General features: G+C 36.5%; 5 protein-coding genes across 9 annotated transcripts; 2 read left to right on the top strand and 3 right to left on the bottom strand.

The window, feature by feature from the left end:
* Positions 1–2,011: 2,011 nt before the first annotated feature.
* Positions 2,012–2,749, bottom strand: LOC133876257 (uncharacterized). Its single transcript, XM_062314540.1, has one exon. The coding sequence runs from the start codon at positions 2,747–2,749 to the stop codon at positions 2,012–2,014; it is 738 nt and encodes a 245-aa protein (XP_062170524.1).
* A 5,090-nt stretch (positions 2,750–7,839) lies between these two features.
* On the bottom strand, positions 7,840–11,506 carry LOC133874607 (uncharacterized). Of its 3 annotated transcripts, XM_062312468.1 has the most exons (4): positions 11,312–11,505; positions 11,089–11,166; positions 8,616–8,697; positions 7,840–8,478 (listed from the first exon to the last, which is right to left on the bottom strand). In XM_062312468.1, exons 3-4 carry the CDS (start codon positions 8,689–8,691, stop codon positions 8,363–8,365), a joined length of 192 nt encoding a protein of 63 aa, XP_062168452.1. In that variant the 5' UTR covers positions 8,692–8,697; positions 11,089–11,166; positions 11,312–11,505; the 3' UTR covers positions 7,840–8,362. The 3 variants fall into 3 exon arrangements, with proteins under 3 accessions (XP_062168452.1, XP_062168454.1, XP_062168451.1); XM_062312470.1 differs by lacking the exon at positions 11,089–11,166 and having other exon boundaries at positions 8,616–8,715; positions 11,312–11,506; XM_062312467.1 differs by lacking the exon at positions 11,089–11,166 and having other exon boundaries at positions 11,312–11,499.
* Positions 11,507–13,937: 2,431 nt separating this feature from the next.
* Positions 13,938–32,137, top strand: LOC133875627 (putative nuclear RNA export factor SDE5). Of its 3 annotated transcripts, none has more exons than XM_062313824.1 (12): positions 13,938–14,106; positions 21,565–22,185; positions 22,526–22,551; positions 23,427–23,504; positions 24,232–24,269; positions 24,418–24,674; positions 26,819–26,898; positions 27,193–27,249; positions 29,602–29,669; positions 29,757–29,860; positions 30,011–30,081; positions 31,647–32,137. In XM_062313824.1, the coding sequence occupies exons 2-12, from the start codon at positions 21,567–21,569 to the stop codon at positions 31,758–31,760; spliced, it is 1,512 nt and encodes a 503-aa protein (XP_062169808.1). In that variant the 5' UTR covers positions 13,938–14,106; positions 21,565–21,566; the 3' UTR covers positions 31,761–32,137. The 3 variants fall into 3 exon arrangements, with proteins under 3 accessions (XP_062169808.1, XP_062169806.1, XP_062169807.1); XM_062313822.1 differs by having other exon boundaries at positions 26,816–26,898; XM_062313823.1 differs by having other exon boundaries at positions 13,993–14,106; positions 21,557–22,185; positions 26,816–26,898.
* A 2,997-nt stretch (positions 32,138–35,134) lies between these two features.
* LOC133875652 (choline transporter protein 1) lies at positions 35,135–44,457 on the bottom strand. The gene is made up of 10 exons (XM_062313850.1): positions 44,093–44,457; positions 41,759–42,117; positions 41,375–41,520; positions 40,543–40,726; positions 39,677–39,750; positions 39,477–39,590; positions 37,866–38,222; positions 37,055–37,315; positions 36,000–36,227; positions 35,135–35,546 (listed from the first exon to the last, which is right to left on the bottom strand). Exons 1-10 carry the CDS (start codon positions 44,275–44,277, stop codon positions 35,352–35,354), a joined length of 2,103 nt encoding a protein of 700 aa, XP_062169834.1. The 5' UTR covers positions 44,278–44,457; the 3' UTR covers positions 35,135–35,351.
* Positions 44,458–53,096: 8,639 nt separating this feature from the next.
* LOC133875227 (ethylene-responsive transcription factor 4) lies at positions 53,097–54,144 on the top strand. Its single transcript, XM_062313272.1, has one exon. The coding sequence runs from the start codon at positions 53,202–53,204 to the stop codon at positions 53,835–53,837; it is 636 nt and encodes a 211-aa protein (XP_062169256.1). The 5' UTR covers positions 53,097–53,201; the 3' UTR covers positions 53,838–54,144.
* Positions 54,145–56,975: the final 2,831 nt, after the last annotated feature.

Here is a 56,975-nt window from a genome sequence, read left to right as displayed (position 1 = left end):
TAAAACACTAAACCCGCAACCCGCCCCGCATGAATTTATCATATTAAGACCCTAACCCGCAAAAAAAAAACCAGAAAATCCAATCTTCTACGGGGCGGGGATTGTGAGTTTTGCACACCCCTACCAACTCCTATCGCCAGAGCAACAGAGCTGGTGTGACATTTTTCTATTTTGAGTTTTTTGTCACCTTGAGTGTCCAAGAGCTCATTGGCACTGCTGAAGCTTAAGCAAAGGGATACCAAGAAACTCACGAAAGCACATCTTAGTGGAGCCATCTTGATGAACTTTTTTAGTGCTTTGCATGGCTCTGAAAAATCAAGGTTATAGGTTACTTATATCGAGAGGTCTTCATGGTTTTTGTCGATATAGAGAACAATTTTTTTTTTTAGGGAAATTGCAATTCAAAGCACCAAAAGCCTCGCTGATTTTTGTTCTTGGAATTCGGAGTCATGTGCGTTGTGTGAGACCTCTATCTTGCTGAAGTTTTCTCTAGCTCTATCCACCTCCTTGGAGGTATTTTATCTGCTTTCTTTATCATCAACACAGCTCCCACCGGCCTTATTCCTCCTCCACTGTGTCTTTCGCAAGATTTGGCTAGGTTCTTGGGTCGATATTTTAGAAGCTAGATCTACGCTCCTTCGCCAGTTTTTGCACGACACACACTTCTCCAACGTGTCCGCCGTCGTCTTTTGCCTTTGCCAACATCAGCTGCAATTCGCCCGGACCACCCCTCAACGGAGCATGGCATGCACGCGCCAACGAGTGAATCTCACTCATCGGTGCGTGGTGGGCACACTCCTCCTTCTAGCCTTCCCTCGCCTCTGTTTTCGGTAGATCACAGCGTCCTCTACTGGAGAGAGGTTGTCTGAGGCTGGCGCGTGGTCTTCACGCACCGGCGCCGGCGACTCCCAACCGACCGGTGCTATTTTGTGTTGTTTGTTTGATCTATTTTGTATTTTTGGACATTTTGTTTTCTGTATCTTCTCCATGTTTTTCTTTATATTGGTGTTTGGGTCCTTTGAACTCTTTATACACCTTTAACCACCTTTACTGGTGGCCCGGATTCTTGGTATCCGTGTCAAGCATCAATAGGCTCGCATCTTAATTTGATGCATTGCCTCCACGTATTTTCATTCTTAGTTAATTTCTGTTGGGTTGCTCAGCCCTTGTTTATTGTAATCTTTTCTTTTAGACACAAGCTTAGCTTCGCTTTGATTTTAGTTTGTAGTTCTTTTCATGTAAAAAAAAAAAAAAAGCATATGGAGCACGTTTGGTACAAAAATTAAGCCCAAGGAAAGAAATAACTATTCCATAATTTGGTAAGTTTTATGTGATGGTTTTTTTTTTTTTAAAGGTATTTTAGTCATTTTGATTCAATTCCCTTAAGACTACCAAATTAAGGAATATGAATGATTATTTCATTTCTAATAATAGTTATTATTTTTCCTAATGGAATAGTCATTCCACGTATCAAATATGCCTTAACTTCTTAAGACCAGATTATTAATGGGTAGAATATGAAACATAAATATAGAACAGAGAAAAGTCATTTCATAGTCAAAATTTTAGTTTGTTGTATTTAATGGTACACATGATGCCACATAATTTAAAAATTTTAAATAGTGTGGCACTATGTATACAATTAAATGCAATAAAACAAAATTTTGATTACGAAATGACTCATATCCATTTCAAATCTCATTCCCCCTGGATGAGGACAAAAATCCTTTTTTTTTTTGAACTGAATATATTCTATTATTGCACCTTTGAAAAACAATACATCAATATTGATCCTAAACGAAAAGGATCTTAGGGACATGGTTGTTCCCTAAAAACAATATTACTAACACTCATAGGAGTGTTTTCCAGCCAACATAAATCTATAATATTACAAAAAGCCTCCTTAGCTAAAGTATGGACCGCCATATTGCATGCACGTGAGATAGCTTGGAAGCAAATTGAATGAAAACGTTGCATCTCGTGGTGAATACTCTCAAGGAAATGCCCCATTTTAGAAAAATAGGGTGGATTTGACACTTTCTTTGACCACTTGAGCTGCGTCTCCTTCAAAAACAACATCCCAAAAACCTGCTTCTTTGCTAAATTGCAAAGCCTCCAGTGCTGCCATTGTCTTCGCCATTTTTGGGTCCATCGTTGCCTGATGCGTTATACTTCGTGCTCCCATACATCTGTCTCGAGCTATAATTCCCAGACCTACCCAATTCTTGGCCACATTCAAAGAGGCATCCCAATTCACCTTGATCACTCCATCCGGAGGAGGAATCCAAATTGGTTGTTTACTGTTAAGCGCCTCATTCCTTCTTGCTGGTAACATTTTTTCCTGACCATGCACGTTACAGCTTTTAAATTCCCTCAATGACTTTGTAGCTTCGATGAAAACTGCATTGGGATGATCAAAACGCTGCTCAAACACCCAAGCATTTCTACGAAGCCAGATCCGTCTTGCAGTTACAGCCATTAACTCAAGTTCCTCCTTTGTACACCGCTCCATGCAATAGGAAAATAAGCCACGAAAGTTTGGACCTGTAAAGCTAAACTTTTGAAAACAAGATAATGAGCTCCCCCAAACATCTTTTGCTGCTGGGCACAACCATAGTGCATGAAGAGCATCCTCTTCTTCACCATCACAACAAGGGCACGTCTTCATCTCAATGACCTTCCTTCGAGTTAGATTCAATCGGGTGGGTAACAATTCGTTACAAGCCCTCCAAATAAAAAGCTTTGCCATGTTTGGAACTCCTAAAGCCTAAAGAACCTTCCAAAAATCTGACTCCCCTCCAGTATTGGAACATTGCCCCTCTTCCACCTCTTGCAGCTCCATTCCCAAATGGTAAGCACTCCTCACTGAAAATTCTCCAGTCACTGTGCCTCTCCATATCAATTTGTCCTTAGGCAATAGAGGGTTTAAAGGTATACTTGAAATGGTATGGGCTTCCTCCTCCATGAATTCAGTATGTAGAAGCTCCACAGTCCATCTCTTTGAATCTTTGTCTATTAACTCAGCTACCTTTGAATTCTCATCCAAACTCTTGGGAATAGACTGAACACAATAGGTTGAAGGGGTTGGCAACCATGTTTCCCCCCAAACTTTAATTGATCTTCCATCTCCCACCCTCCACACAAGCCCTTTACTCAAAAGCTCCCGAGCATTAAATATACTTCTCCAAGCAAAAGAAGGTTTAGATCCAAGTTGTGCCTCAAGGAAGGAAGAGTGAGGGAAATGCTTAGCTTTAAGAATTTTGGCTGCCACTAAATTTGGTTCCTGTAAGAGCCGCCATCCCTGTTTGGCTTGTAGAGCTTTATTAAACATGACTAGATCCCTAAAGCCAAGCCCCCACCCTTTGATTTGGATCGCCCCATTTTTTCCAACTCATCCAATGAATCTTTGACTTTTTTGACATGTGACTCCACCAAAATTGTTGCATCAATTGGTTCAGCTCCTTGCACAAGGTTATGGGCAATTGAAACACCCCCATGCTATACGTGGGGATGGCTTGCACCACCGCTTTCAATAACACCTCTTTTCCAGCCTGGGATAAAAAAGAAACCTTCCAATTGTCAAGCCTTTTTGTTACTTTGTCGATTATGTTCTTGAATGCCAATGTTCTGGATTTCCCTACAAAAGTGGGCAACCCCAAGTATGTATCAATTCGGGGGGCCTCTGATAAACCCGAAAGCTCCAAAATTTCTTGCCTTCTCCCTTGACTAGTATTCCTGCTGAAAAAAAAATAGAAGTCTTGGCCATATTTAGTTGCTACCCAAACCCTTTTTCATAAGTCCCCAAAATACGAAGGATTCTCCTCCACTCCACAACATTAGATTTGCAAAAAAGCATACTATTGTCAGCGAAAAAAAGGTGACTTAATCTAGGGCCCCGTAAGGAAGTAGGAACTCCGGTTATTGCACCATTTATCTCAGCCTTGAAAAGTAGAGCACTAAGAACTTCAGCACAGAGAAGGAAAAGGTAAGGGAAAATAGGATCACCCTGTCGAATCCCTCTTGAAGGCGTAATGTGTCCTACTAGACTTCCATTGACTATCACAGAGTAAGACACAGTACGAATACATGTCATCACCCAACCCACCCATTTTTCAGCAAACCCCATTTTAAGCATAGCTGCCTCCAAAAAAGTCCATTCCACCTGATCATAAGCCTTGCTCATGTCAAGCTTGAACCCCATATAGCCATCTTTACTCCACATCCTTGTCTGCATAGTATGCATAGTCTCGTAAGCAGGAAGGACATTATCCGTAATCAATCTTCCCAGAATAAAAGCGCTCTGATTCAGAGATATAATATCAGGAAGGATAGATTTCAGCCTATTAGACAAGACTTTAGAAAGCAATTTGTAAATGACATTGCATAGGCTAATTGGCCGGTACTCAGTGACAGTAGCAGGTTTTGAGACTTTAGGAATTAAGGCTATATGGGTAACATTAATCCTAGGCTCCAGCAAACCAGTGTTAAAAAAATGAATAATAGCTACACATACCTCCTTGTGTACCACTGTTCAGTTTTGTTGATAGAAGCAGACACTAAAGCCATCCGGTCCTGGAGCCTTAAGGGGAGACATTTGCTTTAGTGCCCTGGAAATCTCCTCCACAGTTACCTCAGTTAGAAGATTTTTGTTTATGGAATCTGTCACATTTTTGTCCAAAGCCTGAATACATTGTTCCACATCCAGTTGAGTCCCACCCGTGAAAAGCTCTTGAAAATGGGAGACAAAAGCGCCCTCTATATCTTCCTTAGAATTGCATGGCCGTCCTGATTTGTCTTTAATCGCCTGTATACTGCTTCGGCGCTTCTTTTGGGTGGCTACTGCATGGAAATACTTAAAGTTTATGTCCCCATGTTGAAGCCAGTTCACTTTTGCACGTTGTTGCCATTTGAGTTCTTCTTGTGCCAGTAAACCATTCAGATCCTCCATAATTTTCACCTCTTCACTTATGTGTGTCTCATTCTCCTGCAACTAAATATCTTTGAGCTCTTGTTCTTTCCTCTTAATTTGAACTTCCACCGGACACGAATTCTTCCGCATCCACTGCTTCAGAGATTGTTGACAACTCAACAAATTCCCATTTACAATTTTCCAAGGGTTATTTGTTGGTTGTTTGACCCTCCACACCTGCTTGATGATATGCTGAGTTTCCTTCTATTTAGCCCAGGACGCCTCGTATCTAAACATCCTACTTTTCCTCCACTGGACATCTCTCGCATTTGAAAAAGACACCAACAATGGATTATGGTCTGATATGTTACGAGGTAAGACATTAACTTCGACTACATCATAGAGATTAGACCAATCCCCATTTGCCACTGCGTGGTCCAACCTTTCTTGTGTAAAATCAGGACTTCCATATCTTCCATTACTCCAAGTAAACCTCGGTCCCAGGAAACCCAGGTCTATGAGATTACAGTCCTCTAGAGCTTTTTTGAACTCTTGCATTTGCCGTGACGATTTGTACGAGGAACTAGATTTCTCTGCAACCGAAGTAATCTCGTTGAAATCTCCGACACAGAGCCAAGGAGTTGGAGAAAACTTGGATAAATGCCGAAGGATGGCCCAAGATTCAAATCTTTTAGTAGGCTCCGGGTTTCCATAGAAACCTGTGAATTTCCATGCCTTACTAGTGTGAACATCATGGACCATAGCGTTTATGTGCCATCTGCTAAAATTGTGCACTTCAATATTAGCCTCCGAGTTCCACAATAATGCTAGGCCTCCACTCCTACCAATACAATCTACTACAAATAGTCATTCAAAACCCAATTTCACTCTCACAGACTCCAGTTTATTACGAACTTGTTTGGTTTCCATTAAGAAAACCAAACTAGGTTTCGTCGTCCGCACTAAACAACGGAGGGTTTGAACTGCTGGGGGGCTCCCAAGCCTCTGGCAATTCCAGCTCAATATTTTCATTGTGCTGGCCGGGGCTGTGCCACAGCCCCTGCCATATCTTCGAACTCTTGAATGAGCAATTTTGTATTTTTCCTACCTTTTTTCAGCATCGTGGTAGCTCGCTCCTTAGCCATCTTCCCTGCGTTCTACTTCCCATCCGGTACTCCCAACGTAGCAGACGTTTCAAAGGAAACCAACCCCTGTCTGGCTCGTTTCTTCCACGAAATGGCTGGGCCCTGGATTTTTCGCACATCACCTCCATGGAATTCTCCCGAAATAGCAACTTCTAATTCCATTCTTCTTTTCACACTTCCAGCTTTCCCGAGATTTGCAATCTCTTTGTCCGAGCTTATGTCTTCAACGTGTTGCTCTTGACTTCCACGTCTGCCACGTGTATTATAAGAAAGGTCAAAAGTGTCCTTCCCTAGCAGGATTTCACTAGAAGCTTCAGTAATCTGCTCGTACACCATCCGGCCCAATCCAGAGTCCCATTGTCCCAGATACTTGACGTTTGGCCCGTTAAATGTCCCAATCGCTGGCCCACCCGTATCAGACTTTAATTCCTTAATTGACTTTTCTCTTTCAAATTCATTGCCTTCTTTAGTAACCGTTACCTTCCTTAATTTCCCAATGTGCAAATCGGTAGAATCGCGCCCTTCATTCATGGGCAATTTCCCAGCATGGATTTCTGCCCGCAACGTATGGACAGTTTCTATATTAAGTTGTTCCTTCTGCAAACTAGGGTTTTGGACTTTCGAATTGTCGCCGCCGTCCGACTCTGTCTCCAGCTCCCTTGGGCTCCCTTATCGAGAGCTGTTGGATCGGGAATTATGTTCTTTCACCTTCCATCCTTGGTTCCCACCAAGTCGACGTCATCCATATCTCACTCCATCACCTTTATCCCTTCTAGGTGGAAAAGCCACCCGAAGCCATGACCCATATTGCTGTGCATCTTCATCAGCAATCTTCTATCCTGTTCCCTGCTCGCAACACCCATTCCTCCCATGGTTAATGATACCACAACTATAGCAAAACTTGGGAAGCTTCTCATATTTGAAAGCTACCCACGTTGAGCGTCCCTGAATATGTAATATTCTTCCCCTGGCCAGTGGTTTAGACAATTCGATCGAGACCTTCACTCGTAAATATTCTCCCCATCCAGCCGCATCTTCATGCACATCCACTACTTCCACCAATCCCTCGGATGATCCAATCTTTTCCCTAGTAGTTTTGCCCATACACGCCAAAGGAAGATTATACATCCTAATCCAGAATGGGGCACGATCAAAATTCAGCTATGCCGGCAGAGTTAGACCAAACTCAGCCAAAGAGATAAGGTATCCATAAAAAATCCACGGTCTTCCTTCCAAGATCCGGGTTTTATCCCCTTCATACTCGAATTCAGCAATGAATAAATTCTCGCCAATAACGTTGAAAATCACCACCCCCATCAGATGCCAAATCCGAGTTAATGGAGTCTTGTAGTACTCCTTCGGTATAATCCGATCTGCGACCAGCTTCCCCACAACACACATTCGCCCCCGAGTCACCAGAGAATCAATCTCAGGAACTTCCAGAGAGACCCCCACATTTTCTTCCTCCCTCAGTGAAAAATTTCCCCATGAAAGATAATTCCTCCATACTAATCTCACAAATATACTCCTGAACTCACCAGTACCCCACCCTCTCTAAAAACAACTCTGTGTCTTGTGACAAGAGATACTACAACTTCATCTCTTCGTTCCCGAGAGAAAACTTAGAGAGAAGCGCAAAGATACAATTAAGTTATTCAGCAATAATCCTTTATTTAGTTTTTTAATATTTTATTTTGTTACATCTAAAGATATACATTATGTCATGCCATTTAAATTTTTTAAATAACATTACAACATATCTACTACGTAACATCAATTATATCATTATATGCAACAAAATAAAATATTGACTATTAAATAATTCCCGAATATGGGTATTAGTGATTGTCATCAAAGCCTACAGTAGTCATGCATGATCGATACCCTTCTCACGAACAAATACTACAAACTGCATTGGAAATCGCATTTCCGGTGGACAGCCAATTTGTATGAAAGTCTAATGGCAATCGCTGCTGGCATGGGATGCAAGGAGTCAGGGAGATTAGGTATTTCCATTTTCCAAGAATATATCCTTCAAGCGCCATTCTCCAACACTTCTATAAGCGCAAGATCAAGTATTGGCATCAAATAAGGAGAAGGGCAACAAGTAAAAATGTATCAAGCCACCCAATTTCTGTGTCATTCTTTATTTTCGCCTGGTTAGAAGATGCATCTGACTTCTAAGATACTACCAACCCCCCTAAACTTGAAAATAAACAGCTTATTATCACAGAGACAAAAGCCTGTGACACCAATTTGAAAAAAAAAAAAGTTTTTATAAGCTCTTCATCATGTTATATGTCTGTATTTAAGCATGCTCATGCTCGCCACTGCCTTCGCCTTCGCCTTCCATAGCCTTCAAATTCTCAGCCAGCATGCGATTCCTGTTCTGTGTTTGTCTTTCTACGGCGACCATATACAGGCCTAAACAGGTAGTAATCACCACCAGCAGAGAAAATGGTAAGGCAATTATTCCAAATAAAATCAGAATATGTTGTTTTGGCAATCAAATAGGATAACTTGAATAAAACTTTGACAAAAAAGGGGTTAGGGATGCGTACCGACCGCACTTCCAATTGCACAGAGCCACAGAACCCTCATAGACCACTTATCCCCAATAACTCCCCTAGTTCCCATATGTTGCTGCCAAAGCCCATTAAACTGCTTTAATTATAGGAGCATTCTAAATACTAGACACCATTGTTGTTCTAACAGAGTACTAAAAGTTATCCAGATGCTTTAAGATCAAAAGAACCGTATGGGAATGGAATCTGAATGGTCAAATTCATCACTTGATAATTTGTTATCTAATCAAGAGAGTGGTTTCTTTTCTGGTATAACTGGCCTGAATTGTAATTGCAATTACCAAGAAGCAGTGTCACAAAGATAGGCATCATCGAAAACTAATGATGTGCTAATGAACTAGATAACCCTCAAAACGTTATAATATGAGCCTAGTTCAGAAGGGAGTGAGGACAGCGGCAGATGGTTTCATAATGCAAACCGTTAATTAAATTAAATAGAAGTTAGCTACTTGTAGCTATAACCATCCTGAACAGTGCTTCAACAGTTACACAGACTAAAAGAAGAAAAACAATTGTAATTTATCATGGGTAAGAATGGGGGCAAAAGTGATCTTTTTGATAAGTAGCACAAATCAGAAAAGAAAACTCTCTTTGGAGCATGCAAGACTGCCAAAGTAAATCAAATAATAATTCATGAAATATTTTTTCTTTTTATCACTAAAGTCATAATTCATGAACTCCTAAAAAAACAATTTTTGAACATTAAACACCAAAGTCAATTAAAACAAAGTTTCAGGACCAAAAAAGTTAAAAAAGGCTTAATTTGGATGCCAAACAATTGATGGATAAAAAGGAAATTTAAACATTCAGTTATTAATGAAAAAATTAGAAGCTCACTTCTGCTAGGCTAAGCAATAACCCATGTTAAATTTGAAACGAGGTTTCTGTTTTCTCATAGAAAAAAAAAAAAAAAAGTTTCACATTACACATTTTACTCTTTGTTTCCCCACTAAGATTTCTGCAAGCTCCAATCTTGTTAAATGTCAGCAAATCTATGCTTTCAGGTTAATGCTTATATATTAAATATAGATGGCCTACCAATAACTCATATTAATGTAGAAAGAAAATATATTAATTATTAATTATTAGGTGTCTATAAACGAACCTCACTTCGTGACTTAATAAAATGTATCTCATTTTTCTTCAATCTCGTAAAACATTTTTTCTTTACAAGCATGAACACTAATGACATTAAATACATATCTAACATTCAAAAAGGAAGAGTTATATCATACTGGACCCTATGAACTAGTACCAACTAAGTTCTTCCCATCAAAAAAGAAGAAGAAGAAGCAAACATAGCACCAATCTAAGTAATCCTATAGATGTTAGGTCAAGCAAAGAAAATATAATGCCCAAATTAATACTTTAAAAAAGTTCCTAATACCTTTTTAAATTGTTGAGCTTTTATTTTTGCACAGTCTCTTCTCCATTATTATAAAAGTCAAAACTTGTGGCTGGTGTTGATATCTATTGCAATATATATCATAATACACATATCATACTACAAGCCAAGTACGGGCAGCTAGAATTATATTCAATAATTTCTCGTCAATACAATATTAAGGAAATATATATATCATAAACCAAATTTACAATTACCAAAAATAATGTATCAAGATCAAAATTTCAGCAACTTTAGACATAAGGGTAAAGTTGAAAAGAGATAAGATAATGTGAGAAATATAACATATATTTATGCAACTCAAGTAGATAAAACAACCCTAATCTAGCAGCTAATAGTAAGACTAAACTAGATCAACGATTGCCAGACACTTTAACTTCAAGCATAAAAAGGAGCCCTTTTTACACTAAACTCCAATCATCTTCCTTTTGGATAGTAATAAGAAAACGCACAAGAAAATCACTGAAGAGATTTTGTTTCATACGCACAGATGAAAGGTTTCCAATAATTCTTTTCTAAGGCAAAAACAGAACCACTGAGAAAGAAAACCGTAAATATTTTACTTTTAGTTCACAATCTTCTTATTTAAAATAACCCAAAATTCAAGTAAACAACCATTTCATACTAAGAGGAACGAATGGTTTAACTCTGCTTTACAGAGCTGTTTTGAGGCTGCAGAAACATCATCGATCTATTCATCAAAAAAAAAAAAATCCTGTATCTGCCCAAGCAAGAAAATGGAAGCCACACCGCAATTAAGGTATTGTTCCCATCTTGTTTTCCTACTCTCCAAACTGACTATGCCTGAAAATTTTACTCTCGCTTTCTTTATTTCTTTTTCTGAGATTTCTTTTATGGGCGTATTTACATCATCAGATACAAAGCAGAACAATTTAGTCACAATCAAAATAACAAGTTTGTTTTCGTTGGACAATAAAGAAAGTAACAATCGATTATTCAACGGCAGATACTCAAGAACCAACAGCATGACAACATAAATTCTAGAGCAAATTCTTTGGAAACCGAAACCAAGTCAAACCCAACTTCAAAAAGGCGATGAACTTCAAGAAATGAGTTGCATTCACTAAGATACACACCAAATTCAGCCACCAAATAGCATACCTAAAGCCCAGAGAAAGTTACAGAAAAAATATCAAAGAAACCCAGAAAAATTAAACAAAATTTAAACTACCCAAATCATTTTCAACCATTCTACACCTTCCTCACAGATCAATGACCTCAAGAGAGGGAGAGAGTGAGAGAGTACCTTTAGGAGGCTGATACAAGCTGGAGAGAGAGGATCGATTAGGAGACTGGGTTTTGAGTCGAAGGTTTAAGAAGTGGCTCTGTAGATTGTAGCTGCGTGGCATATTGATTTGAGAACGGTGTAGAGGTTGGATTCCATGCAGTTCCGTCTGTACAGTTAGCTAAATTTGCATCCCTTGAAAACTCGACTGAAATTTCCTACAAATTTATTTCGTAGAAAATTTCATATATTTCACGTATAAAATTAATATGTCTTCATTAACATGTGAGAAATAAATATTGTTATTAATAATATTAATAAAAAAATATGTGTTTCTTACATATTTAAATGATACATGTCAATTTTATATGTAGATTGTGTGAAATTTTTTATAAATCGGTTTGTAAGAAATTTTTACCACCTTCAAAAGTGTTGATTTTTTTTTTTTTCCCCTTTTCTCAATTTGGGCTCCATTATGGGAAGCATTTTCTTGATTGAACGGCTAAAAAAATGTTACTTTTAAAAAAAATAAAAATTTATTTTAAAAGGCCTTTTTTAAAAAAAAAAAAAAAAATTACACTATTTCTTTAGTAATTCAAAAAATAATTTTTTGTTCGAAGTTTTTCTATAACATAAAGAGTAAAAATCTTATATAAATATACTCAATTCTCATTAGTAATAAGTCACACTTTTAAAAGGTAGTATTTGGCATGTCATTTGATGCAAAAAAATTACATGAATTCATATAATTTGAAAATTTACAATATTTTTTAAAAAATTATAAGAGATCATTATCTCGCATATCAACCCAAAAACTATTGCTAAGGAAAAAAAAAAAAAAAAAAAAACTACCAACATATCAACCGGTGAGTCTTAAATTTGCTTAGGAAAAAAAAGAAAAAAAGAAGAAGTGAGTCTAAAATTAAATTGAAGTTAATTATCATGATTGGGATGGACCAGAATCCTATATGAAGAAGAGTCGATCCTTTATATATAAAGATATTTTTGTAATTTTACATAGTGTGAAATTACAAAAGAACTCTTGTATCTAAAAGACTGGCTCATATCCAATTGATTTTCAACTAAAGAGGATCTTAATGCAATTGGGACTGCATTCTTTTGTCTATAGAGCTTCTGTCGGTAAAACTTTTTCCAACAAGTTCTACAACTGAAAAATTGTTTTAACTGTTTGATAATTATATGTCTTAATTGTTTTTAATTAAAAAGTGTTTTTACAAGAACAAGTAATGTGTTTCCCCATTTTATAGCAACCTTTTTATACCAAACCTCTTCTTTCCTCTATGGATTTTAAATTACCAATAAAGGTTGATGGGAATACATTCAACGAAGTAGGAGTTCTTGTTCTACACACACATTCAGCATTTGTTCATCTCTACTTCCTTGGTGCTCATGTTATCACGGAACACAGCTGATCCTGCCCGATAACGGCCATGTTGCGGGCCAGCTGCACACATAATGTGAAACACCCCGAAAATAAATATATTTAATTTAAACTATAATCACGATTTATAAATTGAAAATCATTATTGAATGTCACGTATGTATAAATGATTTCTAATAAAATGCTATAAATTGGATTTCCTTAAAGCCTTTGAAATCTTACATTTTCTTTAAGTGCACAAATATGAGTTTTCGAATGTTCGAAGTTCTCACTCGAATGATCGAGATCTTCTCGCACATTTGACGTTTCCATTCGAAAGATCGAGACCTTCTTTCTCCAAACATTCGAGCCTATTTGAGAATATTTTTATCTTTTTAGCTACCTCAACCCTTAGAACGTGCAATAAATAATATAAAACCATCCTTACGCCCAAAAAAAACATAAATTTTTGTTCAAGATGTAAGGTTTGCTTTGTTCATACAAAAGTCGAAAGAGTGTTTTGTTTTATTTATTTTCAATAAAAGCGTTTTGTTTTCTTCCGTCGAAGTATCAAGAGTTAAACTTAACGGCATGTACTACTTTTATGCAACCAAACGAGGGATAGGAGTAGACTGAGTAGTCTAGCATCAAAAAATCACATGTAGCGCACGTGTGACATTCTCTCTTAGAATTTAGTAAAAAATACTAGCGAAAAGGGAAATTAAAAGGGACTAGTTTTTTCAAAAACAATTTTTGGCAACAATATTTTCAAAAACAATGTTTTTACTTCTTTTTTTTTAAACAAATCATATTTTATTTAACTTTTTTAAAAACAAATTATATTTTATTCAATTTTTTTTAAAAATTTTATTTTACAAAGTCAACTTTTGAAATTTGTGCGTCAAATGAGAATTGAATTCTAATTTTAAAAATTAAACATCCAAACGGACCAAAATCAACTAAATTATAATTTTTGATAAATTGGTAACAACATTGTAAAACCCATGACATTTTGAGGGTAAGTGAGTTTCCCATCATTTTTCCATTCTCTGGTCCTCCCTGGTCTTTCCAAGGAGGAAAACACAAAGAAAGGGGTACAAGCAGACGTGTCCACCACCTCTTTTGATATCGCGTGGACAGCGCCAAAAGCGACGCTTCCATTTCTAACTTTTATTTCCAACTCATTCATTTATGGTTTTGTTGTAATTCTACCATTTCCCTTATTTATTTACCTCTTAGTTACTTTTGGCACTTTCCTCATGATCGCCAAGCAAGCAAACGCTATAAATACACCCCCCCTCCCCCTCTCTCTCTCTCTCTCTCTCTCTCTCTCTCAAACACACACACACACTCACGCAGTCCTTTTCCTTCTCCACGAAGCGTTAGCCTAGAGAAAGAGAGCTTTTTGTGTGATCACTCAACGCTCATTATCAAAGTAAGCAATCTCTCGTTCATTTCCTCGGCATTGCGCTTTAAACTTCATCGGATGATTAATCTTATCAAATGAGGTTGATATCAGTTTGATTGCTTTAATGTTGATTGAATTTGGTCTAACGATCCTCATTAACTTCGTCATCACGTTTTCATACACAAGTGTGTTTGACTGGTATGCTTGGTTGACAGATCCTCATTCCATCTGTGCGTCTACCGCTTTTCTTTTTGCTCACTGTTCGATCATGTGTGTGTTTGGCTATCTGTGTGATTGTTTAGAAAATGAAGGAAAAGAAAGGTAAGAACTGTGAGTATTAGGTTTAAGCACTCTGTGAGTATTAGGTTTAAGCACTCTGTCATTTTGCTTATCTACATTGCCTTATTTCATCATCATTGGTTGCTTAATCTGTTCATATGAGCTTGTTATGGCTTTGATCATTGCTAACAACAACGCTGATGGTTGGACCTTGTTCTAAGCCTTATAAATGCTTAAATTCTTTATCTCATTTCAATTTTAAGCGTTTCTATAGACTATAGTGGTGTTTGGGTGGCAAGAAAATGGAGGAAAATATGGCAATATAAAGAAATGGAATGGAAATTATCGGTCCATTGTTTGCTGCTGTTGTGTACTTCTGACAGAATTGTGAAAAAATAAAAAGGAGATAGCTCTGGTCATGTTGAAAAACAGTAACTGATGATTGAAGTTTCTTATGTCCCTGCGTTTGTTGCTACTTTTTTTTTTTAAGTTCACATATTGATTATGAGTCTCCTTCATTATGTGTATGGTTATTGAGAAAATGTACAGAGAGAGAAGAAAGAAAACCTTGAGTGCATATATTTGGGCAATGTTCAATCTCTTCCTCTGAATTGCTTTATTGATACTTGAGCTTGTCATGCCAAATAAAATGGTCATAATTCGAATTTATTTAAGCAATGCACAGTTTCTAACCACGTTTAAGTTTTCAAGTACTTTAGTGCTTTTTCATATTCTGTATCTTTGGACGGTGGCTTTTTTGTCCTCACTGGCGATTAGTTTTGCCGATTTTCTTGTCCGTTTTTCTATTCTTAGTTAGGTGTTTCCTTTTGTATGCTTCCAATGTACTTATGAGCGCCTTACGCTTTCAATAAGACTAAATTTACTTATAAAAAAAAAGTACTTTAGTGCTCTGTTTGGTTGGTGAGAAATTGAACGAAAGGGATAGAAAATGAAAGAAAATTTTTAGTCCATCGTGTTTTGCTTGACGGAAACTTGAATGAAATGAAGAGAAGGAAAACTCTTCTAATTTTCAAAGCAGTTGCACACAATTTAATACTCTTCTTATCTGCGCACTGATTGCTCTTTTGGCTTGCTATTGAGAAAAATGTAGGGGAAGAATAGAAACTTTCTCTCAATTTATTCATCAAGATTGTTTTATCATCACCATACAAATGTTAATTTAATCCTTGGAACATGAAATTGACTTAACTATTTCTAAATAGAGTGTCAATGATTGGAATTTGTTCTAAGCTAAATGCATTCTACATATTCAAATTCAAATTTTGAATTTGAAAGTCTTGAAGGCGCCATTTTGTTGTAGACAGAATGGAGCAGCTGTTTGCCTTGCTAGAATAGAGCATAGGCTTATGTATTTATAATAGAGGTATTACAAGTATACTGAAATACAAATTTTGCATCATGTAGCAGAAGATAGATGATAAGGATAAAGTTTAAATTCAAACTATTTAAACATATCTAGCTAACAAGAGATAGTCGACTATGATAGGACTTATCTCTTAGTGTTTGAGTTTAAGTATATGACTTAAGGATTAGACGTACAAGATCTATCTCTATCTTCAGTTGAGCAGCCGAGAGTCCTAGAGTCTTGAGTCTTTGTATTGGATTGAACTTTATCGCTAACACGCCCCCTCAAGCTAAACGGTACAGTAGTAACGTTGAGCTTGCTTCTAAGTAGACTGAATCTTGAAGATGAAAGTGGTTTGGCGAAGATGTAGGCAAGTTGGTCTTTGCTGGGCAGGAACTTGATCAGTAGAGATTTGTTAGCAACCATGTCACGAACGAAATGAAAATCAATTCCAACATGTTTTGTTCGTGCTTGGAAGACCGGATTTGAAGAAAGATAAGTGGCTCTAATATTATCACACCATAATGTTGGAGGTTGAGTAAATCGTATACCAATCTCTGAACAAAGTGATAGGATCCATGATAGTCCGGCTACTGTGTTAGCTAGGGCCTTGTATTCGGCAACAATTTGTTGTTTCCTGCAACTCCAAGAGATAAGGTTATCACCAAGAAAAATACAACATCTACCTGTGGAGCAACGATCGTCATGACTTCTAGCCCAGTCAGCATCGGAGTAGGCTTGAATATTATTTACAGTTGAGCGCTGAAACTGAAGACCATGCTGAATGGTGTGCTTTAGGTAGCGGAGAAGTCGTCTAACAGATTGCCAGTGAAGATCAGTTGGTTTTTGCATAAACTGAGAGAGTTTGTTGACACTAAAAGAGATATTCGGCCGAGTGATGCATAAGTAATGTAGGGCTCCAACTGTACTTCGATATAATGTAGGATCATTGAATAGGTCTCCTTCAAAGGCTGAAAGATGAGTGGATGATGCCATAGGGGATGTGGCTGGTTTTGCCTCAATTATCTTGGTGCGTTTTAGAATGTCCAAGATGTATCTCTGCTGAGATAGTAAAACTCCACGAGAGTAGGGTAACACCTCTATTCCCAAGAAGAAATTAAAGGACCCCAAGTCTTTTACTGCAAAATCACGGTGAAGCGCAGCAAGAAGATCATGAATGGCGGCATGGTTAGAGCATGTAATCAATATATCATCAACATAAATGAGAACTAGCAATGTATAGCTATCCATTTGAAGGATAAAGAGGGAGCTATCCAACCGAGAGATAGTGAAACCAAGCTGAATGAGTGTGTTGCATAATCTGGAATACCGGGCCCGTGGAGCCTGTTTCAATCCGTAGAGAGCCTTTTGCAATTTGCAAGTGTGATTAGGGAATTGAGGACGAGCAAACCCGGGTGGTTGAGCCATGTAGACGTCTTTCGAAAGGTTTCCATGGAGGAAAGCATTCTGGATATCTATTTGATGAATAGGCCAACCACTTGAAATAGCAAGGGAGAGAATTAAGCGTACCGTTGTAGGCTTGATAACCGGGCTATAGGTCTCACCGTAGTCAATACCCAACTGTTGATGGAATCCTTCGGCGACAAGGCGTGCTTTATGGCGATCAACTAACCCATCAGCCTTTCTTTTCAACCAAAATACTCACTTACAGCCAATAATATTCTGTTTTGATGAGGGAGGAACAAGGGTCCAGGCCTGATTTTATAAGAGAGCATCAAATTCAACATTCATGGCGTGGCGCCAGTTTGGATCTTTCATTGCGGAGGTGTAACAATTAGGTTCTGAATCTGGTGAAGTAGACTCAGCAAGGAGAGCATGGGGAAGGGGTAACGGACTGTGCCATCAGTAAGTGTTCTGACTTGGACAATGTTGTTCTTGGATCTGGTTATCATGGGATGAGTGGAGACAGGGGGTTCCGGGTTTGGGGATGGATTAGGGGTTGATAAATTGACTGGAGATGAGATTGGGGATGATACCTGGGTGTTGGATGTAGATGCAGGAGCTAGACTTTGAATCTGTGAGGTTGAGACAGCTTGTGGAGTTGAGGAGATCACGAGCGGGTGCAGTGATGCTGGAGGCCAAATAACCATAGGAGAAGAATTGCCATGAACCTGCAGAGGTGATATGCCGTGTACCTGCAAATGAGTATAGGAGGAATCTGCAGGTGTGGGAGGCTGGATTTTGAGGGGAAAAACACTCTCATCGAAAACTACATTCCTTGAGATGTAGAGATGTTTGATGGCACCGAGGATCAGCTGGTCCTGCATCTGCCAATGGAGGAATTCTGGATTGGGACTGACGGAAACAACGCCATCGGTTGTAGTCACCAGGGTCAGGGTGGAGAACAGTGAGTTCCATCCACATAGTCGAACAAATAGCCACCTTTGAGATGGGGAACAATTTGCGGAATCCAGATGTAAGCTTGAGCTATGCATTTGTTCACAGCTATGCATTGATCTCTTTATTGGTGATTGGAATCAAAAAATCTATTGGTGATTGGAATCACAGCTATGCGGAATCAAAAAATCTGTGGTGGTTAAAAACAATTGTTGGTGATTGGAATTTGTTCACAGCTATGCATTGATCTCTTTACCAATCACATTTTTCTAATGTCTTTATCAGTTTGTTTGGTTAGTAGAGATTGGAGAAAATAATAGGAAAGGAAAGAAATGAAGGATAGATTTAAGTCTGTTGTTTACTATAGTTGTGTCTATGAAATTAAGAAAAATAAGATTTACTCATTTTGAAACTTGTCAATGATTAAAAATTTCTTTTGACTTCGGGTTTGTCACTTTTTTCTTGCAAGTGTCTTAAGCTATCTGTTTGGCTTCCAGGGAAGTGAAAAATAAAAAAGAAAAAGAACAAAAAAAAGAAAGAAAGAAAGAAAACCTTGAGAATTTTGATGTCTTGTTTTAATGTTTTCCAAAAACTTAGAAAAGCTCCATTTAAGTTATAAAACTGATAATTACTTATCAAAAAAAAGTTATAAAACTGATAATTGAAATTCCATTAGAATCTTATTGTAACTACTATTTTTATAACATTTTGATCATAGGTGTCTATGTTCCTTTGTTTCAGTTACTGAGAGGACGGGGAAAAGAAACAAATAAACTGATTTTTTAGATTTTTCTATTGTACTTGCATCTTAAAAAGGAAAACCAGTTGTCTATTAAGCTATTTTGCCAGCCTTTAAATGATTGAGAAGAATGAGTAATGGTTGAAAATTCTCCTGAACTGTGTGCATTTATCACTTTTTACCCTAAACTTCTCAGACAGCAGAATTATATGTTCAGATTTCCTTTTCTCTATGTTTCGAAATTATTGCCCATTTTCTCATTGCATGAATTTTGATCCCCTTTACACAATCCATTTTCATGGTATTAATAACATGTTTGACATATATATAAATTTTCAAATAAATGTTTACAACTTAGGAATAAACGGGGTATTAAGGCATAAGGTTTGTGCATTTGATGTGATTTCTTAAAGCATTATGCTCTTTTAAGTAGACACTAATGATGTAGGGATTGACATTTTGATCTTTAGTGTGCTTAACTGTCTGTTTGGGGACAGGAAAGCAGAGGAAAGGAATGAAAAAGAAGAAAGAAAGTAAAAGAAAAGAAATGTAACAATAATTTTGAATAGACCTCTATGCTTTCACCCCTTGTTCAATCAGTTTTTGATTTAGAGTAATTTCAGTCCTGTGTATGAAACTTTGGTTGTCTTTTCAACCATAGCTCAAGAAGCAATAAATGTTTGTGAGTACTCTTAAGAACATAAATTAACCGTGGATTTTTACTTGATACTTGGCCTGTTTGATTACGTTGCAATGAAAAGTGTCTTTAACCTCTATTTGGTTATCAAGAAAATGAAGTAAAAAATATTATATTAAGAAACTTAATTCTAATGTTCATAGTTGTATTTTTCCTTAAAAAATGAAAAATAAATAAGAAAAAGAAAATAAAAGCTGAATCAGGTAGTTCCATCATACTTGGACTGGTTGTAGTCACTTCTATAAACAATGAATAACAATTGAAATTTCTTCTTTGCTCTAAGCATTCATCATTCTGAGTTCAAACTCTGATTTCAACTATTTTTAGTTCTTTGCAAACAAAGAAATAGAAAAGCAAAGAACTGGAAAAGGAAAAATCTTTCCCTAATGTTTCCTGTTGCTTTTGTTTCTTTAAATGGGAAATCCAATGCACCAGGCTAAGTTGTTGTGTAAGACTTAAACTTATAGTTTCTTTTGGACCCTAAAAATATTGAAGATTATAAGATTCAAGGCTTGACAACCACCCCCCCCCCCCCCCTCTTCCCAGATTTCCTTTGCATTTAAACATAATCTAGTTGTATTGTGCTTTTTAATTTCTTTATCTACTCCAGCTTCTTCTTGAAATGCATGTTGTAAGTGTCTCCACCATTTTCTATCCCAATCTCTCTCTATCTTTCTACATATATTTGCATGCATAACTATATTTAAATAGACAGTACATATTGTTAAAAATTATAGCTATTATCAATGTTTTAAAAACTGATCTGGATGGGCTGGTTGGACTGTTCAGATCGCAGACTTGCATTAAATCCAGTCTTATTACTTTTGATCAACTACTACGCCGGTTCAAGTTGTTTTGACCTCCTTAATTAATATATTTAAGGGTTCAATAACATTAACTTCACATTGAATATGTCTTATTACCTTTCAGCAAACTTAACTTGTGTTCCCAAAAACCAAACTAAATATGTAACATAAACATATAATTTATTGAGATACTGCATATTCTTTGTATAATATTTGTGCATTATTTTTTTATTATGATATATTAGTATATAAAATCTCTATATTATTTTTCTATTTCTTGTGCTATATTTCAATAAATAAATTAATAATTACCCATTTAGAGTTTTGTGCTGATATCAATGTCTGATCCTGTTCAACTCTAATCCCTCAAGGTTCGACCATTAACCCTCTCAGCAGCCTGGGTTTTTGAACATTCACTAGTAGTGAACTATTGCTTTAGAATCCATGTTATATGATCGTTTTTACCTCATTTCCATTTCGTATGCTTTATCCTATTGTCTCTTACCATAAAGAAGTTGCTGATTATTGATATTTAAATAGATTGTTTCCTCAGTACTTAACAGTTCAATTGAAATATATGAAACTTGGTCCACCATCTAGGTTCTTATATTTCATGAATGTTATCAATTCCTTCTCTGCGGTTTCTTGTATCCTGTCCTTGATCTGTTTAACAATCAAAAAAAGGAACGAGTGGAAAAAAATGAAGATATGGGTGAGGGAGGTAGATTTGTCTGCCTAATGTACAATACATCTGATATTTTAATAGATCATTTGAATATCTACTAGTTAAAATAATCTAAGAAGACTAGTAATGTGTGTGTGTGTCCTATGTTCCAGAAAATTGAGTGAATACTTTGCTTAGTTTAGTTGATCTGAATGTTGTCTTTTTCTATGAGAAGTATTTCTATACGACAATTAATTGAGCAAATTTCCGGGTTAGTAATATTTATGTATGCTAATCAGGTTGAATTATTGCATGCTGTATATTTGACATGATAATGTGTATGCATTTGTGTGTGTGTGTGTGTGTGTGTGTGTGTGTGTTAAGAGTATCTCTTGACTGATGAGTATGATGTCTGCAGTCTAGTAAATATCTTTTGACTTTTCATGTAGATGGGATTTTTGTTGAAATTTCCTGGAATTACGGTTATGCAAGTAAAGAACTACTAATCCCTTCCCATCTGATGAAGTTCATAAATTTTTATTAACATTTCTTACTCTGACATTGGGAGGATTACAGAAATGGAAGCAGTTACTTCATGCAGTACGCCTTGTGATGTTGAAAATAGGGACTTACAGAAGTTGCTTGAAGCTTTTGGCTCTGCATTTTCTCTCGAGGACATAGCCTCTGCTTATTGCAAGGCAAGGCGCAATGTAGATATGGCTGGTGAAATCCTTTGTGCATCACATGGAAGTACCTCTCACAGTGATACTCGCATATCTAATGATAAATTAGAGCGTGCAAGTTCAACATCTTCAGAACTGTCATCTGAATTGGATGGTGCAAGTGCAATGCCTTCAGAGGTGTCATTTTACAATGTTCTTCAGAGCTCTTATCATGGAGGAAGAACTACCAGATCAATGAAGTCAAAAGTGCGTCCAGTCTCAATCGGTACCGTTTCAGGTCTCATTGCAAAAGATTATTCTAGGCCCAGGCCAGTAACTAATGAATATCCCAAAGCAACAAAACCACCAAAATTAGATTTAAAAGATTTGCCTTTCTCTAAGATATGGAGCGAAGAAGTCCCACCAAGTACAACAGCAAGAAATGGCACTGTGCATGTTGATGTTGAGGAATTCATGTTTAAAATGCTTGGAGATGGCTTCCAACTAGATAAGAATGTTATCCGAGAAGTTCTTGGTAAATTTCCTTATCACTTTAGCTGTTTATGCTGTTCATTACTCATGTCAGACAACTAGCATTTCGATATGGAAGTTTGGGTATGTGTGTTCAGAGAAGGTATAAGTTAAACCGGGGATTTTCTGTTTTTTTCTTTTTTCAAAACCAGATTGCCCTGACTTTAAACATTACTTTTTTCATTTAAAAATAATCAATTTCGTCACAGATGACTAAAACAAGTAAAAAACACATTACCATTTTCTTGTATGCTTCAGATTATAATGTAGGCATTGTCATTTTCCTTATTAAGTTCACTTGTAGGGTTTAGTAAGATGCTTAATCAGGCAATTTTGTTTTGCAGGCCTTTGTGGCTATGATGTGCAAAAGGTATAGTGCACATTCACTACAATGAATATTTGCTCTCTTGCACTATGAAAGGAACAGTATATCCGTATATGAATTCATCAGGAAGTATTGGCAAGTATTTGTGGTCAGATGTTCCCCCCACCCCCCACTCCCTTTTTTTTTTTTTTTTTTTTGGTAATTGACTAGAAGTTTGTTATGACTATTTCAACATTAACTGGATTTTTATAAAAAATAAAGTGGAGATTTCTTGGTAATATTCCTACCGATAGCAGATTACAGACCAACATAAAGCGTACCAAAAATTGGTGCATCACTTAAAATTAATATGAGTTGGAGTTTTTTTTTTTTTTTTTTTTGATAAGTAATTGACCCCAAGGGAGGGGGAAGGGGAGATGTCTATCAAACTTTAGCGTATGCTTTATTAAATACAAAATATATATATTCATATCCTCATTACTTTATTTCTGATTTATGATGTGGCTAGCAAATATGATATTATGCCATTTTTGGTGTTGGTAAAACAATAAGTTTTCGTGGTTTGCATGTGGTATTATATGGCACCTGAAAAAATTTGTCTGTGTTAAGAGCTCCTGTTGAGTTAAAATGGCAATCTATGGTATATCTTCTGATTAATTTTTTTCTTAATGTTGTTACCAATAAAATATGCTCTGCTGGATGCCCAATGAGAAATAACATTCATTTTTACCCATGTCTAGTCCACACAATAACTTCAATCTTTCATCATTTTCTGCTCCACATACAAATTGCAGATCTTATTTAGAAGATCACCGTTTTGATTTTTTCTGTGTGGTAAACTGTTACTATTAGTATATAAGTTGTTTAATATTTCACCTTCGTCATCAATCTTGAAGAATTGATTTTTGTTGATCATGTAGAGCATGGAGAAACTTCTCGACTTGTCAGCTTCAACTTTGGAGAAGCGTGATGATGTTGTTGACTTGGCTGGCAAAAGAGTAAGCTTAGTCTTAACTTATGCCTCTATCCGGTGCAATCTACATATATAATTCTTTTCCAAATAACATATAACATTTGCATGCAATAATGATCCTTCTTTTCTTTCACTTGTGACTGGTGCCTTTTTATATTTGTACTGCATGCAGACTTTCTATTGTGAAATTTGAATCCTAGATTATTTATACTTTGACCTGTATGATCGCTATCAGCTAGTCTGTACATATTTTTATGCTGCACCAATATTCTTGACTTTGGTTTATCTAATATTGTGAGCTTCATTTCTTATGTGATCTGATAGTCCTTGGGGGAAAGAAGAGTGAGAAAAGAGGATCAATATAGTTAAGTTGAGTGGTTAAATGCTCCAGTTCATAATCTTTCTGAAAGTCATTCTTGGCAAGTAATATTGGATTTTTAAAAATTGAGGTCACATTTTTCTGTTTTGAGCATGACAGTGTCTAGTCGTAATGAGGTTGTGGCTCTTACTGCTTGCTTATACTGAAATTCACTGACAGGACAACTAATTTGCATCTCTGCTCATGCGTCGTGCCTTTTCTCTTTGTGAAGCAATGTACTTTTTTTTTGTTAAGCATAGATTAATATGGTTACCTTCTTTGTACAATGATAAGATATTTTTAAAGGTAACTTAAACCTGGACAGAAAAGACAATTACTATCAATGACCTCTTAATTTCCTTGCTCTCTCTTCTCATATAAGTTCTTTTAACAGTCTTCAGAGAAGCACCAAGACCTAGATTCTGCTGGCAGGTGCGTTCTTGCCATTTCTATTATATACTAGCTTACCAGAGATAGCTAAGGAGAGGATCTGATTTGGGAAGGTCACCTTATATTAGGCCATCCTTTTCATTTTGCATAGCACAAAAACTCATTACATTTATTGCTTGCACCCATGCAGTGATGGAGCTAGATTCATGAGAAAACATTTAACAGAATCGCCTAAAAGAGGCAAAGACAGATTTGCTCTTCAGAAAGAAGTTTTAGAAGCATTGTTCAGTGTTCCTGAAAGATCTGAGGAAGCACCCAAAAGAAGGCACCAAGCAAGGGAAGTTAGGAGATCGAGACCATTTGGTAAATTGGTGGTTGAACCTTTGACCGACACAGCTATAGAGCATAAGATTGTTAATGCAAAACCACTAGAAGTTGCAGGAGATGGTATGAAATTTGATCTTTATTTTTCTTTATGAGGGTAATTTATCTCCAAGATTATTTTTAAAGCCACGAACACAGTATTGGAGAGCTATTAGTTCATGACCCAAGGAAGTACTAGTCATACTGCACGATATACCAAAAGGACCAGTTTATCCAGTTCCTTCTAATACACAATTAATGTGAGACTTAACATATTCATGCATGTTAAATCACCAATAGTCCCAAAAGTTTAAACTAATTAGAAATGATGAATTTAATCATTTAATTAATATTCTATCATTTTCGCTCACATGTGGTCTCAAACTCCTCTTCAACAAGTGAGGCTCAACACATAAAATATTTAAATAAAATTGGGTATACCGTGGTGTTAGAGTTTGAACTATAAACCTCTGCTTTTGATACCATGTTAAATTATTAATTGTTCTAAAAAAACATAAGTTAATAGGAAATAGAGAATTTAATATTTTAACACTATGCAATGCTTTCACAATCTATAACACTAATATTACCTGCTCACAATCTAGGTTACCACAATCTCTACTATTCCAATCCTTGACATCTTTTTTGGAACACGCGTACTGCAGTGTCTTGTGCTACATATTTTAGCTTCGTTTTTTCATACTTTGTATATTTGTACGGTGGCTTTTTTGTCCCCACTGTCGATTAGTTTTTGCCGATTTCCTTGTCTGTTTTTTCATTCCTAGTTAGATGTTTCCTTTTGTATATTTCTAGTGTACTTAGGAGCGCCTTATGCTTTTAATAAGACTAAATTTACTTATAAAAGAAAAGTATCTAGTGCTACATAGTGTTATTATGTTGACTTTGATACCATTTGTTAAGATCTAGGGAAGTGCGAACTACATCTGTACAATACTCTAACAGGATTAGTCCTAAAATCATTTTATATAGGGAAATTTCACATATCCCCCTCAAACTACCATACATTTGACAATTTTTTTTGTAGTTTGGGAGTAACATTGTCGCAATATAAAGTTTGGGGAAGACACTGCCAATTGAGTGGTAATTTGAGAGGGGTATATGGACTTTTCCAAACATAACTCAGTTCCATCTAGTACACAACTAATGTGGGACTTAGTACATGTCCATGTAACGCCTTTTAACTCTACCCAACCAATATGGGGTCTAACACAACGACTTCACAATCCGGCGTATAACAAATGCAGTGTTTTGCTTCTTTATAACTTGAAGACCTGCAAGTCGAGTTTAGTCATGACTATGAAGTTTCTTTTACCTACAATTCAATTGCATCATTTTGGAATGTAGTCCAAAAATATATTCACATTCCTTGTCTGGATTGTAAAGCAAAAATTTTATTGTAAAAGGGTTGCTAGGTGCGAGTCATAGTGTAATATGCTGCATTCAAATATATCAGAAAGTCACTAACTATTGAATAAAATATTTTACCTGTACTTTGTCCTCATTCAGTGCCATTTCTCACAATGCACTTTTAAGAATCAATTGAATTTTAGGATTTGATTCTTCTTGAGCTAGTCAAAGATAAATTTATTTGGAGGTGAACCATTAAGTTCACCGAAGTCCAGCTCCCTCTAATTATTCTACTTTTGTCTACTTATTGAAATTCCAGTCCCAACATCTCCTTTAATATTACGAGCTTTAATTTTTTTTAGATCTTTTTTTCTTTTTCTTTTTTTTTTCTGCTTCTAGCTAGGTCTCTATCTTGCATATTTCTTATATACTTGGGTTCTGTCAATGTGCTTTTCAATAAATTGTGATTACTTATCAAAAAAAAAAAAAAAAAAGTCATCTCCTCTAAAAGACCCTTTTTCCTTAAAATATATAAATCTTGATTGTCTTGGTTTTGGTCTTCTTCTTTTCTTTTCTTTTCTTTCTAATTCCAATATGCTAATTGAGGGGCAATCTATCACATTTTGAGGACCTAGTAGCTCATCTTGTTCTACAAGGTGCCTTTAACACCATATCAGCCCAAAAGTAATGAGAGCATGAATAGCCATTATATAATCCATGGCTCAATTTTTTATTTTATTTTTTTCTTTCACAGTATATGATTTATGTTTGTGTTATGTATTGCTTTTTCCTCTGCAGATTCTTGCTCAAATAGCTTTTGTAATGTTAATGCTTATGACATGTTCTTTTGCAAATAGAAGATGAAGATGATGAGAGCTTTGAGGTCCTACGCAAAGCTGTGAAGGAATATTGGGTTACAATGAAAGAATACCACCAAGCTGTAAGATCCTCTCTCTCTCTCTCTTTTTCCTATTTCAATTCTTCTTTTGCTCTTGGAAAATGTCTTGCTTAGAAAATTTCTGTAGAATATCACTGGGATGATATGGCAAGGGATTGTTTTTAGTGGTCATGTTTCTTTAAGAATGAAAGGGAGATATGATAGCAATACAATTACTTTCTGTACAATTGTTCAACTTTTATAGCATGACCACAAACTTCTTCTTGCTCACTGTTATTTGATTTGCACTTTTTTGGGCTTTGGTGATTACTAGTAACTGCTTCAGTTGCTTTGCAGGCTGTTGATGCATTTGTTAAGGGTGATCATGCACGGGCAAACAAACTTATGGAGCAGGTATATTATCTTACTTATTTCATATCAGTGATATTGATGCTTACAGATAATTTATAAAATAATTGCAAATGTTCTCACCTACTTTTCAGTAAGTCTCATTTGGATTTGAAACTTTCTTTTCAGGGGAAAATACGCTTAGCACCCCCAAACCACCACCCTTTTGGCACTTAGACCACCAAACTTTAAATTGTGACAATTGGACTCCATCCAACTACCACCCTGTTATAAATTACATCCTCCATTAGCATTTGGTGTTAAAGTGGTTGGAAAATGCCGTATGTGAGCCACATGTGGATTTTCTTACTTGAAATTCCCAAAATGGCCCTAAAAGTTATTTATTTAAAAAAAATTAGGGGCATTTTGGGAAGTTCCAGTAAAAAAAAATTAGGTGTAGTGCATGTGTGGCATTCCCGATCATTTTAATGCCAAATACTAACAGAGGATGTAACTTGTAACATGGTGGTAGTTCGAGGGGGTCAAGTGTCACATTTTAATGTTTGGCGGTCCAAGTACCAAAGATGTGGTACTTGAAAAAAAATGTACCAAAGATGTGATAATTTGGGGGTATTTAGTGTATTTTCCCCTTTTTTTAATTTCTCAGAGTTGGTTGTAACAGTACATTGTATAGAATTTTGGCTCTCTGAAGGTAGGAATGTTAAAGATCTATTGTGCTTATTACTGCCAATTGCTTTAGCATTCTTGTTAAGTCCTCTATGGAGCTTTGGCATTATACTTTTTCTAAGAATATCGAGTTTAAAAATTTGAAGAAGCTTTAGGTTGTAACTTTTATTTATTAATTACTTTTTTGTTAGGCATACTTCTATCTTACACTCAGCCCATAAATTAAGAATATTCAAAAATCAAAGAAATGATAAATCTGGGAATCTGAGAAGGGGGGATAGTAATCAAGAAGTTATTGAAAATCATTCTTTTCTAAGAATGAGATCAGGGGACAAGTAAATTCTTTTCATCAATGATTCAATGAAATATCTTAGATCCATGTTGAATTGGAGATGGATGTCAATTCAATTAGGTTCAATCTTGAAAACAATTTGCCGTAGATGGTACCTCGTTTATAGCAATAAATACGGAGATGGTACCTTCGTCCAACATCCATCCAAAAATTAACGTAAGCCCACGTCACATGCCTTTAAAAACCGACACATGTCCCTATGCATAATTTTTAAAAAATAAAAAATAAAAAACTTTTTTGAAAAAAAAAAGAAAAAAAGAGGCCTCCCCCATGAATAGTCTAGGGATGGCCGAAACCACCCCCAAGAGCCTTGAGCCACCCCTATTTGGCCTCGGGGTGCATTCGGCTACCCCCACAAGCTTAAAAAAGAAGAAGCTCGTGTTAGGGTTTGGCCCTTGGTTGGCCGAACCCACCCCCAAGACTCTTGGAGGTGGTTTTGGCCACCTCCATTTTGCTCTTTTGGGGTTGGCTGAATCACCCCCAAGGGCCATGGGAGTGGCTCGGCCACCCTAGACTGGTCATGAGAGTGGCTCTCTCGGCCAAAATGGGGGCCTCCCCTCTATCTTTTTCTCTTTTTTTTTTTCAAAAAGTTTTTTTTATATATATATATTTTTTAAATTTTTTATTATTTAGTTTTTTAATTTTTAATTATGCATAGGACATGTGTCAATTTTTTAAGGCATGTGACATGGACTTCCGTCAATTTTTGGATGGAAGTTTGACAGAGGTACCATCTTCGTCTTTAGTTATAAACGAAGTACCTTCTACGATACGAAATGAACCACAAGGGGCAAAAAATAAAGTCGTTAAACCACAGGGGGGTTAGACGTATTTAACCCTAAAAAAAAAAACTAAAACAATCCCAAATTAATTTCAAAATCGTTTAAAAAAAGCCCTAAAAAGAGGACCAAATAAGGCTCAAAAATACTAAATTGGGCCAAAAGGCCCATTACCTGATAGATGGTTAGCGGTGCGGTTTTGCCTTCAATTACCATGCAATTAGTGGTTAGGCGGGCAAATGCGGTTACCTAAAAGTGATAACTGCCTAATACGGTTGCGGATGTGGTTAATGGTTATAGGCAATAACTGCATCTATAACCGCTTGTGCAACACTAATCCTCAAGCTCACAAGTGGCTGGTGGTTTTGTGAGTATAGTGACTGGAGGCAATTTTAATTCCTGGAATTGACATCCTTCTTAGACTGATCGAAGTTAGGAATATACATGAGAAATGATTTAGTATGTTCACAGATGCTTAAAAAGACGAGCCTGAATCATATTCACTGTTGGCAATAGTATTACAAATTGATGTGTCTTTGTGAAATTTATTCTTAATAAATATTTCTCCCTTATGTTTTATTAATTGTTTGAAAATTCTAGGGACACTTTTTTAACAGAAAGGCCCGGGAAGCAGATGAGAAATCTGCTCAAAAGCTTCTTGAAACCCGGTTGGTGCAGGATGTAACTCTTTTCTTCTTAAGTTGCATATTCTATTTATTGCCTTGTAAATCACATAAACAGTTTCAATTTAACAGCCAAGATGATGATGATGAAGTGCCTCTTGACTTGCATGACCATGAACCCAAGGAAGCTCTACATCAACTTAGGCTTCATTTAACTTCTTTTTCTGGCATCTCAGGTAGGTCAATGTTTTCCTCCATGTGTTCTCTAATTTTCAGACGTGCCCCTTAGTCCTTTGGTTCAAGTCATTTGTGAGTGGTCAAGAGACCAAAATAAAGACAAAAAGGGGATGAGTCGATGACATACTTCGTATTTTACTTCTTATCAGCTTATAAGTACCTTAGGGTCATAGTGGGGACCAGCGATGAAGATACCACAAAAGGGGCCCGGAAACGACTGGTATGACTAAATTATCAAGCAAATATAAGTAATTTAAGCCTTTCTTATTTTCTTTCGGGGCTATATTTTTGTTTAAACTACAAAGGTCAACCTTGTGAGGGTACAGTTAAGGTACAGTTAAAAGTACATACCATCTCCTGGAAACCCTGAAACAGCCTTTCGTCTATTTTAGTACTGCTAGGCATGGTGGTACATGCCAACATGCATGTCTATAATATAGAGTTTTTACCAATGAGCTTGTGTTGCATTTCATTTGCACTATTTAATAGAATGGTTCTGTATTATTGGCTCGCAAAGAATGGAATTACTTTAGGAATGTGAAGGAAATGGGAAACTTCTGGAATATTCTAATCCCTTTCTAATTCACTGTAGTAGATTGGAGATGTATCTTTAGTTCATATATAAATAATTTGTTAGTACAATTTTCGGTATGATATGAATTAGCACGTTCCTCGATGTTCTTTATGCTTCCGGGGGTCCTCTCTGATGCCTAAGTTAGCTTCTGCTAAAAAGAATCTGCTTAATCTCCAAAAATTCAGTCTGAGTTTGTACCTGGGGTATGGGCCTATTTATAGGCAAAGAGGTGGAGTCAAACTTGGATTAGGATTCCTGCTCCATGTTGATCTAGAACTGCTGTCAGAGTTCCAATTGGACTTTGATTCTTTATTAGACTTCTGATCTGATCCTTTATTAGACTTCTAATCTAATTGGACCAAGAGTCCTACCCCGATTCTACCGCAAATAGGACTACTGATCAAACTATACTTGGAATAAGAGTCATATCCCGATTCTACCAAGATATGACTGCTAATCGGATTATAACTCTTACTTCAGTTTAACTTGGAGTAGAGTCCTAATCTGGATCTACTGGGATAACTGATACCTAATTTCTCGGGAGTCCTGCTATCTCCTCTTTGGACCGGATTGAGTGGAATTTATTCCCAACATAATTAATATTCAATATCACATGCACATGTCTTTCTCCCATAACATAATTCTATTTAGCAGTAGGTTGCAAAATTTAATTAATTGCTACTTTCTCCCGTATAACTGCCATACAATTAATTGGGCTTAAGTAGCATTTAATTAAATTTTGCAACCTACTACTAAATAGAAGTGTGCAGGACCCTCTGGCTCTGGGACCTTTTTCATTGTTGGACTATATCCAGGCAATTCTCGTTTGAATTGCAGATGATATGCTTCCTCTTTTACTCATTGCCGTAATCATGTTTTTATATTTAAATGTTTTGACTGAAAAAATATATCAAAGGACTATATCCATGGAATTTCTTTTCTTGGTTCGAGTTACTTTTACATTACATTCCTATATTTATATATTAAAGTATTGAATTATAGCAAAGAAACTAGAAATTTGGCACCTATCATATCAGTCATATTATCGATCACATAACACTAACTTATTTTAACTCAACAGCAACTGATCACAGATAGGGAGTTATTTTTGTGCCTCTTGAAATGCTTTATTACCACTACCTTTATTAGTTTGCTTTAGTAACGGAAAAGGATAAAAAAAAAAAATGGCATTTCCTTCTTATTTTTTGCAGATTTTGAAGCAGCTGGAGAAGGAATCCATCAAATGGACTGAGGTAGATGGTCGGGCAATTATGATCCGAGTGGATGTTATCAACCCAAAACGTTTGAGTTTCTCAAAAAAATGAGTAACAGAACCAGGAGAGGCCTTAAAAAGAGAGGTCCAACCATTAAAAAGCTTGTGGAGATAAGGATATCATATTTTGCAGGTGAACTTTTGTGAATTCAAAGAATGGTTAAGATAGATACCACACAAAATGGTAAGGATAGATGCTGAACTGATATGTCAGAAAAAAGTTTTTGAGCCATTAAATCTTGCGGGAAATTTTTGACGCTCTACAACCTTATTTCTCGTAAGTAGAATATAGTTCCTGGTCTGTGTTGGGTTAAGAATTGCAAATGTGGAACGTTGAACCAGTTCCTTTTCTTTTCTTTTCCCTTCTTTTCGGAGCTGAACAGTGATAGTTATAGTTAATACTGGGCAATTTTATCACTCATATTTTCATGTTTGAGTTCACTGATGGTATGGTTGGAATTTTTGGTCTATGCGGTATGATGCTATTGGCGTACTTCAAAATTCACCACTTATATGCTAATATTTGCTAAAAAAAATGATGAGAGTTACCCTTTGGATCATTAGAGCAAATGAAAAACTAGAATATCATGCATGCAGTTAGGGCTGTTTATGCAGACGGATATTAACTGCAATTAACCGCTATTTGCAACTATTTGCTATATGCGGATGCGGCTAGTAAAAAATTATTAACCGCATATGCGAGAATGCAAATAACAGTTTTAAAGTATGCAGTCTGCCTACCTTTTATATACAATGTATTTTATAAAATATCATGGGGTGTTTGTATTTTCTTTGTTATTAATAAGTTGAAATGTGAAATCAAGATATAAATTTCATTTGAAACAAGAAGCTATTTTCAAAATAGTTTAAAATAGGCTTTAATAGAGACCCAAAGAAAGCATAAACAACTAAAATAGGCCCAAAAAATCCATTACCTGATATGCGGATAGTGGTTAATAATTGCATTCAATAATTGTAACAACAGTATTTATTAATAGCATAATGAAAATGTATGCGAATGTAAATATTGTTAATATACACGTCTGCTTCCGCATGTATAGCCCTATATGCAGCCACTAACCACCCCCATGGGCAAACCCATGGCTTTCTTGAGTAATTTCAAAACTCGCAAATTTGATAACAGCAAATGCAGTTGGCATGCTAAAAGCAGACAAATACAATAGTCAACCCACTTGACTTGGCATAACGATTTGTCTTGGTTCACCATATTGAAGAACTTTTACGTGTTGTACGAAATGCTTTCAGATGGTATCCGAAAGTTTTAACATCGGCGTAACGCCTGCTGTTTGTAGCTGCTGAGCTTGGGGGTAAATTTTCTTGGAATAATAAGGCCAGGCCGGGTAAATCCCCAGCTTCAATTCCCCAACTCAGACTTTTCACTTTTGATCTGACGGAAGTCCAACAGAATTTTGCTTCTAAGCCGCCTGGAGTCGAAAATAGAGTCAAAAGTCCTGTGAACTGTGAAGAGATCTCTTGACGCACGGTTTTCGTCTGGTCTGTGAAGACTCAAGAGATGGGTCTGCTAGATCTAAATGTTTCAGTAACATTGAAAGCAAAAGATCTATTATGAGTAGGGATAATTATTGCTAACGACTGTAGTGTGTGAACTGAGTCTGTAAACCCCAACACAATTGACTACAAACGATTGAAGTTGACCGGGTGTTGACAAGGATTCTCTCCATTTCTCCTTCTCAAATGAAAGGAATAGTTAATTTGGTAAGAATTTAAATTTTTTACATTTTTAAAAGTGTACATGATTTAACATAATTTAAACCTTTTAGAATACCTGTCAACATCGACTTTCCATATATATACCTTCAAAAGCACAAACTTATTCCTTTCATGTTAGGCATTTTTTTTAAAAAAAAAAAAAAAACTATTTATTTATTTATTTTGTAAATACAACTTCAACAATAACATAGTAGAGTTACAAGATTAAAATAGTGAGATGAGCTCCCCAACAATAAATCTTGATATACTTGAGCCAAAAATAATAACCTAGCAGGGAATAGGAGAATTTTCAATCTCAAAGAAATCAAAAATTTCTCGGCCCTATTTACCTCGGACAAAGCCAAGGATTTGCCCGCACAAAGCGGACTTTGAACCAAATCGGTGTTGTTCAGGGGCATGGCCCTTTGCAGAGTCTTCAACCCTGTCAAGATTAACAAAATCCCTTTGCAGGGGTTGAGATGTGGGCACCGATTTGGAAAGGGAAAGAACAACCTTACAACCCCCTTGTAGGAGTTGATGAGAGACAGGCACAGCTACAAACATAACAAAATCTCTATAGAAATGGTCTCCCACAAAGACCAAAACCCAACCGCAAAAACCATGAAAACAAAAACAATAGAAATAAAACCCAAAATACACTATTGATGGTAGCTGGACCACAGTTGAAGATCGGCAAAGACGGAGGAAACTGGTGGAGAGCAGCACAAGCAGCATCAAGTTGACCCCACGTCGACATGTGAGGTGCACGCTCTGGTGCGTGTAGCTCACTTTCCGGTGCGGCGGCGCTTGTTGATCCAATGATGAAGCCGTTGTTGGTGAATCAAAGCTAGAAGACCATGGAACCTGGTGGAGTGGAGCGTATAATGGAGAGACCTCTTGAAGTTAGTAGATCTGATTTGAAAAAAACCAGATCTAAGAACTTCAAGATACTATAAGAACCATAGCTTAAAACGGGAGGAAGAGAAGTAGACCAATCCAACTGCAGAGAAGCCGTCGACGGTGATACAACGGGTGAATAGAATATCCAATGGACATACAGCTTGAGAAAACTCTAGCCAGATAAGGGCCTCAAAGGAGGCGTGAGCAGACCAACAGAGGCGGATAGAGGAGAAAGTGTAGAGAAGAAGGGTGGGGAAGGAAGCTTCCCTCCCATGGCTAGTGAACTAGCCAAGCTTTTTCTGACAAGAGGTTTTTCGAGACAGTTCTCAAGGCATTTTCTGTCAGGAGAATTTTTTTCACTTGTTCACACCTATATTAGGGATATATTTAAGGTTATGAAGTGACTCCATTTCATGACATTATATATAAGCCTATTCGGTGAGTTTGCTTTTTCTTTAACAACTTAATGTTGAATTGGGTCGGAATGTCAGGTTTTCAAACACTCAAATTTCGACTTCTTACCCTACATACATCGAAAATCAAAAACCCTTTCAGACTATTGAGTTGACACGTGTTGGAAGCCGCTGACACAAATCAGGTCGTTCAAAAGGGGCGTTTTTTCTTTCTTTCTTTCTTTCTTTTTCTTTTTTTTCAGTCCTAGGAGTACCTCCCATAGTCCCGTTATGTAGTGTCTATAGTCCATAGACCAAAAAGGATGTATTTTAGTCCAATTACATTGAGGTCTCAATCCTCAAACTAATTTCCTAAATAGCAATTCTCATGCTAGGATATTGATTGTACAAGGTTGCATTTACTTTTCTACTCTTCTGCAAAACCCCATTTTCCATCAGTTCTTGCATTCAGATACATTGAATTTTGCCACATGCTTTTCTCTAGCAATGAAGCATATACAGGGAGAAACTGAAAATTCTGGGGGAAAGGGAAAGGATAAGAGCACCTTATAATACATAAGGATTCTAAATGTTATAGGAACATTAGACATTGAGATCTTTTACTGGGGTCCTTGAGTGAGTCTCTGCATCTCATTTTGGTCATTCAGAGTTTCAATGAGAAGGGGAGGCGCATATTGGGCTGTCCCTTGGTGCTCCTCAGTGTCCTGGCAGAATGAAAGGATGATGGTATCAATTGACATCTCCACCACTGCAAAGAAAAGAGTGGCAACGACATAACCAAGACACCAGCAAACCTGCATACAAAAAAATGAAAGTACACAAAATTTAGTACAATGACTATATAGGAAGATTTTCCAGTCATGAATACAAAAACCCTCGGAACAAATGATGCAGATACCCATGTTGCTGCAAGGCAATGTGGCATAAAACCTATGCATCCAAATTTGTGTAAGTGGTTCCAGAAAGACGCATTCCTTTCCAAACTACTCAAGAGTGAAAGCAACGGGTATCAAAGATCTACTTCCCTCCCTATCCAATCATTTAGTCTTTTACTGCTTTTACCAGCTGATGATCAACTTGCACTCCATCAAAGATTCAAAACCACATAGTATTTTGTTCAACAGCTTTGCTTAATTCAGGTAGGTGCTATCTATAAGTCTTGCCAATCAAAAATCAGGTTATGTAAGAGCCACTTAGATTTCATGTATCTCAATGGAACTAAGTCATGTTGAAAAAGAGAAACATACCAATACAGGAAACAGCGGGGAAGAGATCTTGTTATGGGCAGATCTGTACTTGTGGGCATCCAACATGAGGAAAGCAAAAAGAGCACTTGAAAGGCTGACACACAATTTTCCAAGAAATAGAATAACATCTCCAATCACATTTACCCTCCCTATTCGAAGGATATTGTTGAGGATCAGCTCTGTTGCAATTGCAGAAGCCTTGCAGAAGCTTTTACCCGTGATAGCAATCTGCAAGTCGCAAAAGAATTATGGCTTCAGTATATTATGAATTGTGAGAAGTTCTAAACATTCACCCAGAATTGAGTTCCCCATACACCCCGAAGAGAAAATTCTTAAATTGAGGACAAAGAAAAAGTTAATGGAATCAGGATTGGCAGCCAAGTGGTGCCACATACAAGCAGCGAAATGGAGAACGTTTATTACATTCTAGCTTCACTTTGCCTTGAACCTTTTCAATCTTTTCTTTTCCGTTTTCATATTTTATTTCTTATTCGTTTTACTTCTATTCACTACCTTCTCACTAAAAGTACTTGGCAAATGGAATGCAGGTCCATTGTCATATTCAGTGGCCCACATGACCACTAGTGAGAAAAAAATTTGAAAATGCATTATTCTCTCTTCCAATTTATCCTTTTTAGGAATACATCCCCAAGTTGTAATACCCCAATCCCATATTGAAAAGATAAGTAGCCCACATAGAAAGTGGGTGGTTTATAAGAGATGCTCATGGATGCTAAGTCCCACATTGCTTACTTATTAGGTGAAACTGGGCTTTATAAGTGATTCTAAGAAAGTTCCAAATGGACTAGTCCTTTTGTGATAATAGCACAGATATGACTAGCGTTTTTTCTTGGGTCGTTACACAAGTGGTATTATGTTTGACTGGCATGCCAGTCAACTAGAATAGTACTAGAGAATGTATTTTTCTTTCCTTCCATACCAGCCAATGTGTTCCTCTTACTATAGAACAGTAACTAATCAGTTAATGAACCCCATTAAATGCAATGCATACACAAACGCAAATTTGCTAGGATCCCAAGTGTTGCTTGAATTACCAAAATGTAGGCATTGCGGTTCACCGATTTGATAGTCCACTCAATACACCCGAGGCAACACCGTGACGAACGGGATGCCACTTTTCCTATACAGCTATCAGGTGTGGTATTAGCAACTTTCATTTTGCGACGAATTGACTCAAGCATAAAGCGGATTGATTCCACAAATGATACGATCAGGGAGCCAAGAGCAACTGAGCCAAGGCTGTATCGCATAAGCCGATTCATGGAGGAAAAAACTGGAAGAAATGGAATTTCTGGCTGCATTGGCAAAAGTAATGAGCAATTACGAACGAAAGGAATGCAAAGGATTTTAAAATACCAAAAACAAAATCTCAAGTAACTGAAATGCAGATTGTCAAAGATAAGTTCCATGTAGAAAATTACCAAAATTAGTTTTAGCAAATAGTCTATCTTGCATAAAGTTACTTGTATCAATGTTTTGATACCCAAAAAGAACCGAACAAAATAAAACTAGGAACTTTAATAGTTTGACTTGAATCCATTCTCTAAACTCTCGGAGTCCAAAATTCCTGTTTAATCCAGAGGCTTTAACAGTTCTAGTTCTAGGCCTAACAGAACAAATGCTAGAACTACACAATCTCTTGTTTTATTTCCTACTTTGTTAAATTAGCAAATGCCATAGGATCATTCAGTTTAATCATATGATCATTCTACACAATAATTCAATGTCTGTCTCTTGTATAAAGTATTTCCATTTTTGTAATCGAAATTAAGAGTAATTCATACAGATAAAAACACACAAAAAAATCCCACGTTTTATAACCTGTGCATATGCTTAGAAACTTACAGATATTTCACCACGAGCCCAATAATAGGAAGCAACAGAACCTGCAATCACTGTTGATGAGCATGCTATTAAAAATTGTGTAGCCCAGTAACAGCCAAATAGGTGGAAAAGGACGGCAACTCCTATATGAGGAGTGTAATGAATGCTATAGCCACAGCAACGATCACAGTTAACCCGCTTTGATACAAGATCATAAGCGCAGCAGTTGGTGTTGCAGTCATTCTGGACAACCTGACCAGAACTGAACAAATAGAGAGCAGCTGAAAACCAGAACATGTAAAAAATTGCGAGGATAGTATATGGTATGATTGGAAAAATTATAAGCGCTTGAACTTCTCCTATGACCTTTGCAGCAACCTGTGTAGATATAAAACCGTTTAAGTAATTAACTTTTAAAAGAAATAAAAACCACTCATTAAAAAGATAAAAACAAAAACTTCAGAACCTAGGATTTCATAGATATTTGACCTAAAGCTGTAGTTGATTAAGAAAAAAGATCAAATATATGAGCCAAAGAATGGAAAATGCACATTTAAAAGGAGTCTCCATTTGGGTATCAAATGCAACATGGGCAATTTTCAGCACTAAATTTCAATTTATTTCTTTGTTTATTTTTTTCCCCTAGCTCTGATGCGGAGTTCAGCTCAATCCACTGTTTCCTCCTTGTAGACAATGGAGGAAACACGATTTAGTGGAAACCTCTGATGCAGATGATTCAGCTCAATCCTGCTCCACATAGGCTCCTAGCTGTCTGGTTTGTCTTTTTTTTTTTAAGTCATCTAAAAGAATAAGATGTAACAACCTACTCCCAACGACACAATATTGTTCGCTTTTGTCTCCTCCGAACTAGACTTCCCAAGATATCACCCATCCTGGTACTACTCTCGCATAAGCACGCTTAACTGCGGAGTTCTGATAGATTCATGGTCATCTTTAAAAACCATTGTGTTGAAGGGTGTGAATATACTATATCCCCATTCCCATACCTAAGCGATTGGGACGTCACATAAGACATCTTTTCATACAAGTATTGGCACAAGAGGTATCCTACCTAAAGTATTCAAAAGAGACATTACTATGGCTTGCATGAATGATGATGTGGATATGAAGCACTTCAAGGAATTAAAAACTAGAAGCCATTATGATCCAAAAGCTGCACCTTACTGAGACCATGTTTCTTTGTCGGACTGTCTACTTTAGTACTCTTATGAAGCTTTTAATACAATTGATTCACAATAAGATGCTATTTTGTTAACCAATATGTTAAAAATATGTCCATTATTTACTACTCTTATTTGGTTTTTTTTTTTTTTTGTCATTTTGTGTATTTCTCAAATGTTAACTGGAATATCCAAAGGCGAACAGATCTTTGACCTAGGTCAAAGTTTGGAGCCTAGTATTACTGGAATCAGTTGGATCCCTTTCAAATATCTGTACACTTCCACAAACTTCCTTGAACTAGCTCAGCCTCATTGAAACTTTACTTCTGCACTAGATAAACTTTATTGTTGTTAAAGCTCCAAAAGGCCCCTACCGTTTTGGACACCATATGTAGCTTTTAACAGCAACTTAATCTTAAATTTCACACGAAAATTTAGAGATAAGACTTGCCTTGAGAACAGATGTTGCCATAAGGATGCGGCGGATAATGGCAATTGATGTAAGAATGGCAACAACCATAATAAAGGTCATAAGAACAGCCACTGCACGAAGATGATGGATCTCCTGAAAGAAGAAAACTAATGAGTAAGTCACAGATATATAGACAGAGAGTTTTCAGAATAAAGGCTTCAGTTGATGATGATACCAACCCTTCCAAATACACGAAGGTATGGGTCATGCTCACCAATGATGGGGGAGATGGCATCATTCCCTATCCATCCAGCTAGTAGCAGGGAAAAAAATAACTTCAGCATCATATTTGATTAAAAATGGTCAACATACAATTACACAAGAAAATTAATCACATAACTTGACCTCATATTCAAATTTTTTTTTTTTTTTTTGATAAGTAATGTCAATTAATTAATAAAGCGCAAAGGGGCGCAACCCTAATACACAGGAAGTATACAAAAGTGCCCCAACTAGGAACGAACAGAAAATAAAATTTAAAAAGTCTGCATAAGAAAAAACATTCAAGCTATGATGAGACGCTATCCAAATACATAATGTGTTAAGCGTTTGCTCAACCATCTCATATTCAAATATGCATGAATCTCAAACAATAGTCAAAGATCTTAATTTATGTTTACCACTAAAGAAGCCTCTAGTAAATTCCAACTCTCAAAGTAATCACCCAAGGTTGTATTTGGATGCAAGGATTCAAAATCAAGGGATGTGCGTAGTAATTTTTAGTATAAATTGCTTGATGCGGGTTTCAGCAATGCATGACGGATTTGAGTTATGAGAGAACAAGAGAGTTCGTTTGAACAAATCACTTATGTTACGAATTTGAAACATCTCATACTTGGTCATTTCAAATTCATGTATTATTTAAGGCTAAATCCATCAATGAATTTCATCAACAGAAAAGACTTGACACCTTTCATACTTCAAGCCATTTGCACTAAAATTTGAAATCCAAAACCTTCTCTTGAAATGCTTCTTTCCAAATGAACCACAATTTTTTTTTTTGCCAAACAGACTGGGAAAGAACAAGAAAAAAACATCTCCTGACCTTTTAAGTAGTAAAACATTGACACTAATACTATGAGAACATTAAAGAGGGCAACAGTTATCCAAGGCATTGCAGCAACAAAATGCCGAATCATCAGCAGCCAAATCACTGATAAAACTAATGGCAAGATTCCTCCACAAACAATCAATACTGGCCATGCCTTCCCAATATCAGCCATGTATCTCTGCAAAAAGCCCATAATTGATAAGTTCTGAATTCTAAGATGCAGAATAAGCATATATGCTCAATTGAAAGACATATGACACATATTAACCATAAAGGTATTATGAGAAAATTATGTTCCACATATTAAATATAAGGTTCATAGGGCTGGTCTGCTAGCCCTATGAATGGGACATGTCCAAGTACCATAGCCATTGGTTGTGACTAACGTGTGTGTGTGTGCGCGCGCAGATATACACATAAAAATCTTTCTTACAATCATAAAATGGATAGCATAACATGCCAAATAAACTACTCGGGGAGAATCCAAAACATTTTTTTATACATAAGTTTTAGAAGTAAAACATATTCAAAAGAGATATAAAAATAAATTAAAATAAAATAAAATAAAAAATCTTGTAAATAGGCATAGAGGAGGGAGCGCATAATTCCATTTACAAACTAACAGGCATTCATGGTCACCCCAAAAAGTATTGAAGTCGTAAAATTAAACAAATCATACCAAGATTTCCACAACCATTATTGTTTTCTTCAAAAATAACATGTTAATCGGAAACAAAGTGCAAAAAGCTATGTCGACGGTTAATCTATACTTTCCATCCACAACCATTATTATTATAAAAAACTATTCAGACAAAAGGTCCTCAACCTTCAAGACAGATGACCGGGAATTGATGGACCTGTGAATGGATTTGTCTATAATGATGTCCTCATTGATTTTCACTCCACCCATCTGCTGCCAATGCCTCAAAGACATGTTTGATGCATGAGCAATAAACTGGCAGCTCCAATAAACTGTAAAATATAAAGTACTAACTTTATGTCCTACAAGTAGAAAATAATATAGTTGGCAAAACTTCTTTCCATGAGATTCTGAAGTCTTATCTCATTGATAAAAGTTTTGCAACCAACATCACATATGCACATGGGATCTATGCACGTTATACATGATAAAATGATTAAACAAGATATGTACACATTAAATAAGAAATGAAACACATGATTGCATCAGAACAGGATCAATTTCACACACCATTTACACTTGGAAATATTACAGGGTAACAAGGACCCTGAAGTTGAAGAGAGGTGTTCCTCATTTCCGGAGTAAGGAACTCAAAATAATCATAACTCCTATCGATCCAATCATCCATTGAGAGATGGATATCTCCGTCAGGATAATCGCAGACCCAATTTAGTTGATCTTCAGAAGGGTAAGGGCAATCCATCAAGCATATAGTACGGGCATTGGCCAACTTAAATTGGCTGCTCTTCAAACCACTTTGATAAACCTGATTAGGATTTAACCAGTATCTAAGTTCCAATTCACGAAGGTCAGGGTTTGAATGCTTTTCGCCACACACATTTCCTTTATAGTCAAGCCCATATGTAAGCCTGATAAGCCACAAAACAATTAATCAAAATTAAAAAAAAAAATTATAATAATAATAATAATAATAATAATAATAATAATAAAACACAGAAAATACATAATGTAAAAATATATACAAAGCTACTGCACAAATTCAAACAAGGAAGCAAAACACAAACATATCACCACCGGGTGATGCCTAGCAAGAAGGATGATTTAAGAAATACAACAGTACAATGTCAATTCAAACTCACTCAGATATATTTTTAATCAAGGCGTTTTAATAGGCTGAGTAGAAGATGTAATGATAAACACACTTTTAATCGAAGTTTAAGGTCCTCATAATCATTCCTTATACAAAGCAAGGGTGACACATGGGTGACGCAGAAACACCACCACCAGGGTATCATCTAACAAGAAGGTTATTGACGGACTTCATATTCATATCATTAAAAAGAAAAAAGTAATGAGTGGGCAACTGAAGAAAGAAAATAGACAATCAATAAAACTAAATTCAACAGAAAAAAAAAAAAAAAAAAAAAAAAAAAAAAAAAAGGAACCTTCAGACTATTTGCTGTGGGGAATTACGTTGGGACATATATTTGGCGAACCTGTGAATAGCAGATGCCACCAAATAACGTTACTAAGTTGCCATTTATAAAGAAGATCACTTGTGAATGTACCATCCCCAGGCAATAAATCATTAATAAAAGTAGAAGGGAATTCTTTAAACCAAGGAGTTAGTTTCTTCTCATGCTAATGCTCAAGTATCAAGGCAGGCCAGATACTTCAACAGATCACATAGCTCACCATGACGATAGAGAAGTCTACAAAATAAGTGTTTGGTAAATCTCCAAGCCCCATCACCAGCACAAATCCCACTATCAGACAGTTGAACTAACAACTACATAGATATTCTGTAAAAATGACTGTCATAATTTATTTTTACATAAAACCATTTATCACCCTGGGTATATTACAGTACCATTTAAAATTTTTTTTTTTTAAAAAAAAAAAAAAAAAAAAAAAAAAAAAAAAACACTTAAAATCTAATTGCTTTTAAAGGCCTTCAGTAGCTGAGAAGGCCAAAAAGACCTATTGGGAAGCATCTCCCTAAAACCATAAATAGGAATCTATGACTCAGCCCTAAGCTGCTATTAAACTCCCCTTAAGAGTTGCTTGTACAACTATTTAGCTCAGTTCAAGTGAGTTTTACTTTTCCTCTTCTCTTCTATTCTTAGCAACCAGAACAGCTTGGTGATGCAGAAAGAAAGAAACTCAACCCAATTTTGCATAAAGCAACTCCTCGACTATGTTGAGTTGAATTCATTGTCTGAAGAAAATCAAAATAACACAACTATCGCATTCTCCTCCTAACGTCAAATTTAAAACCTGACAACAACAAGAAAATAAAGGAAACCTTGATGATAGCTTATGCCAGAACTCAACAGAGAGAAACTCTTATCTTAACACACACACACACAGACAGAGAGACAGAGACAGAGAGAGAGACCAGAAGATCAAATTATACCAAAAAACGGTGAGATTTTCATTTTTTTTAGATGACAAAATACTGAAAATAAAACAACCAATACTTAATTTTTAATGTCTTTCCTCTATTTCTTCAGCAATAAACGCACAAAGATAAAAGTAGAATAAAGGTATATCCAAAGTAAATGAAGAGAAACGTTAAGTTTGCCTCAAAAATTACTAGTACACAGAGCGATAAAATATATGAAAATCATTAAAATTAAAATAATGTATGCACTCTTTGCTCTGGTTTCCTTCCAAAGGCTAAGAAAGAGACAAACATTGAAAATCAAGCAACTAATGACAAACCCATAATAGGTATTACAAATGAGAGCTATAAAAAGAACCCATTAGAGAGATTCTTAACATTGCATAACAAAACACACATAAACAAAAAGTTTCCAAAACAAAGAAGACCCATTTGAGGACTGAACAACTAGATAAAGTGGGTAGCTTTAGATTCTTTACCTTGATGGGTTTCCTTTGTTGAAACCAAAACTGGAGTTAACAATCATAGCAACCCAGAAGGCTATAAAGATCACAAAAAAGGGAATATCTCTGCATTTCCTGTTGTGCCTTATGATCCCACCCATTTGGGTATTCCCATCACTTGATGGGTACCTCCCTATCACCGCTCCCAAAGGACCCCTCATTTCCCACACCCTGACTCTATCAAGCTTCAAAAGAACAAGAATTTACTCACACACAGCGAGAGAGAGAGAGAGAGAGAGAGAGGCAGAGAGAGGGTTAGTGTAAAGGCACTGTAGTAGCAGTAGTAGAGCAGAAGCAAGGAGGGTGTGAACTGTGAAAGAGTGCTCAGAAAAAGAAGTAAAGGGTTTTAGATTTGGAATATATTTTATTAAATGTCCTTTTTTACATTAGAACAAAGATATATTACCAGTGAATGTTTAGAATTTATGTCCAGTGGCTTAAAAAAGATATAAGATTCGCATGCGAGTTGGCTCGGCTTATATTATGGAATCTCGGCGGGAATTAATCAATCAAATCCACACTAAGAAAAACAACACCTTTAATTGAGTTCCCAAAACAAAACACTTCAATTTGATAATCAATCACAACATAGCGGCAATGTTTGATAATGTATCTTCAAAGGTTTTTTTGTTTCCTATGACAAAAAGACATTTTTGTCAATAATATTAATAAGTAATTCAAAATATAAAATATATATATATATATATATATATATATATATATATATCACACTTTTTCGTGTGAATATTTCAACCAAGAAAAAAGTGCTTAATTTTTTTAAGTAGAAAAACCAACTACCATTGAAATTTTGTTATTCTTTTTTACTATGGTTAATCTAAGGATGAATTGACAGTGTCATGTCATAATAGTGGGATAGTAATGTGGCATATATCATTACTCTTAACAAAAAATGTGCTCAATTTTTGCAAGTATTAACTTATTATTCAAAATATATATGTGTGTGTGTGTTGTACAGCCACCCTCAACAGGAAAGAGGAGTGACACTGCCACCATAACAGGTTAGGGGTAGCCATGCTACTACTTTGACTAGATAAGAGTGGCGGGACAACCGCTCCGCTCTTTTATTGAAAGTAATCACACGGTCATTTTCTCTTTTTAAAATTTAAAAAATAAAATACAATTTAAACTGGTGTATCCCACCATATATATATATATATATATATAAAGTTCATAAAGAGCTCTTGTCTCTCTTGTTCTTTGGGTATTCTCTCATACAAGACTTTGTTTTGATCTCTCCTTGTCATTGCTGCAACTTGAATGCCAAATCTGCTACGTTTCATCACCTTTCTCCGCCCACGCGCCACCCATCCTCCCTCATTGCCCTCCTAATCCTCTAACAATGGTCTCTACTCCCGTGCGTGCACGTCACGTGCCACCCAGGTGCATGTATATTGCACGCGTTGGCACCTCAATCAGGCTTTTCTTTGCCAAGCGTCAAATCAGCGGCATGCTCTTTATTTTTCCTCTTAATATCCATAGGTAGTACCTTCTTTTTGTCTATAAAGATTTTGAGATACAGTTGCATACTCAAATGCTAGTACTCCTTGTTAAAATATTGATTAAATGAATAAATTTGTATCTTTCTACCAATTTAAGTTTTTAAGAAAAATTGTGATTTAACATGGTGTCAAAGCAGAGGTCCTAAGTTCAAACCCTGACTCCATCAATTCACCCATCATTTCAATAAAAAAATTTACGATACTGCGTGATGCTCCGCATGATTTAACATGGTATCCCCTATATCTTCATTATTGGGCACCTCTCTATCTAGATACCGTGTGGTGTTCTGCTCAAGCAGCTCAAATCCAGCCGGTTCAAGTGCTCTTTCTCCTGCTTCGGCTTCAAAGCACGAATCCTACTATAGCTGGTGTTTTAACAGACAGATCTCCTTTTTAGTCCTCTTCAAACCATCATTCATGGCGACCTAATTCTTGGCCGTGGAGCCAAGTTTCAAATGGCCCGAACCAAACTTTTAGCCCATTCCCAATAGTCCTTAAGTTTATGATGCATTGAACCAGTTGTTTTTGAGGTGTTTGTAGGGTTGTCCCACTTATTTCTTTTTATGCAGTGGCAAATGATGTATTTATCTTCTTTCCCTTCTCCATATTTAGTTGCTTTTTTTTTTTTAGGGCCCCTTCTTGAGAAGGAAAAGGTCAGAGCAAAAGCCAAAAGGTATCTGCAAGCTGTATGAGAATAAGGACTTTTGGACGAGGCTTAGGGCTTTAGCCGACTTACCAAGGAGTAAAGACAAGCCATTATGGAAGTATGGATCAAATAATACTATGATGCTTTAATGGGACTAAAAAAAAATAAAAAAAATGGGCTAATTCTGCCAATCACCTGATAAAGACAGTACTCTGTATGATTGTTACTGTTCTTGTGGGGTCTTCCAATCTCCCAAAAGCCGTTGAGATGGTTTTTGGAAGTGCTTACACTTGGATAATCCAACGGTGGAGAAGCATTCGAATGAGATTGTCCCCACTCTAACTGACCAGAAAGGAAGGAATTTGATGAGGTCATGGACCCCACAAAAGAAAGAAAATGATGCAGCTTCCTTTGCCCAGTAAAGCACCCCTAAACATAGATTAATGATAAATACTAGGTCCAATGTTTTTGACTATGAAATTTCAATTTCAATTTTTATTATTTTATTTTGTGGAGAGTACCATAACTTATTGAATCTTGTTTTATTTTTTTTTTAAATATCAAATTGGGAAATAGTACATTGGATCAAAACACTGAAAAAGTGATGGATTCTTCAACAACAGATTCAAAAGAAAAATAATAACGCAAAAAAGTAAGAAATAGGCAAAAACAAGTGACCCGTTCCACTCTGAAGGACCGTATAAAGTAATTACAGAAACAAAATAGACACAAACAGGAACAAACCTATCTGAACCCTCGCTAAGAATCTGCAACAATCCTCGAATGGAAGCTGAAGCGGAAAAGACAATGTCAATACCGTAATCTCGTTTTAATTTGGTTTCAACTTGAATAGGCAAATGAGAGTAGTTTAAGAACAAGTTGTTAATTCTTGATACTAGAAATACATTTGGGGAGTATCCCTTTCAGCTTGTCGTAGTCTAATTGCTCCATTCAAGTAGACAATATAATATGACTTACTTGCAGTCTTAGGAAATGTCTATTTCTTTTATTATTCAATTTCTTCTACCCATCTTTCAAAATAATAATAATAATAATAATAGAATTAACAAAATAAGCTTATTTTTTTAATTACACAAAAATACATGCCACTTGGAGCTGAGATGGAGGCATTTGAACCCCTAGAGAGAGAGGGCTTGGGCTGGGATTTTGTTTGTTATTTCTTTTTGGAACCATATAATATCATAAATGTTACACATACTACTCATTGACGTGACAGTAAAAATTATCATTAATGTGAAATATACGGATTAATCAGTCCAAAATCTAAGAGTAATTACTTCTATATCGGGTAAGTTATTGCGTTCTAATTTGCCAAGAAATTCTGTCGTATTTTTCAAACAAAAAAGAAAATCCTCTCAAACCTAATCCCTCTCCAAAATCCAAGAAGAAAGCTTGTGTAGTTGTGTGTGTATTTTTTTAAAGAAAAATCATTAGCCGCCCACCCAAATTATGAATTTCATCAACTTTTCAACTTTTTTTTTTTCACTATATATAATTTTGTAGATAGAACTTATATTATATAAGTTATATTTAAATTTTTACAAGGATTTCAAAAGTTCTTTAAAGATTTCAAAATTTTCCTATTTGGTTTTGGAATTTCGGATTTAAGAGGTAGATATGTTTGGACAAAATTGTACTTCAATTTTCATTTATGAAATCTGATTTTTCTGTTGAGAAAATGGCTCAATTCATCATAGGATTTAGGATTGTGCTTAGAGACATTAAATCAAGAACAATTAGAAAATTAAAATTAAAAAAAAAAAAAAAAAAAAAATCTAAATTCCTAGCTTTTAGGGTTTAGGCCAGCCCAACAATGGGCTTGATCTGTTTTTTTGTTTTTTTGTTTTTCCTCATACATTTCCAGGCTTCCATCCCATTAACAAAAATGTCCATTAATTAGAAGGCAATGGGTGTGTCTTTGATTTTTAAACGAAGTTTGGGGCTTTTGGGATAAGTGGAAGGCCCATTTGAACCAAAAGGCCCAATATATCAAATCTGGCAAGACCTGAAATTTTGGGCCTTTTAAATGATTGAAGGCAGCTCCATTCGGGCCAGAGTTGAGGCCCTAAAGGCCCAAGTTTTGGGCCAAAATTATACCCATTACAAAGGGCTTAGATATCCTTCAAATCCAAGCAACATTGGTTAGGCATATATAGTAAAGAAATGAATTGTTATACAACCGTAAACATAATTTTCATCCAACTTTGCCTATATGACAGTTTATTTATTCATTTAAAAAAAAAAAATGATGAAACTACTGTAGGGAAAAACGCTGTCATTTCCTTAAAAATAAATAAATAATAATAATAATAAACTGCCACGTAAGTAAAATTAGACGGGAATTGTGTTTGCAGTTGTACAACAATCATTTCTCTTTCTATTGTAAAATGTGCTCGACCTCATTCACTTCCTATTTCCTATCATAATTAACTTTCATACTCTACATACTCACGTGTCTTCTTTTTTCTTTTTATATTTTTCCTTTTTTTTTTTCGTATAACCATAGTGAATTTACTATTAAATACTAAATTCATGTCATGAACTCAATCACATAAAACTAGGGCTCATACCATATTTACAAACATAATGCAGCTTTCATAATTATCTAGGAAAAATGGCATTTGATGCATAATTTATGGAACAATATTTTGATTATTTGGTCTTGTTGTAGGCCCACAGTGTCCCAGTAGCTGCCAACTGCATGTCTCAGTTGGTCAGAGTTCTGGACTTGATTTTCTCGGCCCAAAAGAGATTGTCCATTCATCTAATTTACACCTGGACAATGACTGAAAAGACTATGATGCTTGTTTTAGGGAAGTCCGAATCATGCTCGGATCGGTTCGTTTATTAAATTAACAGAAGTTAAACAAATTTTTGGGTTCCATTCGTATTACCTCGTATAATTTTATTTTTATTATTTTTAATTTTGTAACGAGGACATTAAATATTTAAAAAATTCTTTGGAGGGTCGTCTAAGTCGGACATCGGTGATTTGATAATGTTGGTACAATTTCCGGTATGGTCTGAATCAGCACGTTATTCGATATTTTTTACGCTGGGAAAAATCTGTTCAATACATAAAATATTGAGTCCGAGTTTATACCTGGAGTATGGGCCTGTTTATAGGCAAGGCAAAGAGGTGGAGTTAAACTTGAATTAAGATTCTTGCTCCTTGTTGATTTACAAATGCTGTCAGAGTTCTAATTGATCTTTTATTAGACTTTTGATTTATTGGTAATAGCTGCTAAGTGTCTATCTCCCGAGATTGAATTTCTTGGGAGTTCTGCTGTCTCCTCCTTAGGTCGGGTTGAGTGGAATTTATTCTCAACAGATAGGAATTTTGTGCTTGATGCCAAGGAGGAATTTTTTTTTTTTTTTTTTTTAACAAATCATTCTTATTAATAATCTCAATGCAATAAACAAAAACGACTGAGATCAGAAACTAGGGACTACAAGTTTCCTACTTACAGTATCATAAATTATTGAGAGAATTTATTTCTTTCACCCAAACAGTATCTATGACTTGAGTGACTGTTTCTTTAGCAAGCCGATGCGCAGCTAAATTCACCCGAGATGGTAAAAACACTTCAAAACATTTTTTATACCGTCCACAAACAGTTACTTTCCACGTGTATCTTTTTCTTTGTCGGATTGGGGAAATATTTAACCATGGTTAAAAGTGTGAATCATAAATCACGAAATGATTACTTCTTCGCCACACGTAGGGAACGAATTATTAAAGTCTCACACGTGAAATCCAGCCTCGTCTGAACGATGTATTGTGCGTATTTGTATGGATGCAACTATGCAAGAAGTCACGATTTATCTCTCTTAGATTTTGGTCGATTTTGATATTTTAATCTATAGATATATGATATCATTTTTAAAAAAAATATAAAATAAATTAACTATTAAATGTAGAAATTCATGCGTAATAATTTTTTATATTTAAACAATTTTAAGAACAAATAGAATTAAATTTCTAATTGATAAAACACAAAACTTTTTGAACCCCATGGTAATAATTTGAAGTTGACACAAATAATTTTAGAAAAAGTTCACATATCCTCTTAAATTAATATTCAATTGACAATGTCCCTACCAAATTATCAAAAATTGTCAATATCTCTGTTAGAACAGATTTCTGTCTGGTGACGTGTGGGGAAATGTGAACTTTTCCCGACAGCCCATCTCCAATGGACAATTTTTAGAGAGTATTGAGAGTCAAATTTTTCCTAGTATATCTTTGTATATGGGATAGCAACCTATTTATAGGCACATAGTTCTAATACTACTTAGAGTGCACTAATGCACTTATATTAGGAGTCTGTTCCGTAGATTGTGTGAAATTGAGACTGATCTTCTTACAGTTCAGTTTGAATAAGACACTTATTCTCCATATAGTATTATTTGAATAATGTATCTTATCCCATATATTCTGAATATAGCACTCAAAGTGTTATAGGATTTTGTTAGACCATAGTGGCTGAGCTGGTTTAGTTGGGTCAGTTAGATCAATTGAGCCCTAATTTAGGCATGGGACCATTTAGCCCATAGGATGATAATTTTCTCAACAATCTCCTAATGTACCCATTCGGCTATATCTAAGGTAGCCGAACCATCCATAGCCATTTAAGAGTGGTTCAAAAAAAATTTGAATAGCCAAACCAATTCCTTTGGATTTTTTCATTATATTTTTTTAATATATATTTTTAATTTATAAGAGCATATTTGTTTTTTTAATAAAAATTATGATATTTTTGTCTTTTATTGGTTGTGAAAAAAACTGATAATTTTTTAATAATTTAAAAGAGGCATTGTTACCATTTAAAGTTTTTAAAAAATATTATTAATCGGATAATAGTTTAAATGGATGCGGTGGACTTTTTTCGAACAATATATTGACAAGATTTAATTTAAATTTATTTGTTTTTAAAATTCAGCGTAAAAGAGCACTTTCCAATGGTTTTTTTGCACGCACGCAAGGGTCCGTCCCACGCGGCGAGGAGGCGGAGCATGCTGACAAAACTGTCGGGGTAAACCCAATTTAAAAAAGAAAAAGCAACTCTGCCGTCAGCAAAAGTTTCCGTTTATGGGAACCAACAAAAGCTTAACGGCAGAACGTGCCGTCTTGATTTCCGTCAACCCTACCCCCGCCGCCCCTCGGTCTACCGCTCCCCGCGTGGCTTCCAATGCGCGTGACACGTCACAAAATTGCAATCAATCATGCAGGCCCCACCACTTCTCGGCTGGGCGGCGGGGCTACTTTTGTCATGTTGGCCGTATTGAAGAGCGGTCAATGGCCTCGTTGACCGAGCCGAATATCTCGTGGCTCAATAGGTTGTACGAGGCGCTGGGGCACGTGCGTCGCGTGATTGCACGCTCTTGATGCGCTTCTCTAGCAGTGTGTTGCACGTGTCGCGGCTGCCCTTAACGTTTACAAAATTACATTGGATTAGATTGGCTTCGGTTCTTCACTCGTGGGTTGCCAGTGGTATGACATCATATATCAAATTGTATTTATAAAGTACTAAAAAGTAAAATTTAATTAAATCACTTTGATTTTATTCTTCCATCTCTAAATAAATATATAAATTAAAAGATATATATATATATATATATAGTTGATAAATAACGTTATGATTTCAGTTAAAGCATTATTTAAATCAAAACAAAATTTGAGCTTGAATTCGGGTCATAGAAACTGGTGCATAGGATAACTAGAATGGCATTGGGACACATCCCTCAACTGCCTCAGTAAAAGGAAAGCTCTTAAATATTTTATTTAATAAGGCTCCTTTCATATCCTTAAGTTTATCCTAGGAAAATAATTCTAAATGTTGGATTTGTCTTTAGACGCCAGAAAAAATTTAAAAATATATTAAAATTTTCATAAGAAAAAGAAAGTAAAATTAAATATGGATTATTTAAAGAACTACATATTTTAAAATAAATAATTTCACCGTATTCTTATACCTCATAAAAAGATAAAAAAAAAAAAAAAAAAAAAAAAACTATCATGTTTGATGCATTCATTTTCATCATTTAAGTTAATAATATTTAGGAATAATTGAACCATTGGTCTATAAGGTATGTCATAATTATAAATCACTCCATATTATTTAAAAAGTTTATGAGAAATCTTTGTGGTAAACTATAATTACAAATCATCATTTTATTGGTTTGATGTGGTGCTGACGTGACATTTAATAGAATCTGTCAAGAATTTTAACAAAATTTGACTCTATGAATCGATTTGTAATTATAATTTACCATAAAAACCTTCTATAAACATTTTAAACCATAAGAAATGATTTATAATTATGACATACTCAGGGGCGGAGCCAACTTTTAGGCTTTGGGGGGGCCAAATTGAAAAAAAATAATTTGGAGAGCTAAAACTACAAATTTTTTAAAGAATAGGAATAAAAATTATATTTTTTCTTTTTTCTTTTTAGATTTTTTTTTTTTGGGGAGCCCTTGGCTCCCCTCGACATACTTTAAGAACTAATGGTCTAATTATCCTTAGTATCTATATGTATTTATAAACAATGGTCAATGGTTAAACAGAAATTGATTAAAGAGAATGAAAAAAAAGAGTGGATGAAATGGGGTGTTGGCTAGATATGAATGGTGGCTCGTGCTAGAGAAGCCACATCCTGCTAAGACTGTACACAAGCGCCCAAAAGGAGCGTAGCTTTAAACTCTCTCTCTCTCTCTCTCTCTCTCTCTCTCTCTCTCTCTCTCTTTCCACCTCTATGCCTCTATAAAAGCACCGCCTTCACTACCTTCCTTTCTGCAAACATCCTTCGCCTCTCGCTCCCCACTCCCACTTTTCAAACATCCAAAACCCACCGCGCTGCCAAATTAACCAACATCCCAAGGAAACACTATTATTATGGCTCCCAGAGAAAGACCCGGATCCGTTAACCCGGTCTCGAGCTCGAAGGAGATCCGATTCAGAGGCGTCAGGAAGCGCCCCTGGGGCCGGTACGCAGCCGAGATCCGCGACCCGGGGAAGAAGACCCGTGTCTGGCTTGGCACCTTCGACACCGCAGAGGAGGCCGCGCGTGCATACGACACCGCCGCCCGCGAGTTCCGCGGCGCCAAGGCCAAGACTAACTTCCCCAACCCTTCCTCCACACAACTCGTCCCCATCACCAACAACTCAACTCGCAGCCCCAGCCAAAGCAGCACCGTGGACTCCTCGTCTCCGCCTCCACCGCAGCCTCCGCCACTTGACCTCACTCTCGGCGGCGTGTCTCATTTTTCAGCCGCCTCGGCCCAGTTCGGGTTCCCCGTCGTCCCGGCGGCGGCGCGTCCGGTCTTCTTCTTCAACGGGTTCGCGAACATAAGCGGGAACCACCGCGATTTTTGCCGGTTCGATCGGACGGTGGCAGATTTCCGCCAGATTGGGGGCGCTGGGGCCCACAGCGACTCCGATTCTTCCTCCGTCGTTGATTGTGATCGTGCTGCAGCTCGAGGACTGCTGGATCTTGACCTCAACCAACCTCCCCCGCCCGAGGTTGCCTGATCTCGCCGGATTTTCAAGATCGCCGGCGAAGATCCGAGTTTTCCTATCGTTTAGCTTCACTGTTGGCCTTTCTTTTCCCTTTTTTTTTGTTTGTGGATCGGATCGAAACAGAGAATGAATCTTTTAAGAGAAGGCTAAGCTGACGTTGTTGTACGGACGTTATGATGATGACATATATGTACATAAGATAACCGAGATCTCCTTATTTTTGCAACTGAGAAATCTATCAGACTCTCGTCGTTGTTTCTACCATTATTGTCAGTATCATATGTTCAAATCTTAGTGATGAAAACCAACTATTTTCTTACTTTCTCACTTTCTGACTTTCTCCTTTGTTTGGCTACTGGGAAATCTCACACAACCAAACAGATCGAAATCACTAAAACCTGCGCTCATTCAACTTGACAGGCTCGGCCTACTGGTAGTTCTCGTTTTCCAGGAAATAAAAAATAAAAAATAAAACTTTCTTCTTCATTCTCTGTAACCAAACGGAGGCTCGACTTATTTATTTATTTATTTTCAAAAACCGAATATCCAACCGACATGTCGCCGGAATTGCTTGCCTGATCGGTGAAGTCTGTCGCGTGGTGTGGATGGGGTTTTGATTGATTGGGAATTAGCTAAAGATAGGAAAATCTCCACGCTTGCGTCACAGTAGTGGGACCCTCAAGCGTACGGATACGCACTCATTGGATAGCTTTAAAATCATACATATTGTGCGGAGAAAAGCGGTGGAACACACGGCGCGGCATCATGATGAGAAAGGCATGGGGCTCCCTCTCTGTCTTTGACTATGCGGATCGGCCAGAGCCTTCCCACCACCCCACCTCGTGATTCGCGTACATGTTTGTCTTTCTGGGCGCCGATCTCGAGAGGGTCACCTGTCAAATCCAACGGCTGAGAGTGAGAGATATGGGTCCCCCGACGACTCGGTCACTGGGTTGCGATAGAAGTGGTTTTTTGTTTCCGCTTTATTATTTAGAGGCGGCACCGACGGCGAAAACCGCTGGTGATTTTAATTAAAAGAGACCCAATCAGACGCGGGGCGGGCCCACCAGGATTAATTCCGTGTTGACGAGGTACATGTCGGGATTCTAGGTGTCGTCACGTGGACCTCCACCGACCGATAATTATGGTTTTTCCCTTTTATTTTTTATTTATTTTTTTGTTGTTGTTTGGTTTTAACAATGCGATGTGAATCACGTATTCAGGTGATAACACCAACAAGTAATGGTGGTTTAGATTAAAGTATCACGCAACGTGAAAAGAATTGTTAGGGTTGAATTAAATTCCTAATAAAGATTAAATAAGAATATAAATTACTTTAAATTAATGATTTGGATAATAGCAACGTGAAACTCGTAACTAACCGCACCAGATTACAACCAGGTACAATAACGGAGTCAAACTCTACGCGTTAAGCGTGTAAGTAGCATGGATTAGGTGTAAATAGCCTTGATAATTCTAAGAGAAATGATAGAGAGCTATAGATGTAACTTGTGATTGATTGGTTTTTCTTATAAATAAATATTAATCAGCGTCAGCTGAATGGATGATCTGTGACCACCCAATCTTCATGGCAAGAAGACTAATTGTAGTTACTGTATTACAAGAAAGTGTCTACCTAAACAAATTAAAAAATCATTAAAAAAAATGATTGCTCTAACCAGGTAATTATTTATAGATAACCCGCATAATTAGAAATAGTTTAATTTCCACACGGCAGGCCGCCGGCAAGACCTTTTAAAGTAAAGAATTGCTATAAATCTTGCTTTTAAGTTAATTATTCTTAAAATCATGATTCGTATCTTAGATTTTTCTTGAAAATAATGTCTATAAAAATTGGAAAAAAAAGATGAGAAAAAAAGTAGGGAAAAGCGGGAAGACTCAAACACGTACAGTTGGGCTGATGTTGAAAAAGCTGAGACCAATTCTCTCTTTCTTTGTAGTTTTGATTTTCTTGCGTTTTTTTTATTAAATTATTAAATTTTTATCTTTAATTTGTTTCGAGAGACAGCAATGCTCCACGTGTGAAAACAGCCTCGTTGGTGGATGGAGGAGCGGCGGCCGCTTTTGGTGGGCCCCGGTCGTCTTACTGTCTGAGATTCGTGAACCGAGATCTGCTTACCCCCTCATGCAGTTGCACTATGAAATCGACCCCCACCCAATAAAGCCTCGCGACGTGGAAAACTTCACGTGGAGGACTGTACGGATTTGACGGGGGGGGGTGTGGTGGTGAGAGATGGATATGTTTGAACATGACAAACAGTTATCTCGGCGCGTCGGCTGGGTTTTGCTTAGGGGAGTGTGACGTGATTGCGGGACCCGTGGGTGAGGTGGGGCTAGCGTGCGTGAGTGCGCGGCTGCGCGCCACGTGTGGGGTCTAGGAAGGAGAGGCTAGGAAAGCAACCGCCAAAAGAAATTGATTCAATACTAATATAAAAATAAAAAAATAGGGGTTGTTAGGGTTTGGGCGGCTGCTCTATGACAGACTTTAAAGCCGCAGTTCTGTTGGGCTGTCAGGGTATCCGGTACCCACCGCTCTTTGAATCTGCCCTGTTTAGCTGTTGGGAGATTTTATATTCTAGTTATGTGGTAAATTTTCGGACAAAGATGCATAGCAATTATTTATCCGAAATTCTTAGGGATTTAAGTAGATAATAAGAAAGACCTTACATAATCTATAAGAAAAAAAGAAAAAAAAAAAAAAAAAAAGACCTTATATAAGACCTTTTTAATTTTTAATTTTTTTTTTTTAACAAAGTAATTGGAGCAACCATACATTAATTTGAAGATGCCAGAAGGCAAAAACAGTTAATAGAAATACAACGACACCCTACACACTAAGCAAAAAAATTTGACTTAGGTACTATCTACAAATAAACAAATATTAAGGGGATAACCGTTTAAACCACTCTTTAACAGTAAAGCACTCCTAACAAAGAAAAAAAATGGCTGATCTAGCTAATAAGCCATAAAAAATCTTGTAATATCTACAAATTTAACAAACGAACTTTCAAAAACTACTCTAAAAAAAAAAATCTAAAAAGCACCCAACACAAAGCCGACATCGAGAGAAAACTGTCTAGCCAGAGATGGCACATGTAGAATACGTGTCATCCCCGGGAAACCCCCTGC

This window comes from Alnus glutinosa, chromosome 8, assembly GCF_958979055.1.
Source record: "Alnus glutinosa chromosome 8, dhAlnGlut1.1, whole genome shotgun sequence".
Lineage (NCBI taxonomy): Eukaryota > Viridiplantae > Streptophyta > Magnoliopsida > Fagales > Betulaceae > Alnus > Alnus glutinosa.
The sequence above is the reverse complement of the archived record's forward strand: the minus strand, read 5'-3'. Positions and strand labels throughout refer to the sequence as shown.

What these genes read in the sequence shown, in the direction of transcription:
- LOC133876257 (XM_062314540.1), bottom strand. Translation starts at nt 2,749, where the DNA reads ATGGCAAAGCTTTTTATTTGGAGGGCTTGTAACGAATTGTTACCCACC.
- LOC133874607 (XM_062312470.1), bottom strand. Translation starts at nt 8,691, where the DNA reads ATGGGAACTAGGGGAGTTATTGGGGATAAGTGGTCTATGAGGGTTCTG. An exon ending in TGCAATTGGAAGTGCGGTCG is followed by an intron (nt 8,479 to 8,615) that starts GTACGCATCCCT and finishes CTACCTGTTTAG; the next exon opens with GCCTGTATATGGTCGCCGTA.
- LOC133875627 (XM_062313822.1), top strand. Translation starts at nt 21,567, where the DNA reads ATGGAAGCAGTTACTTCATGCAGTACGCCTTGTGATGTTGAAAATAGG. An exon ending in ACTAGAAGTTGCAGGAGATG is followed by an intron (nt 24,675 to 26,815) that starts GTATGAAATTTG and finishes TTTTGCAAATAG; the next exon opens with AAGATGAAGATGATGAGAGC. An exon ending in TTCTTTTTCTGGCATCTCAG is followed by an intron (nt 29,861 to 30,010) that starts GTAGGTCAATGT and finishes ACTTCTTATCAG; the next exon opens with CTTATAAGTACCTTAGGGTC.
- LOC133875652 (XM_062313850.1), bottom strand. Translation starts at nt 44,277, where the DNA reads ATGAGGGGTCCTTTGGGAGCGGTGATAGGGAGGTACCCATCAAGTGAT. An exon ending in GGGCTCGTGGTGAAATATCT is followed by an intron (nt 37,316 to 37,865) that starts GTAAGTTTCTAA and finishes TTGCCAATGCAG; the next exon opens with CCAGAAATTCCATTTCTTCC. An exon ending in CCCCGCTGTTTCCTGTATTG is followed by an intron (nt 35,547 to 35,999) that starts GTATGTTTCTCT and finishes TTTTGTATGCAG; the next exon opens with GTTTGCTGGTGTCTTGGTTA.
- LOC133875227 (XM_062313272.1), top strand. Translation starts at nt 53,202, where the DNA reads ATGGCTCCCAGAGAAAGACCCGGATCCGTTAACCCGGTCTCGAGCTCG.